Source organism: Mercenaria mercenaria, chromosome 4 (assembly GCF_021730395.1).
Source record: "Mercenaria mercenaria strain notata chromosome 4, MADL_Memer_1, whole genome shotgun sequence".
Taxonomy (NCBI): domain Eukaryota; kingdom Metazoa; phylum Mollusca; class Bivalvia; order Venerida; family Veneridae; genus Mercenaria; species Mercenaria mercenaria.
In genome coordinates, this window is record NC_069364.1 from 80457328 (window position 1) to 80523865 (window position 66538).

The 66538-nt window shown below is 33.9% G+C and overlaps 1 protein-coding gene across 10 annotated transcripts; it reads left to right on the forward strand.

Moving 5' to 3' along the window:
• The first annotated feature begins 644 nt into the window (after positions 1–644).
• LOC123552274 (KH domain-containing RNA-binding protein QKI-like) lies at positions 645–52078 on the forward strand. 10 transcript variants are annotated; one of them, XM_045341797.2, is made up of 8 exons: positions 645–899; positions 19984–20117; positions 21590–21706; positions 22629–22772; positions 33523–33640; positions 37172–37465; positions 40347–40405; positions 44610–52078. In XM_045341797.2, the coding sequence occupies exons 1-8, from the start codon at positions 773–775 to the stop codon at positions 44745–44747; spliced, it is 1131 nt and encodes a 376-aa protein (XP_045197732.1). In that variant the 5' UTR covers positions 645–772; the 3' UTR covers positions 44748–52078. The 10 variants fall into 10 exon arrangements, 8 of the variants coding, with proteins under 8 accessions (XP_045197732.1, XP_045197734.1, XP_045197736.1 ...); XM_045341799.2 differs by having other exon boundaries at positions 37172–37420; XM_045341801.2 differs by having other exon boundaries at positions 647–899; positions 40347–40434; positions 44610–44746.
• Positions 52079–66538: the final 14460 nt, after the last annotated feature.

Below are 66538 nucleotides of genomic sequence, written 5' to 3' on the forward strand. Positions count from 1 at the left end.
TAAAGTACCCAGCTGTTTCAGAATATTTTGTTCTGTAGTCTGATTAAAGCAAAATTGTGGCATGCCACCATTTTTTTTTAATTATTATTTTGATTTATTTAATTTTTTACGTCTTCAACATGCTCTTCCCCCATCCCTTTCCGAGTATTAAATGTAGAATCATCATACTACGCCCGTGCCATATGTTTTAATATAGGCTGCTGTAGAGCGATTTGTTCTATATTTTGTAAAGAATATCCTTTTACATTTTTTTTTGTTAGTATAATTAAATGATGTAGATCTATGTCTTAGCATGTAAAAACACAATATTTGATCTCTTCAGGAATGTGATTTAGTATGTCAGTTTGCAATACCGTTACGGATGAATAAACGAAATTCGGTAGCTGGAGCGATACTATTTTTGAAACGGGTAAATCGGAGCTAAGTTTTACTTAAGATAATTGAATCGTAGAGCTAATAATTTTAAAGAATTGATTCCTTATAATAAACATTGAAATACTAAAACATGTCATGCATAAATGGTTACATTTGCTAAGCTTCCCACGAAGCGTTAAGCTTTTCCATGTGTCTTGTAACTATATACCATACTGCCTCCCCTCGTCTCGCTTCAAATCAAATGATCCAATCTGCACATGCGCAGTACACGCACGTGTTCGTAAACAATATTTCGGAAAGAGGATCACAGTAAAAATTAGTTTAGTTGGTTTGTAGTTTGGAATCTAACCCTTTTAACTCAGGTAGTGTGCCACAGAGCTCAACGCTTCTTAACAAAATGGGGACAGAAACTAACAAAGATGATCGTAACAATCCGGAATATCTTGCACAGTTACTTAAAGACAAGAAACAAATACAAGCGTTTCCTAATGTTTTTGTTCATTTGGAAAAACTTTTAGATGAAGGTAAGTTTTGAGCGGACAATTAAATGAAATTGATTAAGTGTGTCTTCTTTAAAATAAATTTTGATTACTTTTAAATGTTTTTCGAAAACTGTTGTGTAAGATTTATTTCATAATTTTTTCGAGAAGTAACTTTGTAAAGTGAAAATAGTTTGTCCGTCAAAACTTTCGTTTTCGGGTCAGGCGCGCGGAATGAACGGGCACCTGCTAATTAATTTGTTTATTAATTATGTTATTTGCTCGCATTTTATTCTGCACTTAATAAAGTACTGTAGTTTTGTTTCGGATATTCCGTTGGATTTAAGTCGGAAACAGACAGTAGCAGTCTTAATTCGTTCAGGTGAATTAGTGGGAATATGTTCGGCAGCCATTTTGGAAGTTACGTTTTTTGGCAATTTTGCTACTTAGAGCTAATTTCGGCTACCGTTGCTACTGACCGAAAAAAGAGACCTTTTATATAACTGAATTAAATTTGCCTCCAGATTTTGTGATTGGATACATTTTAGCGATAACTAGCAGTGAAATACGTATTTTGTAAACATTTTTGTTTACTCTTTGATAACCTGTCAAACTTGGAGGTCTCACATAGATATAACGTTTGATGTCTGAAGTGAAGTTTCATACTGCTTGACCAGCTTTTCAGTACAGATCTACACTTCTTGCTAACATTTCCCTGAATAAAGTAACCTACCTGTTACAAAATAATAATTTTATCATCTAAAATAACGTTAGTGTATTATCTCTGTATTAAAAATATGTGAATTTGTTACCATAGCATCAGCTTAGTTTTGCAGTATATATATTGTATGTAGTGAAAGTGCACGAAGAGCGGTTGTAGAAAATTGCTTTATTATAAACATAACCAATATCTCAACCCTTTTTATTACTAGCGTACATTTTTTACTTAACCATGTATTTCAGACTTACTGCACCGGATAAGGAGTGAAAATTCACTTTAAAATTTCAGTTGCACAGTTTGCGCATGCAGTATAATAATGTGGGTCTGAACAGGCATCCAGGTTTGCTTCCCAATATTATAATGTTGCACTGTATTAGGTAAATATACAGATGTCTAAATTTCATGACTGAGTTAGGTGTACAACTGGCAGACATTTATAGACATTAAAGTTAATATGATTAGACAATACTCTTTGAAAGTTTTTTCACAAAGCATGTTTACCACTTTTGCAAAGAATATGGAAGCAAGCTTGTACATTGCTTGAAGAACCGCCATGTTTTTTTAAACAACATATTTTAGATTTAAGGGAAAGTAGGACTGAAAGAGTTTGATTGCTCTGACTAGGGTTGTATGCCCTTTTTAGCTTTGAACCATCTTTTCTCAGAATTTTATGTCTTTTTACTTACCATCAATCTTCCATTCCATGTCAAAATATTGGTACAAAATTAAAATGTTATTGGTAAAACTCGCACATTGTTTTTGTTGTTAGTCTGCAGAAAGAACAAAAAAAAATTTTTTTATGCCCAATCAGTTCCTTCATTTTATAGTTTTCTGAATTCAAAACTTTACACTGTGCATTTAATTTCATCACAGATTTAAAACAATTGATTATTTTGGACTGAAGAATAATGGGACTTTCTTTTGGATATTTTGTGCCATTACTTTGACAGTTTTTCCTACAGCGTGCCCTGTATAGCACTGGTGAAAAGGGAGATAATTACAAGAGAAATATTCTCGGTTTTCACTAGATGTGCAGAATTAGATATGTTTGTAAGCACATAAACAGTATTGATTGAAATTAATTGAATACTTTACATATAAATGAAAACTTGTCAGCTTTTGTGTTTATTTTATATATATAATTGTAGTACAAGATGTTAAAATTTCAAGAACAAGACTGTCTGTTCACTGCAAATAGATTCTGTTTGAACTCTGATACATTTCTTTTAATTACAAGATGGAAAACATAGTAAAAATGAAGTCTATCGTTACACACATGAAGTTGACAGTTTTCAAATATTTATACTAATATTGAGGGGTATTCACACTAAATGCCTATGTATTCTGCCTGTATTTTGCGTGAATTTTTATACTAAATTTCACGGCAAACAGTGATCCTACCAAAAATGAGAAAAAAGTAATAGAAATAAAAATTCAACAAGACAGCCAAAAAATGAACATAAAATTGGCAACAGTGTCAAGGGGATTACCTGAACGTCAGCACACGTGGAGAAGCAGGTAAATCAGTTACTGTTTTGTGCTTGTTTCAATGTTTATAAAAATATTGTGTTGAGAAAATGTTCCTTGTTGTACTTTCTTCATGTTTAAACCCATGATATTTTTATAATATTTACTGACAGGGAAGTCTAGAAAATATCAACTTCACAAAATTGTTTGCTTTTCAATATTTTTGCAGCATCAAATTTCTTTTTGAGTTTTACCTTCTTAGGTAAGCTGGATGCAAACAAAATGTTTTTGACTTAACAAGGCAGTCAAGTTAAAAGTTTCCGCAACTTTAATAGCAAGTATCATTTCTATTCTAAAAAATTTGTGAGACAATTTTAAAGTCTTGTCTCTGAAAATTGACATTGTTCAGTGGTTTGCAGTAGCTTTCATGTTTCATTTTGACATATCCTATTGTCCTGTGATAAAATGTTGAGAAAATTATATTTCCTTGTCCATGCCGCATAGTCTATTTATTTTACCCATAAGCTATATAGTTAGGATAATTTGTGTAATGACAAATAAGTGGTCTATAGCAAACGGTTATTGAAATATTTTATTTGCTTATAGTATGAAATCATGGCAAGGTGAGATTTTTGTATTCCTGTCTGAAGAAATCAGATTGAATTGATACAATTTCATGTTTTGAAAAGTTTGTTTACTTCTACAAATATTGAAATTTTGAAATTATTGATTTTAATTAGCTGTAGTCAAACCCTTGTGAACACAAGTCTTTGTATGAGGGTCGTTTCAATGAAAGCTGCAAAGTAGTACATTTGTATATTTATTTTAAAACTTGCGTTTTGATACACAAGTTTAACAAAATTACTTATGTTTTACAAAATGAACAGACAAAACTAAGGAGAAACTGTGCTTGCCTAGTCTTTTTTTTGTTGTGAAACAAATGTCATAATATTATGTATGCAACTTTTTCTTATGGCAGTCTGCCTAATTCACCTGTATATTAAATGAAAAGGCAGTACCATAAGGAAAATCTAACATAAACATCCATAGGTCTTAATATGAGCATAACTATAAATGTCTCTAGGAGCCTCCACGGCCAAGCGGTTCAGGTTGTTTTCTTTAATCACGTCACTACCTTGCTTTGGGTAGAATCTTCATGTGAAGAAGCCATCAAGCTGGGAGGTTGGTGGTTCTACTGTAGAACTTGTACAGGTGCCTGCTTCATGCTTGAAACTCTGTCCAGAGACGCACACTGTATCTTCCTTCACCAATAGAAGCTGGAAAAGTCACCATATAACCCACATTATTGGTGTAAATATAATTCAACAAAATAAATAAGTAAATATTATGTCTCTTATTCTCCCACTGTGTTTGAACAGCTTGTAGAAATCATGATGTCCATGTGATAAGTGTAGATGAAGGATAGATCATTCCTTAGGTGTATTTTCCTTTCCTGTGTTTAATTAAATAGTGTTAGTTATTGATATTGTTGATAACTGATTAATGATGAAGATTAGTGACTTTATCTTAGGATGATCAGCTTCAGCATCAGTATGGTCTTCAGTGTTAGAATTGCCACTTTCTGCCGGCAAACTTCACAAAAGGAATTGTGTGCATATGTGTAAAATGGTTGCCATTAATGTGGAGTTCATCTTGAATTCTCAAAATCATGATTGATGCAGGGATTTTCAACTAGAATGTTCTTCCATCTTTTACATGATTCAGACTTTTTATTGAAATTCCCTTCATCATTATTATATGTATGCGAGATATGAATATGTGTATATACCCTGCAGTTGTATAAATTTTGTAATTCACACAATGACCCAAGTTAAGGATTTTCTTATGCTGTGTTTCTCTCCAGAATAAAGAATAATGTCAAGTTAATCTTTTTGCAGTTTTAAAATTAAGTCACCCATTGATACAGTGAAGTTTAATCTAAATAGGTTTTATATAGTACAATTTGGGATTAAAAGTTTGATATAGTAGAGTGCTTTGTATGGGATCTAATCCCCTATCTGAAGGTTTTTTGCCCCTGTAAAGTTCTTTATAGTCATTGAAAAGATACATTCAATATTTTGATCTGATTAAAAAAGGCTGTAAGTCAAACAAAATGACAGGTTTTGACATGCAAGTATGTGCAAGTTCTCCAAAACAAATGAGAAATTTCTATTTATTCACACATTGCAGCAAACTGTCAGAAAAAGATTTTTTATCTGTCTATATCAAAAATTTACACAAACCATTATTTATATTAATAGGATTTTTTTGTATATGAATATGGCTTGTTCATATATATATATATATTTTCTTTTTTTTTGTATATTGTATGAATTCAAAAGTTCTGCAATTGTAAGAGGAGTTTTTTTGTTAATTAGTGAACAATTATACAGCTATAATGACAATGATTAATTTACTATCATATATTTCATTTAGGTATGCTGAAGGTAAAATTCCTTCTCAATTCTGTTAGAAATAAAACTTTAACTGAATATGCATTGCAATCTAGCAAAAGAAATTTGCAAAGGTAGACAGATGCAAGCGTATTGAATGTGTTTTGTACAATTGTTTTTCAGTTGTAACAAAAGAGATATTTCATTTATTTGTAATACAACTATTTTGCTACCTGTTTATGGTGACAAAAGCTTTATATATGAAAAGAATTTTGTACCTGTATTTATATTGTATGATGTTATGATAAAGTTTTCATGTCGAACGGATGGTTGGCCACAATTTGCTATTGTATCTGTTCAAGGTATCAAGATTTGCATCTTCACCATGACACAATACTTCCGTGGTGTTCTGTTACCTATATTTCAAACAATACATGGATATAAGGTTACGCTGGAGACAATTTTTAATTACATTTTTGCATACAAAATGTTTCAAAGTCTTTGTTGTATTAACAGTGAAGTTCATTGTACTTCTTATCAAAGGTGTTTATCTGGAATGTTTTGCAGAGTTTGGTAGCTAATTATCATAAAAGATTTTAATTTTCTTGTTGTTTTTTTTTTAGCTCACCTGTCACATAGTGACAGTGTAAGTTTTTGCGATCACATGTCATCCGTCTGTCGTCTGTCCGTCGTCCATTTACAATTTCTTGTGAACAATAGAGACTACATTTTGCAGTCAATTTTAATCGAACTTGCTCACAACTTATATTGGCATAATATCTAGGTTCCTTTCGAAAATTGGCCAGATCCCGTCATTTGTTCTAGAGTTGTTGGCCCTTAAAAGGGCAGACTTTGCTATGTTTGGATTGTGAACACTATAGAGACCACATTTTTGCAATCAACTTGAATCAAACTTGCACACAACTTGTACTGGCATAATATCTTGTTTCCTTTCGAAAACTGGCCAGATCCAATCATGGGTTCCAGAGTTATGAATCATGGGTTCCAGAGTTATGGCCCCTTAAATGGCCAAAATTTGCTATTTTTGGCTTGTGAACATAATAGGGACACATTTTGCAGTCGACTTCAGACTTGCACACAACTTTTATTGGCATAATATCTCAGTTCCTTTCGAACACTTGGCAGATCCAATCATGGGTTCCAGAGTTATGCCCCTTAATGGGCCAAAATTTGCTATTTTGGCTTTTATAGCCATACAGAGACTTCATTTATGGTTTGATTTGAAACAAACTTGCAAAATATCTTTAACAACAATAAATCAGATCCAATCGTAAGTTCTGGAGTTACGGCCCCTGATTGACCCCTGAAAGAGCCTAAATTTTGTAATTTTTACCTTGTGAACACGATAGAAGTGACATTTTATATTTGATTTTAACCACACTTACAAACAGCTTAAATCACAATAAGATCTCAGTTCCTTTCATAAAAAACGACTAGATTCCATCATGGGTTCGTGAGTTACTGCCCCTGAAAGGGGCAAAATTTTCTAGTTTGGCCCTTTCAGCCATATAGAGGTTTCATTTATGCTTTGATTTGATACAAACTTGCACAGAATGATTATCTTGATGATTTCTAGGCCTGGATCGAAACTGGGTCATGTCGGTTCAAAAATTAGGTCATCAGGTGAAATCAAAGAAAAAGCTTGTTAACAACCTATAGGCCTCATTTATGACCCTATCTTCATGAAACTTGGTAAAAATGTTTATCTTGATGATTTCTAGGCCAGATTCGAAACTGGGTCATATAGGGTCAAAAACTAGGTTGACCGGTCAAATCAAAGGAAAAGCTTGTTGACACTCTTGAGGCCGCATTAATGACCCTAATTTCATGAAACTTGGTCAGAGTGTTTATCTTGATGATTCCTAGGCTAATTTTAAAACTGAGTCATATGGGGTCAAAAACTAGGTCACCCTGTCAAATCCAGGGCACTAGACAACTTTTGGGCACAGGTACCCATACCCTCAGGAAGCGGAATGTTTTGTCGTTTTAAGAGAAAAAGGGGAAGTTTTTAGCCATATATATGTACTATTTTTCACACTTATTAATACTGCTTTCAATCATTTCTAACCAATGTAACTATATTGCAGCAGTAACCTTCCTCAGAGGCACTATAATATAACTTGAAAGAGAGTTCATATCTAGTTGTGTCAAACAACCTATTATCAGGGGAATTTTCTTCTGAGAAAGGGGGAAAAAAAACATATTATTTTATGAGGTGAATGGGGCCCATATTTGGCCCAAAAGGCGGCCAAACGAGTGCCCTGAAATCAAAGGAAAAGCTTGTTACTTTAACTCTCATGTTCATTTGATGTGCATGAAACTTGGTCAGAATGTTTGTGTGAAATATCCTATGATTTTTATCTGGGTAATGTAGGGTCAAAAACTAGATCACCAGGTCAAATCAAAGAGTAAGCTTGTTGACTCTCAAAGAGGCCACGTTTTTGTTCCAATCTTAATGAAAATTGGTCAGAATATTTGTCTCCATGAAATCACTAGGTAAAACATGTTTACACTGTTATTGTTTGTTACTCAAGTGAGCGACTTCGGGCCATCTTGGCCCTCTTGTTTCATTGTCTTCCATCCTCGTAAGAATTTAAGAAATAATACAAATCATTGTACAAGAACATTTTTGTTCATGGTCACCAAAGGTTGTTTATATTTGTATGTGTTTTTGTCTTTTATTGAATGTATGTGGAGAAGTTGTCAGTTTCTTGAAGAGTTCTGGTTCCTTGCTGTTTAACAGTAGTGGAAAAAACAGTTTTAAAGGTCAGGTATCTAGTATAAAACTACCATATAATACTCGATGAACAGATTCCTGTATAAATTTGCTTTAAGAGACTTCTATATCATTGCTTTATAATCTTATCCATTGTAAAGGTGTACAATGTTACCATTCAGAATATAAGAAAAATAACTGTTTTTATGCGAAACTTGAGTTTGTTGTTTTAAATTTGGCGACAGTATGACAAAAGATGGAAATATTGGGATCTAAGATCGCACTGTTCACATGATAATTGGTCATATGATCTGTCTTTACATTGCCATTCAAATTGGAACATTGATTTCTGATCAAAACGATAGATAAACTAGATGATATAGTCAGCTAATCCATAATACCCCAAATTGACAAGGTTTTTGAAAATTTGAATAACTTGGTCAGAAACTTTAACACAAAAGTATACCTCAGTTCTTTGTTAACTGTTTCCGAAACAGGTGTTTTTTCATGAAACTTATAGATTCCTCTATGATTATTTGTGGTGCTGGTTTTCAGTGTTTATTTAATAGATGTATTTTCCATCATTAAACAATCGTTTTGATGTTAAAGATTTAAATAGTGACCTTCTACATTGTATTCATTTAGCAATTGAATTTTATTGATGTAACAGGTTTTCTTTTGTTACAAGTGACGAACTTGCTGTATTATAAAGTTACATGTTTCCTTGCTGTATTATAAAGTTACATGTTTCGTGTAAAACCATGTTTTTATGACTCATGTACACTCGCCACACTTTAAATTCTGTTAGTTTGTTTCGCATTGCCGTGGGAATTTTCTGTTTAGGAACCATGGAAACCATCTCGGCGAAAATTAAAAACACTTGACGATTACTTGGAAAAATTGGGACTACATGTATAATGTAATTTAGATATATCTTAGGATGTTTATTAATTATCGCAATGTGGTTTGTAAATCCCATAGATTAATAGGAATGTTATAAAGTTGAAGGCAATCATATTCTGTGTTCCATGATCATTCTTTATATCTTGATATAAGTCATAAATTATGAAGGCATTTTAATAGAATGTGGATATAAATACTTCAATTAAGTTTGTAGTTAATTGATTTCATCTTGGCATTTTAAATGTCTTTGATATATAATTATTTACCTGTTTCATTTTGGTAAGGATGTGGAATAAATAGGAAAAAATTATAAAATTAATTTGTTCGTGTTTATGTGCTTTTAAATGTAAAGATGTTTTTTTAGGTCAGTGTCTTGAGACCTGTATACTATTTCTGAGGTTCCAAGTTCAATCCCGATAGAGACGTTTTAATAGTCGCAACAGTATGTCCTGCTGTAAAAGTTTTGTTCTCCAATCTTTATGTATAGGAAGGTTTCCTAGAAAAAATACACACACTTTAGTTCCTTTTCACAATGAATTCATGAGTGTCAGTTAGGACAATGTCAGAACCTGAACTTGTACTTTTCATTCATATGTATAACATAAAGAATAAAACAGAGTTTGGTAGGGGCAAAAAACTAGTGAAGGCTGTTTGACTTTGTTTGTAACTGTTGAGAAGTTCATAAGACAAGTGTGTTATATATAACATGTGGGTTGTATGTTTGAAAGTTTCCTGGTTATATATTGCTTTAATGATAGATAGATGGCCTCCATCTGGCGCTTGCTTCCTTACCTTATCTTTCATATACAGAAAATAACATGTAGTCTACACTCAAGAAATATTGTAATACATATTCTGCATATTATCATCTATCATGGTGTTGACGAAACACAGACCGGGCATTGATCATTATACTTCCTTCTGTTATATATATTGGTAGCAAAAAATAGTTTAGTATGGCAAGGTTATTGCCTCTGATTTGGTTAAAAATGGTCATTTTTGCTAACCAATATCTGACTGTCAATTGTATAAACTGGATGGTTTGCTGCAAAATGCAGTTTTTGTGCATCGATTCATGTTGACCAGTTCGGTATTCTTTGGTCATAAATGCAGCAGTGTGCTCATGGATTTCCATACTTACTTGAGAAAGCAGATAGCATATGGAGATTATGCAAAGTTTCGATTTCCATTACCTTTATTAATGCAAAACTACATTTTTGTTCTGATTTAGTTAAAAATTGATTTTTAACTTGACTATTCAAAGAATAGGTAGAGCTATTGGACTCACCCATGCATCTGCATCCCGATTTGGTTAAGTTTTTGTATGTAAGCTTGTATCTCAGTAACCACTAATGGGAATGAATTGAAACTTCACACACTTGTTCACTGTCATGATCTGACATGTAGTGCACAGGTTCCATAACTCTACTTTGCATTTTTACAAAATTATGCCCCTTTTTCAACTTAAGTATTCATTCAATTGACAAGGCTGTTGAATAGTCAAGCATTGCTGTCCTCCAACAGCTCTTGTTTCTGATATCAGTATTAAGTTAAGTATATATAGTATAGTAATTTTCCAGAAGATATATCTAACAAATGACATCAGAATAGAACAATATAATTAAATACCAAAGTTGTTGCCCTTAAATAGATTACCAGTGCGTTTAGTCATATTTATAGACATTAAAAACTGATGTGCTTCATCTTTAGAAAATGTTGACTGTTCAGTACTACAGTGATTGAATTGTTGCTGTCAGTGTATTACAGACTGATTGGAGATAAGGTGTCTGTAGTTAATATTGAAAGGCTTAAAGATGCCTTATATAATCCGAAGCCTGTCAGATCTTCTCCAGTTTGGAAGTCTTTAACTGTTAACCAATATTCAAAACAGTGCTTTTGCATAACATTCCCAGCTTACTGCTGAAGAAAATTTCTCATTTCATGTAATTGCCTGATTTAAATCTGGCAGGAACTGCTAGCTAGTTAAAAACACATTTTATCAATTAATTAAGAAATCAAACAAGCTGGGAGTTAAATTTGCTGAATTAATATTGGATTAAATCCTGTATTACTGATCTTTCATTTTGTGCACCAGATAAAATAAAATGTTTTTATATATACAGGTTTCAGTGAGCAGCATTAGACTGACAGGTGTATTAATGTGGTATATTTATGTAGCAAATGATAATTTGAGCCGTGCCATGGGAAAACCAACATAGTGGGTGTGCGACCAGCATGGATCCAGACCAGCCTGCGCATCCGCGCAGTCTGGTCAGGATCCATGCTGTTCGCTAACAGTTTCTCCAATTCCAATAGGCTTTAAAAGCGAACAGCATGGAGCCTGACCAGACTGCGCGGATGCGCAGACTGGTCCGGATCCATGCTGGTCGCACACCCACTATGTTGGTTTTCCCATGGCACGGCTCATTTGTCTTCATCTGATGTTGAAGTTGACACAAACTTTGAATATTTACACATCTATATATATTAAAGAAAGAAACCAGTTGATTATACCTTATATTTTTACAATAACTTTGCAGCTTCTAAAGAGAGTTAATTGATATACTGATGGATGACAATGAGTGGAAGCACACTGGCTTTGTCCACAAGAGCAATAACTTAACTTGAGTAGATTTCAAATTATCTCCCTTCATGTGTACTAAATAAAAATATTTTAGAAATTTAGTCTGGGCAATATTATAAAATTTTGCAACTACTTAAGGGCTGCTAGTGATGTCTGCTGATATTGCTTTGTGAGTGGGGGCAAAAAGTAACAAATTTTGCTTTGATAAGTACTGAATTATCTCCCCTTTCATCATGAAAGTGACAACAGGGCATATAACTCATTCAGCCTCCATTCTTGCTCCTTTGTTATATGGATATTATGATTGGTAATGTAAATTATGATGTTGAGAAGAACTTCTATCATTACTTGCTGAATAAAAAGTAATTAAGTTTTATTGGAAGTAAGTTATCTGTGTTGATTAACTGGTGCATTAGATGTCTGATTAATTAGATGATAACCTGGAAGAGTTATTGCACATTCTATTAGGACATGCATGCCTGTTTCCTGAAACAGGATTTTATTAGCAATATTTTGTATTTTATATCTTCTGCTAGATACAGAACAGAAATGTTATCTAAATTGCGCATTGTTTTGCCAGCTTGTGTTTAAGAAATAGAATTGATTTCAGTATGTTCCAATGTCATATCAAATATCAAAAAGTTTCACAATGCAAAGAAAACTTCATTATAAACTATGAGCTAGAAATAAAATTGTTTTTGCTTTCATTGAAAATTATACATCCTCTCATTTTAGAATAAGAGATTTATATTTTTCTTCATATAATAAGAGAATGAAATACTCACAAGCAACACATACATGTATTTTAATGTTAACAAGTTGGTTTAGAATTGAAGCAAGGAGATAAAATTGGAAGGAGGTTATTAAATGCATTGCTGCAAACATCCAAATATTCCCTTTGTCATGGTAAATAGCAGTTTTCAAAAAATTTAGGATTCAGATAGATATTTTAGAAGCTTAAAGAAGTGTCATATATTCATAAATGAATTTCGTTGCAGAAAGGTATTGAAATTTCTGGACACTCATTTCATCGGGAAATAAAGTTGAAATTGGAGTCTCTTTAAAGGATTGTGACTTGGTTACTCAGACCTTTGTTACGGATACCCCATTTTGTATGTCAAGGTAAATGGAATGGTCCTGCTCAAAGTCTCGAATGAGAGAGCTAGATCTGCAGAAAAGTTAGGGTTGTGAGTTCTGATACAGGATCTAGGAACACTGGTTAAGTTTACTGTCTGTTGTAATGAAGCTAAACCCAAACAGACGGTATCCGCCTAGATGTATGTTCAAAGAAAGGAATTAAGTCCAATGCTTCCTGATAGTTGTCTTGATTGCTTGTAGTGTTCTGCATGGCAAGCAGAAAAAAAGGCAAGATATGTAATAGCTTTTGTAGGCGAGATTTCTTTGGCTTGTCATAATCAGGTGCAGGCAGTGTGTTGATTAGCATTGTGGAGAAAAAATGCAGACTGGTACTATGTTTCTAATATAAACTGTAATCTGCAGACTGGAATGTTTTGTTTGAGATTAGTAGACTGGTGTCCTGTTGTTTTTATTGTTAAAGACTGGTGTCTTTCATAAAATCAAGAATGATTTGATTCACTCATAAATCCCTTTATGAATGACATTTTCTTAAAAGAAGCATATTCCCATTCCCACTTTGTTGCAAGCACGTTTTTTTGTTGCAATAATCCAATGAAAAAAGTTCCTATAGATTTTATAGTGAAGATTATCAGATTATTTGCTGCATATTCTTCAGTAATATGCATACCTACTATCTTAAACTGTTTGTTTAGTATATGGAACATTAAATTAATGCTAACATGGATTAATACTGAGAGATCCAATTTTATGCTGTTACATGCCAAGACTAATGTAAGTCTGGGACTAATAATTTGAATTTCCCCTTTTGCTCATTTTGCCATCATCTCCATCAAAGGTTGTTTGGGAAAAGCTACCTTAGTAAGGTTATTTAGATAATTATTCAGCAAAGGTGTGAGGTTATACCTTTTCCCAATAAAACAGTTAACACTGTCAAGAATCAGCCATATAGTTGTGACATGAAAAACTGCCCTCCAGCAATTTGCAGTCAGTCAACAATATTATTGCACTTTAATTGGATACTGAAGGATTTGCTTTAATACTTCAGTAATAAGCCCTGAATCAAGGTCCTTCCAGTTCCTAATATGCTTTGGTTTGGGTTGTGCAAGTAATGGACAATAGCTCGACAGGTGGAAATACGCTTGAAGTCCTAAATTTTGCAAGGTCTTTGGTCAGATTTCCTTGCCAATGGGATAGTCTGTACCAATTTGAATGAGTGGTGGTGGAGACATTGGTGTCATAGTTGTTTGAGAAGTCCTGAGCCATTGGTGTGGTAAAGCCATTGGTGAAGTCTGGTAACACTCTTTAACATGAACATAGAGGTATGAATTAACAGGAGTAATATATACTATTCCCTTGCTCACATGAAAGAGGTCAGAAAGGAAAAAGTTTTGACAAAGTGAAATTCTTTGGGCGAATATATTATCTATCTTGAAAATACCATTGTTTTAAAAGACTTTAGTACAGTTAGAGGTGCTTGTTTTACCGCAAAAACTTGATTTATGAGCATAATGGTGCATGCACTGCAGTAAATATAGCTGTCAGAATTGCAGTTATATAAACACAAAAACAGGCATGTTTTCCTTCCTAATGCATCTCTTATGTGTATGTGTTTATAATTGTTGAAATGAATTACAGGACATAAGGCGGTAGTGACCTTCCCATGCACCATTTGCAAGGATATTCCCAGACAGATAATTTTCAAATTCTTTGTCAGATATTTTAATGTTTAGAAAATGCATTTGAATTTAATCATTTGGCTCAACTTGTAAAATGATTTTGAATATGCCGAATCATCGCCTGTTTGCAAAATTTACAAAATTATACAAAGCAATTAAGTTATAGAATTTTTTTAAGCTGTACATTTTAACTTGTAAAAAAACTTGATTTCATTGGTCATGCTCATTGGTAGTGTTGTCATCAGTGATGACTTAATGAATTTTGTACATACCGTTATTAAGGTAATTTGTAATTTGACCTTAAGGGCCATGACATCTCTTAATTGATAATTGGTAGATTTTGACAGATATTTATATGAAGGTATGTGTTGAAATATTCTCATTAGGTTGGTCACCAAGCTGAAATTTTGTCTAAGGTGACAAATGCACTTCTTATTTCATCAGCATATTTCACATATATGACATACGATGACAGTTTGATGGGGCAAGTTATTGTGTACTGGCTTTGAGTTTCACCAGGTGTCGCAGTTTTATACATGTCGATCTTGCTTTTTGGAAAAGGCACTAGAACAAAAGAATATATGTTATGGGACATGAAATAAGTGAATATTAAAACCCCTGAAAGGAAGATTTAGTAAATTAGTTTCCATGGTTTCTGAATTCAGTCAATCTGACTAAAGTACTTGATCTTCTAAACGAAGATCTGAGAACGACCCATTCACATTCGTCTTCTGTATATTTTGGATTTCCAATATTGCTATTTTTATTTTCGCAAATCTATTTTTGTTTGAACCAACCAGACAACTTGTTCGAATGTCAAAGAGTAAGAAAATTTTTGCAGTTAATCCAGGGCTCGAACCCGGGACCTCTCATTTACAAAGCAAGTGCTCTACCGACTGAGCTAACCGGCTATCTGACATCTTTCAACATAAAAATTGTTGATATCAAAACCCACGGCTTTTAAAGCTTGCAGGATATTGTAAGGTAGCTTTTGATTGGCTAGCGGAAGGGTTGTCAGAACGAGGCCATGAATAGCTCGTTGTCAGATCCTATGCGTAGCGTAATAGGAGATGTACTTTAGTCAGATTGGAATTCAGTTACCTTTACCTGCTTGAAGAACTAGGAAGAACCAACCTATATAGTTTGAGAAAGTCTGAATTTCTACAACTCTGTAACATAAAGATGATGTATTGCAGGCTACAAAGGAAATATTTATTGTTGTTTTATGCACACTTTATGGCTGTAGTCTACCTGAGTTATAGTACTGGCAAGCATGTACTTGGAAGTCCAAAATCTGACATCAGTGTCAAAACATTTAATATTTAAATAGCTCATCACCTTCCTTCTGCAGTTTAAGAAATTGCCTTAGTTTCATCTCTGGAATAATTGTAAAAGCCCAATTCAGAACAGCCTTCCAAATATCTCTTAGTAGCTCTGTATCCTTCATGTAGTTCTACATGATAAAAGTAACCATCTTTTCCTAAAAGTAAAACTAAATAGATTCTTGTACTTTCGAAAGGGAAAAATTTGTGTAATGCTTACAGGTTTCTCCATAATGACATTAAGATACAGATCTATGAAAACAAGAGAGAAGCTCACATTGCCAGAGAGTGTAATGGTTATAATGCAGTAATTCGGTCCAAAATGTGCTTCCGTGGTGTAGTCGAAAGAAGTCCCTAATAAATAGATCCTAATTTTTCCATTTTTCGCGCATTTGCGCGTAAATCGGGGGCCAAATGGGCATTATTTCACTCGTGGAATGAATTTTACATAAAATAGGACACGTTTCATGCTAATACTCGCATGTTTTCGAGTTGTTTACTTGAAAACGAAAGTAGGGTGTTTATTCTGCGGACCGCTTTCTGAAATGCGGCAATATGAGGGTACTTGACTTCAGTTGACTTGCATTTCACTGCATACTATTCAACACCCCTTTTTCTTTTCGTTTTCTTGAAGCAAATGTATGGATATCTTGTGGAAAATAGGTCTACGACGTAGTGAAAATCTAGAAACTGTAACAAAATTGGTCTGAAGTAGCTGAATTTTATATGAAACAAAGAACAATTTCTTTTATTGGTATATAGCCTATAAGAGCTGAAATAAGACTTTTCTCGAAACACATCACAATTAGTCTTCATAGTCATAAATCGATTGTATATGTTATAAAATGATGTTTCCAATGCAAAATAATCATTAAATTTGAAAATTTTTGAATTTTGACCATATTTTGAGTAGATGCGCCTATTTCGGCAGCAATTTCTGCAATAGAAAGGCCAATATTTTGTCTCCAGAATGTGTGAAAATGCACAAAATGCGTCCATTTGAGTCATACTCGTGACGGAATGAATGATATTTCAGAATCAAAGTGAAAAATAATGCATACAGGTGAAACTTTTACCAAAATTTACAATGAAGCGACCATAAAGCCTAAATTTAGCCCAGAAAATGGGTAGGGGGTGGCCTCACTTAAATGTCTATATTTCTCTAAAACCTCGAATTTTCACAATGAAACTTGTTAACATGTTCGGTATTACATCTTTCTTGAAAATAGAGATGAAAATGTTATGAAATTTGATAAAAAGATATCTCTTATAGGTTATAATGCAGTAATTCGGTCCAAAATGTGCTTCCGTGGTGTAGTCGAAAGAAGTCCCTAATAAATAGATCCTAATTTTTTCCATTTTTCGCGCATTTGCGCGTAAATCGGGGGCCAAATGGGCATTATTTCACTCGTGGAATGAATTTTACATAAAATAGGACACGTTTCATGCTAATACTCGCATGTTTTCGAGTTGTTTACTTGAAAACGAAAGTAGGGTGTTTATTCTGCGGACCGCTTTCTGAAATGCGGCAATATGAGGGTACTTGACTTCAGTTGACTTGCATTTCACTGCATACTATTCAACACCCCTTTTTCTTTTCGTTTTCTTGAAGCAAATGTATGGATATCTTGTGGAAAATAGGTCTACGACGTAGTGAAAATCTAGAAACTGTAACAAAATTGGTCTGAAGTAGCTGAATTTTATATGAAACAAAGAACAATTTCTTTTATTGGTATATAGCCTAATAGGGTTGATCTTTATGTTGCCAAGTGATCTTTATGAAAGAAGTATATATTTTGCCATTGATGTGTAGGAAAATGGTTCCCCCAAAGTTTCCATTCACTAAAATATGACCTGGCAGTACAGTGAGTCACCAGTGGAAGCCATTGCAATCCAGCATGGTTCATACCTTTATCTGAGATATACCCTAACAAGATTTTCAGTTAGAATCCCCTTACAGAACAAACAAATGAGCCATGCCATGAGAAAACCAACATAGTGGCTTTGCGACCAGCATGGATCCAGACCAGCCTGCGCATCCGCGCAGTCTGGTCAGGATCCATGCTGTTCGCTAACAGTTTCTCCAATTCCAATAGGCTTTAAAAGCGAACAGCATGGAGCCTGACCAGACTGCGCGGATGCACAGGCTGGTCTGGATCCATGCTGGTCGCACACCCACTATGTTGGTTTTCTCATGGCACAGCTCAAATAACATCAGTTCTTGATATCAGCAGACTCCTGTTAGTCAAAGAAAGTTACATAGATTAATTACCATTGAGCCATATTACCATTGAGCCATATTCCCAAAACGTCAGATCAAAGTTAAATGAACTCTAATCTAATGAAGTCATAACATCAACAGGTAAGTTGAAAGTGAAATCTTTCAGTTAAAGATATTTACTCCTATGTGGCTTATTACGATGTAAACATTATAACAGTTGTTAATCCCCTTTTGGCAGCTCACATTTCCAATTAGTGCTCCAATTAACATAGCTTCCAAATTACTCTTCCTTCTTTTCAACAGACCATTCTTAAGTATATAATGAATAGTTTTGATGTTCCTCATTGAAAAATGTGGGCGAAAGTGGATATTTTTTGTTTTATTTACAAGAATATTGGCTAGATGTTGCTGACAGATTGTTCATTTTTTTTAAGTTTGGAAGTCTGTTAATAATATTAAGTGAAGATAATGCTGGAATGTACATGTTCCCATTATTAACTGTATGTTCTCTATTTCGCAGCAGTCAATCAAGAAACTGCCGAAAGATTCATTCATTTTTACCCATGTAAAACACTGGTAAATAAATTATGCTACCTGACTTTGTTTTGTTCCTAATCCAATTGTTTTCTTGTGAAGTTTGTGACTTCGTGGAGATAGACATTTTGCAAAATTATGCTTTACTTATTCCAGAGGAATTTTGTATTTTGAATTACCATCACAGCATACCTAAAATGAAAGCTGGCTATTTCTGTACAAAGACTTATGGGCACATCCATTGGCCTTCTTCAGCTGTTGTTTAATGCAGGTCATAATAGAAGTGATATGGCTTATATACCTGCTAGGGAATGCCTAAATCACTTACATATAATATTTTCTAGAAAAGGTACTGCTTATAAGTCATGAAGGGTCCATTACCTTAAAATACAAACCTGAAATCTTTTCACAAAGATTCTGTGTAAAAAAGGCTGTATTGAAAGTAGCAGTTGGACAGACTTGACTTTGGTAACAGAAGCCTTGTCTGAAATTGGTTTATCTCTGGCTTAATGGTCATAACATTCCAAGTGTAATGAGAAACACATATTTTCAATGCTGATCAACTGGTCAGGAATGTAAGCTTGGACACTCTGATTTTCAAAAGCAGGGGTCAGGAAAGCAAAGAAATACAGCTGTTTGTTATTAAAACTTACATTTTGTCTATTGATGTTTCTTTCTTTGTTTATAGTTTGTTAATAGTGTTTCACAGTGTTTCAATGAAGATCCAAATGTAGATAGTACCTATACTTTCTGCAGACTATAGGTTTTGTTTAATGAGATGTTAATCTTGTTGCTCTTTCAGCTTCCAGAGGGGATTTTATCTTTATCAGAAAGATCTTTCGTCATTTTTTTTTCAAAAGTCACAAAGAGGAAGAATATTTCATTAGTATTTAAAATGTTGAGCAGCTTGCCTCATGATTTATGTCAAAATCATATTATGTAGCAGACACTTTCATTTAAAAAAAACTTAAATGTCTGTTTAATGTCTAAGGAAAGCTTTTTACCCCATGTTGTGAAATCTTTAATGTTTTTTGAGGGACAAATTTTCTTGGATTATGTGGTTGTCTCAATTCACGAACAAACAAACAAGTAAAATGCTCAAAAATTTTTACATCGCCAAAAAATTACCATTTTGTACAAAACTATGAAGTTTCATGCCAGTGACATTAAATGATTTTACAGTATGATAATGTTCAGACATAGCTCAGTGCTTCAAGCTTTACCAAATATATTAAATGGTGTTCATTTATGGTTTTTAATAAATTATTCCTCAGTTGAGGTAAATCAGGAGTTCAGGGCTGCTTTGAAATGTTAAGTAAAACTACTGACTTTGTAACCCATATTGTATATTAACATAATTAGGGATTTAGACTGTCAAGTCTCAGATTTTCTTATCTCATTTTTTTGCAACAGCACTAGTTAGTGATCTATTTCTTTTAATTTTAATGTTTAGTTTTGCTGTCATCATTTCAGAAATAAACCGAGTGAGATTATGTCTTTTTCACAACAAATCAACGGCGCGGGAGCCACTAAACCTTCCAGAACCCCAGGGTCCTATAGTCACATTATCAGAAAAATTGTTTGTACCAGTCAAAGAACACCCAGAAGTAAGATTATATACTTTAGAATTTGTTTATTAGTTTTTGTCAGATACAAAGTTAGTCATTTTTCAACAATTATTTCAGTTATTTAATGGTTAGTTAGTTGATCTATCTACTGTACATGCTCTCCAAAAATAACTTACAATTTCCTCACATTAAAATTTAATTTAAATCAACAAAGAATAATAGTGACAATGTGGTTTTGTCAAAACATGACGGCATATTGCTGCACTTGAGGTTGACAGACTCAGTAGTACAGTGCGGTTTCTGTGAAGCTATGTGTGCAGGCTGTTTAGAAGGAATAATTTTGATGTAATATGTTTGTTGTTATATGTGGTTTTGTCCTCACAGATGATGTTAATATATACAGAGAAATATAAAACCTGTTCTGAATAGCAATGACTTCCTTGTCGCTTAGATTACCTGCTAGATAGGTTCAAAGATTCAGTAAACAAGAAAAGATTAGAAGGTTTATGAATGTTGATTCTTTTTGTCCAATTATATAGAGAGATGCTTTGTAAAAACAATTGAATTCTGGGTAGGTTATTTGTACAACAGGTAAGTACAAGTTAGTTGTACAGTTCAAAATCTCCAGAGTCACTCACCATAAATTATAACCACCTGAGAGTGGCTAACAGAATGTCAGACTTGTCCCTAGATGGACTTGCCTCTTGGGTTAGATGAGATTTACCCCTCACCCTCACAGCTGCCAGTAAGATGAGCCTGTAATGATACTGAGCGTGCACCTGCTGTTTTCTAGCCTTTAGAAATGCAAGAACACTGCTTACTGAAAGCAGATACATGATAACCTAGTGAATGCAATGTTGAAGAAAAACATTACCATGAGGATAGAAAACCATTTTCTTAACATAGTATATGCTTGGAAACATTTTAAATTGAATTACTTGTACAAGAATTGTGTGGATCAAAGAACAGAACAGAATAACTAGAGATATGAGGAAAGAAAACTTTGGCAGTTTCAGTAATAAAAGTGTACACTGTATAACAAGCAACAACATAATAAAAATGCTGGAGCAGAGTTTGAGATGTCAGCACAAATGAGCTGACAAAGTGAAGACCTGGCATATCAATCAGCAAAAAGGAGAAGAAAAAAACAGGCTTTGTACATATATACAGCATGGTAGGAAATAACTTGTACCTGTCTTACAACTTGTAAGACATAGCCTAAAATTCAGAAAATCTGTCTGAAAGAGAAGGCATCTATACCAGTGTTAGAAATTAGGATTTTCATACAGATTTTGTAGCCTGAATTGGTGTAAACCAGTATTTATTTGAACAACAAATTTTTTTTCCAACCCAAAATCTTTAGTGCTGATTTCGATCACTGCTGAAGTACAAAATGTGCACATGAATTTGTTATAATTGTAATGAAAAATAATGAAAGCTAGTTGTGGTGTGTTAGTCATGCAGAGACTATTTCCGAAATGATTACATTACATGCCTTCATTCTATTTCAGTTCAATTTTGTTGGTCGAATATTGGGGCCACGCGGTATGACCGCTAAAGAATTGGAACAATACACAGGGTGCAAAATTATGGTACGAGGAAAAGGCTCAATGAGAGATAAAGCAAAAGTAAGTTGGTCCCTGCTTTGTTGTTGATTCTGTAACACACAATGTTGAAGAAGCAAAAAGAATGATCAGGTATGCTTCAGTTTGCCCAGGCAACAAAGTGCAGCAAAAACAAGAGTTCAAAATAACTTAAAATGGACGGAACATAACCAGGGACTTTTTTCCAGTTATTGATACTGGATTTCGTAATGTTTTATTATCTGTATTAATATTTCAAGTTTCTTCAGTTGTTGTTTATTCTTATATAAAGAACAATGATTCTGTTTACGTTTCCAACAGCATGTATACCCTAGCTTTACTGCACGCTTCATGATTTATGACATAAACATTAATTTGAGGAAAGAAAACAATAATGCATTAAGCTATTTTAAAACATCTGTAAAAGAATAATTACTTTCACATTATGACAATGTTAATAACCTGAGTGTGTTACCATAATATCATAATTGTGAACTTCAAATTTATATGAGCGCTCATGAATATTTGACAAGTTTTTTATACTGTTTAAACAATGACATTAATTAATTGAAATTAGTAAATTTTGTTTAAACTTGTACCTGTGCAACTGTTTTGTAATGCATTAGTATAAATTTACAATAGCCGTTTAAACTTTGCTTGCATAATTTATGATGTAAGCATGTTATTTCATACATAAGTAAATCCAGCACACTTACTAGATATTGTTCACCATAGCATTAAAGCATATTAGGAGAATAATACTCCTTGCAGAAATATGGCCATGTCAGAAAAAGGACCTGTGTTGGAGAAAGTGCTGACCCCTTAAACCTTTGTTGTATAGAAGTAAGACTGAAAGAAAGAAAATTGAGTATTGAGACTTTTATTTTGTAATATTGTTTATACATCATTACTTTGGTGTTGTTAATTGAATTGTTTATTTTTATTTTCATTTTTTTTGTGGTTTTAGGAAGAACAAAACAAAGGAAAACCAAATTGGGAGCATTTAAATGAAGAATTACATGTGTTGATCACAGTCGAAGATACTAGAAACAGATCGGAACTTAAATTGATAAAAGCCGTGGAGGAAGTAAAAAAATTATTGGTGCCTTCAGTAAGTAAAAACATTATTTAGCTAAAAATGTAATGCAGTAACATGCAGGGCCTGTTGAATAAATGCATATTCTTATTTTAGATAAATAAGCTTTGATTGAGCTTGTTAATGTAGAGTTTATATCAGATAGTTGAAATGTATGGCTTAAAATAGGAACTCTGAGTTGGATCGGAATTAGAATGATAAGGTGTTTTACAGAGGAGGCAAAGCTGAGAGGTCATATATAACTGGAGTCGTGTCAATAGTGCACGCCAAGTTGTCTCTGCTCCTCTAATATACTTGTCAGATGAAGTTAAATAGTGTAGGAATTTTGAATAAAATCTTTCTCAAAGGACTTTAATTTTGTACTAATTTCTTTGAATAAAGTCAAGGTAAACAGAAGGTCTGTTTTCCTATAAAATGTCACTAAATTGATTCATTGTAAAGAATGCACATATAAAGAAAACAAGAAAACAAAATTAATCTGGAACATAAATTTTAAGGTTGAAGAGAAGTTTTCTACAATTTAATAGTAGCCTTTAAAATACTGGAAGGATTTGTGCCAATATTGTCAGACAGTTTATTGCCAACACTAAAACAGTTAAGTTCCTGTATTCCACGGTTTTAATTTTAACATCAGATTTTCTGTAAATAATTTATTGTTTGGCACAAAGCGCAGTTTTTATTGCGGAGGAACCTATATTTGACAGGAATTGGAGTCAGATTCAAGTTCAAATCAATTTATCAGTATTTACCATCACTAATATCAGCTGTTTGGAATAAAATAAAAAACTTTCATGTAGATATCTGTTGGGATGATTTGCCTGTAGATTTTCAAATTATTGCCAGATTAAAATCTAATCTCCCAGTACTCTATTTAATTTTATGGCAAGTTTGTAAAATGTGCTGTTTTTGAAATTTTCAATAAATTTTATTTTAAATTTGGAAGTTTATTAGGACTTAATAAGACATTAAGCAGATAAGTTTGTTACAAACTACTTCCTCAGTAATGATGGTTGGATTTCAAGCAGGCTATTTTGGAAGAATCATAAGGGATTAATGCATATCTTAAGACTTTCCCAGTGGTATGATTTAAACCAGAGTTAAGGGTCTTGCAAGATTACTTGTCAGTTAGATTTGTCTACATTTTGTAGGCAGGGATTTTAACTTTTAGCCTGCTGGTGGCAAGTGATTCTGCCTTTGCAACCAGTGCAGACCAAGATCAGCCTGCACATCCGTTAAATTTTAAATTTTACTTGAAAATAGATTGGTTGGAAGCTTTAGCATGTTGATCAGATGCATGCAAAAACATATTAAGTTCAGTTTTGTTAGCATTGTAAATGAGAAATTCCAGTTTTATTGTGTTATAAACCTTTCAAATGAAGCAAAATCTGTAAACCTCATTAGTTTAAGGTTAGAAGCAATTCCAGAATTCAATATTCCAGTTTCTAACAATAATTTTTGCTTTACCTCCGACAAGATGTTAGCATTTTTATTGGTAGTAAAGTTTTGAACAGCCAGTTGCAAGTTCACAACATTGGCAGGAAATATATGAACAAAAATCTGAAATTCAAAAATGCTAAAATGACTACTATTTGACTACTTGACAACTGCACACCTGCCGGTATTGTAGAGTGATGTGTTTAAAATGTGAATATAAAACTAAATTTGTATTTTTATGAATATCATTTAAAATCCAGTCACATGTAGCCCATCATTCTGTAAGCAATTTATTATAGTTCTTCATTCTGTGGACAAGTGACACTACTTAATCACTGGTTAGGTGATATACTTGAATTTGGACATGCTATGACATCATTTATTACACTATAAACAATATAGACTGTCACAGTACAAGATTCATTGCATGGCTTGCTACATATTTTCAAGCTTTCTATGTTTTTCCCTTACAAATTTGTCACTGATTTCAGGTATTTGTCACACAAAGTTTTCTCCTGTAGCAGTTTCCTATATAAAAATACATTTTTAGTCAGAGATTGTTTTTGAAAGTTAATTTGTTGACCAGAATATTTTGGGCAGTACAAATTGTGGATTTATAAAAGTAGTAAATATGAGACTCTCTTCTTTAGTGAGCTGAAATACTTAATGAGATTCAATCTTTCCTAAGTTCATAAAAGTTCATGTAAAAACATTTTATGTTTAACAGGGACAAAATTATGGTTTAACAGAGACAAAATTGGGGAAGTTGTGCAAATTCAATTATTTAATGAAAGTTTCCTCGATTCGAAGGATGCGATATTTGATTACTGCAGTTTTTCTCTTCATTCAATTCAATGAGAACAAATTTTGGGATGAACTGTGTTTTAAAGTAATAAATTGTCGTTGAATATTGGACAAAGAAAATGTTCCAATTAATGTTGCAAATGAATGCAGTAAACAATTCCCTGAAACAAGTAAAGGTTGGCTTGACATTTCAAAAACTTGTACAAAAAATATCTCGATACCCAGAATATATAATAGTTCTATGTAGCGTGATATTATTTTTAAACCAATTTTCTTTGATTTAATTTTGAGAATTTCATCAGTTTTGTTTAAGAGGATATAAAAGTCTAAAAATTCAGTGATTATACTGTTAAGTGTAGAATAAAATGTGGCCGATCAATTTCTTTAATCAAGACCAGTGTATTTCAGACAGTGTAATTTTCTGTCAGTTGCAAAAGAAAGCTGTCTTAAACGGCAGGGGTTTTCTGGGAGAGAGTTAAGCTAATCAATATATTAATCAAGTTTTGAAATGTAAGATGTTGTAGATATAGAATAAATCATTCAGCATGATTTGACACTTATAGATGAGAGCCAACTTCCCCCAGTTCTCAAGGAGGATTCTTACAATGATTATTGATCTAGATTGACATCAATTATAGTACATTAACTTGTTTAAGGCCAAGGGAAAGCAATCTGGTTGTCCAAACATCAGACATTTATTACTGTACATTAACCTTTACCCTGCTATATTTCTAAAATGGACTAGTCCATCGTTCAATTTGGGCAGTACCATTTATCATTCAAGGGGATGTTTACTGAAAATGTACTGACTGAGTAGCGAACAGTGCAGACCATGATCAGTTTGCATGGATGTGCAGGCTGATCTTGGTCTGCACTGGTCACAAAGGCAAAATCATTTGCTGCCAGCGTGCTAAAGGTTAAGTTGTTAAAGTCAAAAGTCAAGGGGATAATATAATCGGGATGCCCAAGTCTCGGTATTGAAATCATTTAGTTTATCTCAATAGGGAGAGCGCAGATCTACAGATCGGATAGCAGAGTCATGAGTTCGATCCCCAGGGGAGGCGTAAGTTCTCTCTGACAATTTGATAAAGACACTGTGTCTGAACTCATTCATCCTCCACCTCTGATACATGTGGGGAAGTTAGCAGTTACTTGTGTAGGGCAGGTTAGTACTCGTGCAAAATGCGAGGGTTAATATAACTGTCCACTGTTACATAACTGAAATACTTGGGAAAAACAGGACTAAACCCAAACAAAAAAAATAGCTGAAATCAGTTAAGTTAATAAGCTTCTTTAAGGCATGTGCTAAATAAACATCTGGATGCCTAACCCTTGATTGTCAGTCTTAATAGCACATAGACTTATTTCTTCAGGATGCCACCCAATCCTTAAACATCTGGTATTATTACAGTACAGATGACCAGTTACAAAGTAAATACTAGTAGATTATTTAGGCTTGAGGCGATTTCGTTGTTGGAACATGACATGTTTAAAGTAAAAAAAAAATGTGAAATAAGGCTCCTTAATATGATAAGTGCTACTATCTCTTATTTAGTACAAGTAAGTGTCCCTTAATTATTTGCTTTTAATGTGAAGAAGAATTATGATCCTGGAAGTATTCCATTATATTCTTTTTTTTTTTTTTGAAAAATTGAACTATGTACTTGCTTTTCATAAAATTGGCTTTGAATTCCAACATATTGTTTAAAGTTTTTAACAGTTGGGAGATTTTTCAGTGGGTTACAAGTATGAAGAGATATTCAGTATTGAAAAGTTAAATAAGTTAGAATTTATTAAATTTATTTAGTATCAGAATGTAGGCATTGAATTACTTTTAAATGCTGCACAATTATTGACATTATATATGATCATTATGCATTTTATATCACCTTGAATGTTAAAATTTGAAAAGAGTTTCTCAAACATCAAACATTAAGAAGAACTTCAATCTAAAAAGGATAGTGACTAAATTGATGTACTAGATCATGATAGAATGCGGAATTCTTTCAGCTGTGTGTTAAGAGACATAAAGGTTGCATGTTTAGAGACTATTTAGGATAATTTGGGCTATTATAATCTGTCACTGATATTTTGCTGGTAGTTTCGACTTGCCATGTATTTTTTTCAGGTAATTTACCTGTTATGTTGAACACTACATTGTATAGGCCGAGGACATACATGTAACTCAAGATGACATAGGGTAGCCAGAAATATTAAGGAAATGTATATTGAAACTCAGTCATCTGAAAATTTAGGTGGCAGTTTTATTGTGTGGATGAGATTTCATATAAAAGCAATGAAAAAACCAAGGTAGATGTGCAATCATCCATAATTACGAAAATAATATCTAATTGTATAATTTTATTGCTTTAACCTACGATCATATTTTCCTATCATGTGCATGTAAGAAATTATTCCAAATTCTATTGTATTTCGTTATTTTTATCTGACATTTGATATAAAGTTTTTATGATTAGGTCGGTAAGAATTTTAATTTACCAAATATATACAATAAAACTAATGTAAATGTGGAAAAATTACCCTGCCGATAAATAGTCATTTCTGATTTTTTTCAAGAAGGGATTAAGTGTTTAAATTTCTTTGAAGAAAATTGCCATATAGAAAAACATTGGAGACTTATAAAGTTTGAACTTGTATTTTCTGTACTGAATTATTTACTTAAAAATTTCTTTTTATACATACATTGTAGAAAAACTTCATAGAAGTTTAGATGTGCACTTAGTTTCATTGATATTAATGGTCTGAAACATGAATAAATGACTAACATTCCCTTATACTGAACATTTTCAAATCATTACACCTATTTTGGGACTACTTGGATAGTTACAATTTATAAATGTAAACTTATTCCATCTGCTGTGAAGTGATAAGATTTTTTGCATATTAATAGGCAATGTCAGGCCTTAAGTGGTTATTAGCATGACCGAATATATATCTGCATGAAGACAGAGGTATTGGTGTGCTAATTACCAGGTAAGGCATGGCATTGTCAGCATATAAACCATAACACAATAATGAGTACTGGATCATTGAAACCATTTAATTATCAAATACTGATGGGAACAGACTTTTGATGATAAGACACAGGGTAAAATGACATTAAAAGTGAAGACACACATCCATGGCAGTCCATTAACTGGTTATTTTGTCTTGTTCTGGTTATTGTGTTTCAGGATAATGCAGTTTTGTTTCTATTTATAGTTATATATGTAATAAGTATTTTTAAACAGCAGAGGTCTATATAGAAAGCACTTTGTTGAAATGCTTTAAGGGCTTATGTGCTTGAAATATTAATTTCTTATCACGATGCTTATAACTTGAAGCTGTTGTTTAATGCAGTTATCAAAATTTCATTTCGTATATAAGCGACTGGTTGTTCACAGTTACTGCAGATCTGGTTCTGTTACTACAAGAAACTTATCACTCCCAAAAAACAATAAAGATATTTACGTAGAATAAAAACCAAAATCTCTGCACATAACTGATAAGCATTTAGGCTTTTGTATCCTACTCTCAGCACATTGAGTTTGTTTTACCGGACTAAAAAATTGTTTCTACTGCAGGTGTTTGCACCCTGTGTGTTTGTCAGTCAGTTTCATTTCTATCAGAGATCCCCAGATAGGTCCAGGGAAATTTGCCACAAACATATAAATAATATTGTCATGCTGTTTCTAAAGTTGGTTAGGGGCATTTCCGCATTGTTTGTATTATGCTGCAGCTTGTTGAACCACCGACAATGCAGAGAACTACAAGAATCTATTGTACTGCACAGGTGAAGAAAAAGAAAAAAAATAATCACTGACAGAAACAAGTCCTGGGTTTCAGGAAGTGAATATTAATTAAAATTGTTGGTCTTTGTAGCACCTGTGTTCTTTGTGATATGTCTTATTTATTTATTAGACTGTAACTTCTGGTTAACAAACCAGTCTGCTATCAAAGCACCTATACACATAACCTTTGATAGAACTAAACAGCAAACAAAGTCTGATTATAGGATAGATCTTCTGCCAACTTCTGTTCATGATTCTTTTTTTTTGTTTTCTCTGATTCTTAACTTTCTGATAATTTTTTGTTCTGCTGATTAGCTATTGATGTACCGCCACAATGGGAGCATTGTTTTCAGCTCTTCATATCTACCTGTGTTTTCTGTTTCATTTATATTTTGTTTCAAAATATTTTAATTGGCACAGCATGTCTTAATTAGTTCTTCTAGTACAATCAAATTTCGGAACAAATGCAGTGTCGTAAGACCAAAGTTATTGAAACCAAAAATTCTGTCATTAAAACAATAGCATTATGATATATGCAGTGCTCAGTTAAAAATGCCAGTGTTAAAATCCATTAAAAGTATTAAAATAATTAAGCTAAATTTATATATGAAAAATTCTAATTAGATTAATTAGTTTTTATGATACTGTTTGAAAGAAAAAACTTGCAAAATTAATGTTTGAATGTTACATAGTGACAGCAGTTGAATTATTAAAAGTGAAAATGCATTATAAATTATAACATGATACCGATGCTGTAAGCTATACAATCATCTAGATTTTCTGTCAGTCATTAATGAGTAGTGAGTAGTTCCAATATAAAATCGCTGCATTTCAGTTAGCTCCCCTTGCCACTGTACAAACCTTGTGATTGTAGTGACATAACTTTGGCACTGTCCTGCCTGGGACTGATTACATTTGCTTCATAAGAGAGATGTGTATCAATGACTGAAGTCTGCTAGAACATGACATTGGTTTGATAGCTGGCTGCATTCTAAAGAATACAATAGTAGCAGCCTACATCATGTAACCTGTCTGTCCATCTCAATTACTATCATATGAAATTGATATAGCTGTAGGGATAGAGTTTTGGTGATTGGATTTTGCTTGAAGGAGAGGGAGGGGAAGATGTTGCAGGAATGTTACAGAAGAAGTATGTCATTATCCTTTACCCTGCTAAATTTCTAAAATGGACCGGGCCATCATTCATTTTGGGTCGTACCACTTATTATTCAAAGGGATGTTAACTGAAAGTTTACTGACTGCATGAATAGTAAGTGCAGACCATGATCAGCCTGCACGGACATGCAGGCTGATCTTGGTCTACACTGGTCACAAAGGCAAAATTATATGCTGCCAGCAGGCTAAAGGTTAAAGTATTGTACACTTTACCTGGTTTCACCTAGACCTGTCTTCTTTTGGCCTTGAAACTGTGACAGACCCCAGTAATGTAGATATTAAATTAAAATGTGAAACTTTTAATAGTCGCGATAATACATGCAATAGCAAGGACATCGAGATTCATTTTAAAGTCAGAATTTCAATTTTGGCCAACTATTCATGTGTTATTAAAATTGTTCGTACTGCTGATGGTGCTAATACCCACAACATTAAGGGATCTAAAGATGCAGCGCCTAAGGTTATTAAATTTGAATTTGTGAAGACCAGGTATGGAATGCAGCCATGCCATTGGTCAGTTTGAAATTTATATTCAGAATCAACCAGCCAGATGAAGGTCACCATTCTTGGGGAATTGATTGAGGAATTTAAAGGTTCATGCTCAAAACCTTTATAGTACAGGAACAGTGTCATCTTTTATCATGGAAGAAGAAATCTGCTATAATAAATCTTGTGCCATTCATGGATGAAAGAAGGTTCTGCACAATGTACTGAAAAACATACAATAACATATCAGTCAAAGTGAATTTCTTCCAAGTATCTTTTGAGTATTCATATATAGCATCATTGCAGCAGTTTAGCCGATGTCTTACAGATTACAAGAGGGAATAACATTATTACATCGACTTTTGCCTAAAGAACAAACTCGCCTTTTATTATTCTTGGAGTGTAATGTTTTGCCGATCTGACTGGATTCATTGTGGAGATAATTGGTGTTTTTCTTCCCTTTCATAAATCTATTTGACAAGGATAGTTCCTGGAGGATCCTATTCAAATTCTGTCGGTGTTGGCCACAAATTTTCCATTAATCCATTAGAAACATGCACTATCTTGGCTAGAATTCACACCACCATCTTGATATGACATTTAATTAAGTAATTTGTTTTCTTGGCAACTTTTTTGAAATTATATCACTGTTTGCCATGAGAGACAAAGACTTGCCTTTGAGATACTGCTGTTCTGTGAGATGAATTTGCTATAGTTAAGTGTTTTAGAATAGAGTAGGAAGATAAAAACTTGTTAAGTGTAACAGTGTAAAGTCAAGTTCATGTAAGATGTTATTACCATGGGTGTTTTTGATACACACCATGTATTTGATATTGAAAAGTTTAAGTGGGTTGGCCACCCTGTATTATATATAGAGATTTTCTTAAGTTAAAATGTTTTCCCAGTAATTGAAATAAATGGTAAATGAAAGCTGGTGGATACAATTTCAAGCGCTCACCCTGCAGGTCACAGGTTTAGGTCTTGTTGGGGCTAAAGACATGCCTCCTGTCATGCCAGTAGTGCCACTAGGAGTTCTTCTAGGGAAGCTATCTACAGTTGTTTAATTAAAACCTTTACTTTAGATCTTGGTGTACACTGGCTTTAGAAATGGATGCACTGTCAGTTTTGAGACACCCCTTTCTTAACTTTGGAAGGCTGCAGAGGCAAAATACTTGTTTTTATAGATGCTCTTCAAATGTGCATTTTTGTTCTTTATTTTTTTTAGTTGATTAAATTTAGATGTAGTGGAGCAGTAGGGAAGTATGGTCATTAATCTTATTTAGTTCATCTTGAACTTGTTTGATTAGTTTTTCTCTGGAAAGTTAATGAAGTTATGTAGGCAAGCTGGTAGCAACAAGATAAATGATGCTAGGAGCCCTGTGGCAGCCACAATCAAATTACAGATAGTGGGGTGATAACCTGTAGATTATACACCATGGGTGTTGATACTCTTCCTTCATACACTTTACACTTTGTCAAAAGTATATGTTGATGTTCTTGGTACAAACATCAGAATGACTGTTAGGTGTTGTGCAGCTTGTTGGTACAATACTCTGTTCAGACAATAGCTGACCTGCATAGAGCAAATCTGAAAATATTTTGGTTATGGTGTTCCTCAACATTCGTTTCAAAAAATTCCATTTCGAAATCAAATACTGGAAATGCTATCTGGCTTCCCAACATTTTGATATTTAATGTAGTCCCCTAAGTTATCTTTTCGCACTACATGCAAATTAAATAAAGGTAGTAACAGTATTTTTTTAGCAATAAAACCTGCAATAATTATTAATGATCCATTGCATACTGCTGATGTAAATGATCTGTGATGGAGATACTTGCATTGTGGTAACATTTAGTGTTTGGGAGAGTCAAAAAGTGTTTTTTCTTTTGCAGATACTTTGTTTAAATTGGAAATGAAATCTGTTGTTTTTAGAGGGAGGTGGTCTCTGTTCACAGGTCATCTTTAGCACAGGTTCAACTGTCGTTTAATAGAGTCAGTATAGTGACAGAGCAAACCTTGCTGAGTGCTAATAGATCATTTGAAATCATAAGGAGATCTTGAGTAATCCAGGGTTTTGAGTGATCCAGACAAAACAATGAAAACAGTGGGGTATTTCCTGAATTGCTTGCGAGTCGTTGAGGGTTGGGGGAGGGGGGGGTTCTAGAATGTTGGAGGTCAATTTATTGCGATACCGGAAGAAAAAAATGTGTTTACTCTTTCGTTAAAGATGCTTTGGTAAATAGATTATACCAACCATTGTGGTGGCAATGTTTAAAATAGATTATTTAAAGGAAATTGGAGTGTGAACTTCTCACTAATTGAATAGAGTGTGCTTTTCAGGTTGCCATAAATGTAAATGAGAGATGAAGCCAGTCAACAGTGAAGACATGTTGTCCATCATGTCTATGCATGACTGGGTGAAAAATAAATGCTCTAACTAAAGAGTGTGCATTGTTGCATGAGTGTTGTGAAAGGTTTCTTTAAGTGCGATAACATGACAGATTAAATTATTTTCTGTTTTAAGAAAAATTATATGAAGTATATTAATGGAACAAAGAAAATACATAGTGTTTTAATTTTAAATGTCATCTTTTATAAAATTACAAAATTCTGCCATATAGATATGATTAAAACACTTAGGTTTTACAGTGCTTTGAAAAAAATGGAAACGAGTGCATCTTACAGGGAATTGATCTCCGGTCTAATGCTTTAAGGAATTGACATCTGTGATTTGCTCCTGAAATGACAAATAAAAAGGTTAAAATGCCAACAGCAATGGGGTTTATATATTCAGTTCCCTTATTGTTTTGGTCTGTAGTTGACCATCAAAGGTCAATGTTATTTGTTTGGGTTGACCAATGTATGTGTACATTTCAGCCGGAAGGCGAAGATGAATTGAAGAAGATGCAACTTATGGAACTTGCCATACTTAACGGAACTTACCGTGATAATAAATTCTTAGTCCCGATGACCATGGCTGCTGCTCGTAAGTGTTACCCGATAACTTGGGTACTTTGATACTTGTTTTAATTAACGTTTGTGTGTTTAAATTGTATAACCTTACGTTTTTCAGCCGGATGGGGAAGATGATTTAAAGAAACGTCAGCTCATGGAATTAGCTATTATAAATGGCACATATCGTGATACATCGAAACCCACCTCCACACAAACAACGACTGCATCTGCGACTCGTAAGTCGGGTGTCGGTAATCGTCAGTTTCTCAATGCTGACGTGTCGGCACGCAACTGTTTTGGAGTGTTGAGCTTTTCACCCTTTTCTATTTATAGCCTGTCATTATTCTATTGGCTGATAGCTGGATGGCGCCCTGCATGGATTTTCTATATTCCTGTTTTTATTGCTGGTTTCCAGTTTGTTTGCATCTGCATTTAGATATCAAATCCTACTTAATATTCCTGTATCAAGATGCAAGAAGTTATTGATGGAAGTAAGAAAAATAATTGAGATAACAGTAGATTGTGTAACAAGAGTTGAATAATTTTTGATAAGCATCAGCTTTTTTGAGTGGAAGGAAGCTTAATTTTAGAAGGAGGTAGATCATTTAGCACTGAAACTTGATAATCACTAAAGATTGAAGAATATTGGACCGCAAAATGTGAAAACAGCTGGCAGTGAGATCGGAATACAGGGGATTCGAATTTAAATGCAGATGTAAAATGTAATAGATTGTTCTACAATAGTCTAGATAATAGTTGTATCTCTATATTTGCTGGTGAACTGTTTATTTTTTTTATTAGAGCTGTACTATTTTTGTAGAGACCTACGATTTTTAATATGTATTTAATCTTCCGCATAATCCTGAAGTTAAATACCATTCTGTTATAATACTTGTATTACCTATAGGATTTATAGCGTAACATTATTTATTTCACCTTTTATTCCAGTTAATACGATTTTTCTTAGTAGTTATTTATTCTTTCTTCCCCTCTTTGTTTCCTTAATGCTTTATAGCCCAAATGTCTACACATAAAATACACAAATGATTTAAAATTATAACTACGGTATTCAAATTTGAGAACATGACAATTTCAAGCTCTAGCACTCAATTTGATAAATATACTTGTTATAATGATAGTCTTGTTAAGATATTTTCTCTCTTTGTTATGCCTTCACATAGGATCATAAATTGGTAATTTACGCAGTTGAATTCAAGTCGAAATGATATTCAAGTTGCACCATTTCTTGAAAAGTGATCATGATCTTTTTTTTTTTTGGTTTCAATTACGGATATGTAGAATACTCGATGTAGCATTTCAAATAACAGAAACTTGTCAGTTTCAAAAGAATTATTGTAGTGTTTTTGTGCAGTCATTAATTATTTAGCGTGTATTGCATTAAGATTCTATTTCATGCTTTGGCTCCCAGCTTTAGATGTAGGTTTTTGACAAAAACAAAAATAATTAATGAAGTAATTGGTGCAATTTTCATATTAGCTTAGATTCAACTGTGAATATACGAAGATTTATTCTAGATCCACTAGCGGGGTTTGAAATATAGTTTTCCCACTTCACTTCTGTCGCACACATTTCTGCACTAAATTCTTTTCACTGAAAATACTCTTTTTCTAAAGTACATAGTTTTTCTCTGAAAATCATTCTCTCTATATAAAATATACATATATTGAAAATTTATATATTATTAGCCATCTGCCCATCAGAATTGAAAGTGTAGGAGCCCATAAATTTCTTTCATTTCTTTTTCAAAAATATTTTTGTAACAGTTTAAAAGAAATTATTCAATATATTTCCTGTCCGCTGAACAATGCCGGAAGAATAGAAAACTGAGTTTTTGAGACCAGTCCTAGAATGCAACCTTGCCATTGGCCAGTTTCAAATTGTGCCCATGAACAGCCAATCAGAACCCAGACATTTTAGACTGGTCTTCAACCTTAGTTTATCAAAAGATATTCAAATGTAAACTACTTATACATTCGGATCAGGAATGATCAGACACGAGCAATAAGTCTTTGTCATGATACAGCTTTCTTAAAAGCAGTAATGTTTTGTAGAACATAATATATTGGATGTTTAGACTAGATCTATTGAGAAATACATTAAGTGAATAGGGAAAATAAATGAAGTCAGATCTGTATTTATCTGGCAGTAACTTACAAGGGGAAAAGGTTGCTTTTAGCAAGATTATAGGCTAGGTAAAATATATATCAAAAATGCATTATATATAATAAGCTGGGATGAGGTTATTGCAAAAAAGCTGAAGAAATTGATTTGCATGATAATTCCGGCATGCTAAGATTGAATTGTTGGTTTTTATACCCAGTTATATTGTGTAATATGTAAAGATATGTAGGGAGCTATATCATTTAATTATGAAAGCAGTTAGGCAGGTAAATTTCATGGAAAATTGGCTATAATTCTATTTAACTTCAATGGCTGTTAAAATGTCCGCAATTTTTGGCATTTAATAAAGACGCAAGTTTTTGATTTTGAATAGTAAATGAACATGAGTCATAAAGAAATTTGCCTGCTCTTAGTTATGCACTAAACTTTAAAGATGAAAGTACTTCTGAAGTAATTTTAAGATTTATGTCTTTGATTACATATTAACAAAGTTTTCAGAAGGACAGAAAAATAACTTTAAGAAATAAAACTAAGCAAAATCATTAAGGTAGTGGGCCCGCTGTCACTATTGGCAGTTTCCATTGGATTATGTATTCTGAGCTGTTTTGGCATGCTTTGGTCATGACTATAGTATGTTCAAACACATGATTTTATGTACTAACAAATGCAGAAATCGTGTAATTACGAAGAAAATGGAACGAAATGGAAGTTGTCAGTTGTAATTATGGGACCACTACATTTAAGTTTGCTTAGAATGTATTAGTGACCTTAAATTGAAGATGTTAACTTGAGTAGCTGTGGCTGCAAGGTTTTTAATAGCTTTTGAGTACATTGTCTTTTAGGACTGTGAATGTATCTTTAACGTTTGGTGCATATTTGAAAATATTTTCTGTCTACTGTTGTGCTAATAATTAGACTATTTCAGCTTTCTTTAAACTCTTGATTAAGTTGCCAGGGGAACACATAACCTTGATTAGGGTTAATGAAATGACATGGCAGTTGATATCATCTCATTAGAACCTGGTAGTACGTGTTCCTTTGGTAGCTTCTGATTGAGAGGTCTCATAGAAGTTGTTTACCGTACTTGTGATACTCTTTTAGTTGATAGTTGCAGTTCTACGCATGAGAAAATACTGATTCAATATGAGACAATGAATAAGTAAAAGCGATTTTAATATGTAAATTTTATTCCTTAAAAGTGACTCATTCACAATTTTTGTTCAAAATTACATCCTTCTCAGAATTTGTTGTCCATGCAGGCTTGTCTTGGTCTGTTGCTATTCAGTCAGTAAATCCATTTGAATAATAAATGGGTACTGCCCAAATTGAATGATGGACCAATCCATTTTAGGAATTTAGCAGGGTAAAGGTTAATTCTACCAGTCATTTATTACTTATTATCAAGGAAGGTATTTTAATCTGAATGAGCTGCTTTAAAGGTTTTGAAATATATTTTAGAGTTTGAATTGACTCAGGCAGGGCAAGTTGAAAAGCCTATAACCATCATGTTACAGCATCAACGGATATACTGATGATTAAAGATTGTAAGAGATATTTAAACTTTCCTCATTTCATTAAGTGAAAGGTTTATATATAAACTAATGTAATGCTGATGTGTTTTACAGAAGCAGCTAGATTCATCACCTCACCACTAGCCGGCATGACTGCAATCCCACAGCTGAGATCTCCTACACCAGCAGGTGCCCCAATCATCCTTGCACCAAGAATGCCAGTCGGTATACAGACTTCACAAGCAGCGCAGGCTTCAACTGCATACCTGAATGGTGGACCACCTCCGCTTGTGTCGCCCACTGAAGCAGGAAGTCAGGGATTGGTATATAATCCATACGAGTATCCATTCTCCTTAGCGCCAGGTACAGCAATACTGGAATACCCATCCTTTGACCAGAGTACCGCCGGTATGTCCCTGTCATTTGTTAGGTGACCGACAGATTAAGAGCCGTGGCCTCAAATAATTATGACAAAAAAATTATATATGAAACCTAGGCAGTTCAAAAATTGTTGACAATCCTGCTATGCCATAAAAAAGTGTTGAAAAAAGAAATCTAGGATATAATTATTTTAAGCTCTTTGCATTTAGGAAATGACTTGGTCAATTCTTGCTTGCATTATTTAACTAGGAAAGACTAGTAGTATTGAGAAGGTTACATATACATAAATAAATTACAATGTATGATGAGATGAAACAACAAAAATACCTAAAACAGATATATTAGACTGCTTTGTTTGTTAACCTAAAATAGAGCAGATATTGATTTAGGATTAAGTTAAATTATTGTGCCAAGATTTTAATCAAAGAATCTATTTATATGATTATAATAAAAAAAAATCTGTTAATCTGATGATAATATAGAATTTAATATAATTACTTGAAATGTAGATTTGTTATAATCTTTTAAAATGTAATTAAAGACACCAGATCATTGCTCAAGCTTTTTGTTAAGCATAATATAATTGTAAAAATCTAACATAGTTAGCCAAAACTTGATAACCGACTTTACACTATTATGATATTTTCATCTCTTTTTTTCCTGTTCTTTTTTTTTTTTTTTTTTAAATTCTTTTTTAATGTTCATTATGCATTTTTCTTTGATATTCCATAAACTAAAATTTCCATTTTGTTGCCCTATCATTCCTATATTTTTGACAATCAGCATTTTGATATACTTGTATAATAATGTAAATAGTTTTGTTTTATATTTTACTACGACATTCCATAATATGACATGCAAACATTTTATTTGATGTATTTTATCAACAGTATTCATGTTCTTTGTATCATCAATTTCTTACAATACGGTAAATAACTACACAAACTGCTTTTATCTTCCTTGTCAATATTTCGAAAAATCTGTATATTTTTTTTTTGTACGGTCTAAGGTCGTACTTAACAATTTGCAACTGCATTTCTGTCGAGTATTGAACTTGTTTTATAACTCGGATTACGATACAAAAGCAATGCAAAGAGGAAGCTTAAACATATTTTGTTTATTTATCCAGGTAAAAAATGAGAGGACTGTTGCCCTTAATTTCAAGACGAGAAAAGCCCCATCAAAAATCTGCGTTAAGGTAGCGATAACCCCCTAGAACCTTTTTTGCCAGGGGGGCTCATTGGCTGACTAAAACTTTGGAAATGCAGTATCTTTAAATTAATAATATTTACATGTAACCCCCAAAACTTTTTAACACATTCACATTTTTTTTTCCCGATTAATATCGTAACTAGGATTAAAGACGTTTCATTGGGTGGTGGCGTTATATTACTTAGAATTATATTGTTTAACATGTTATTGACAATTCTTCTTGCTTTCAGGCCAATTGAATTAATATCTTTTGGTTTTTGCTTCTAAATGAAAAAACATTTTACACTTCACAAGAAAAATTTACAAACTTAACTGATGGTTAAACAAATCATTTGAATGATAAAAAACCCCAGAAAGCCTCTGACATATTTACAAAATTTGATTGGTAAGTCAAGGTAAAGAAACAACTTCAGTCTGCCTGCTCTGTGTGTGATAAAACATTTTCTATAGCCAGGAAAAGGATGTGAAGTTCTTAAAACAAAATTTTAAAAAGTTGTTAATTCAGTATGGCCTTTATGATGTTGTGTATGTAGTGAATAATTTGTTGCTTATTTTTGCAGTTATACTTCACAGCGCAGCATCCTTGGATATAATCCAAATCTCTCTGTACAGTCACATTTTAAACTCAACAGTCACGTTACAAACATACTGACTGCTTGTTGTGTATTTAATCTCGAGTTTTTCTTTTCCCCGTGTAAGGAGCCTGTCTTAACTAATACAAACTTGCTTGTTCAATTGTTTTTTATAGACATTGCTACCCGAGAATGCATTGGTCTTGATTTTGATCTGCGTTTTGACCTGTCAAACTTAAATTCAAATTTGAGTAAAATGAAAGCTGTGGAACTTTAAATAATTTATTGGAAGATGTGTTCACACCAATTAAAAGAAAACCACTTTTTTGACTAAATTAAAATGGAATAGTTGCTTGCATTTGCATCGTTGCAGCCTTTTTATTCAATGACCGATGTTTCTTAGTATTGCTGAGACTCTAATTCGGGTGTCTTCTGTTTAGTTTCTCGTAAACTGTATAAAAGTTTTACAAATTAAAAAAAAAGTTATAATAACTCTATTTAACACTGTTTAGTCTGATATAACCCAAATTAACATCATTGAGCCTATACCCTATAAGGGTAGGTTAACTTATTTATTTTAAAACAATACAGTCTTTCAGGCGAGGACTATAAAAATGTTGTTGATGATTAAAACTTGTTAAGTACTTGTTAATTATATATGTTAGGATACGAAAACGCTAAAAAAAATTAAGAGAAGGAATTGAAAAGCAAGTGAAGTTAAATTTTTAGACATAAGGCTCGACCGGCCATCCAGGAGCTGTGTTCTTTACGTGAAGACAAACTTTTGTTTAAAAAAGTTGAGAGCCGTATAAAGATTTTTGTATGAGAAAGTAAAATCTTCTGAGTTGGTTGAACTAAGTATCTCAGTATTTCATGATTTAAATAAAGTGTTTGAGTAATATGATGATGAGTAACTGCTTGTGGTTACTAAAAATTTGTTTAGTTCTATTTCTGATAGATGGAAATAGCGTGTAATGTGTGGACGGCTCTTTAACTATCTTAGACAGTTTGCCTTCGCTTTTATATTTATGTACAAATTAACTGTTCTTGCACTGATTTTACAACTATTTGTTTTTATTACCATAGTAACAGGCCTTATTAATATCTTGGCTGACGATTTTTAGGTGCAGTCCCAAAAATCAGAAGAACACTAGCGGGAGTGCGGGAACACCCTTACGCAGGGGTAAGGGTTTCACTTCCATAATTTGGAAGGTTAGTTTTATATGGATGCCTCAAGTTGGGCTGGCTTTAAGTCCAACTTGAAGTACCGTGACTGCCACAGGTTGTCTAAAGCAGATTGGGGTATATACAGTGAAACAGTGTAGCCCAGTCTGCTTTATGAGTTAATGGCCAGGATCTTATTCTGAAAGATAAGATGGTTGTTTTTATAAAGACTCACAAGTGGGGAGGGGAATAGACTTACTTGCATTAAAGCATTCTGTGGCAAGATCTTACGAAATTCCTGATATTGTGTTTTTAATGATAAAAAATATGTGTTCAAAGTTTCAGACTTTTGGCAGATTTTCATTTTCATTTAAATTGATAGTTAATCTTTAAACAATTTTTTTTTCTGTCAAATATATACTGTGGCAGTCACATGTGGTGAAATTGCAAATCTATGATAAGAGATGACTGTATAATATACAATCATGTCTCTGCCAGTGATAGATGACCTAACATAGCACTATAACAATTAATAATTACACATGTATAGGGCAAAATAACATAATGACCCATGAAATAATAGGTTAGAGATTATATTGCACAGACAGCTGTATAATAAATAGTAACGTTTTAGGTTAATAAGCATTGAAATTACCCCATATCCATACAATAACAACACGAGGATTTCCTTTAGAGGAACTTGTTATTATAAAAAAATGCACAAGGAAATATAGTTTTGAGTATTTATTTGGCCGTTTTGATGGGTAATGACCTGACCTGTCTGAACAAACTGTAATGTTTTGTGTAGAAATAATTCTACAGGTGTAATCCGTTTTTTTTTGTCCAAAATCTTCAATATAAATACATTAGTCGAGAACAATATGTCCATGAAAATTTGTGTATTTATAGACAGCCTATGTTTATAAAATATTTGAAACTAAAATTCTTAAGTGCTTTTGTGAATGACTTGTACCTAAACTGTTTTTAGAAACTATTATGTGCTTTTTATATAGTAAATGGCTTGAAATGAATAGATAGGTGCGTTTTCATAAAATTTGAAGCATTTCTTTGGGGATATGTTAGACAAGTCATTGAAAATGTGCCTTTAACTGGAAAAAAATAATCCAGGGTTTTCTTTGGAACATTAACACAAATCAGAGTTGTTTTTATATTTATGTTTGATCTTACAAAGCATTAAGAGCAAAAAATCTGTAACATGTCTGATATACATATTTTTATCCAATATCCTACTTAACTTCTTTGCTAATTCATTATTCAGTATAGTTGCACCTTTTAACTTGCTTTAAATTGTAATGGAAGTTAGTTGTACAAAGTAGAAAAATATGATGAGGGTTGGTCACAAAATAATCTCTAGATTAGAGACTATTTTGTACACAATTCTTGAAATACGCTAGTCATTAACTTGACAATAATTATTAAATATCCTTACAAGTGCCAAAAACTGAATGTACATAGTTGCATTGACAACTGATCTGTTACCATGGAGACAGAGCTGTTTCCATGGAAACAGTTCTTTATTGCCCATTGAAATGGTCATTTTCTCTGTCATAGATTTGCTTTTCACATTCCTGTTGTTCAGTGAACTACATAAATTATACATTCGTTTTTAAAACATTTTATTTCAGTTTGTTTTGCCTTTTTTCAGCAATTTTATATATTTTTTATACTGAACAATTTTTTACAGTTTATTTCAAATATTATTTTATTTTTATACAAAGATTTTGTATTTCAGCTCCCTAATTCTAGGGAGCTTGTATGTGATATTTGTCAACTGATGATTTTGTTATTTAAGAGTCTTGTTATACCACTGTAATATACATATGAAAATTCTTAGATTTCTGTTCCAATGCGATCCATGTAAAATGTGGTGTACAGAATGGAAGTCCGTAAATTTATTGTATTTATATATAGTAAGCAAGGCTGAGCGAGTCAGATATAGTGTAAATGCATTGAGGTTGCGATCATTGAAATCTTGTGTATATATACAGTCGTCTTTTTAATGACGAGTCCAAATGAGTCTTCCAAAACTATTTGACGCCAAGGTTGTAATTCATTTATACATTTAGAGTGTTCAGTAAAAATAGACATTTTAATCAAGTATTGCACGGCAATCAACGGTAAACCGGAAAAAAGAAAACCATATTGATCATACATGCATTTTTCATGTTATTTAAACTATTTGTTACTGTGCAATTATTGTTTTATGTAATGGTAGTAGATAAATAAAACCTTAAAATGAAACAAGACTTGATTATTTTACCCTATGTTTGAATAAATTTGAGGATATCATAGAGAAAGAAAAAAGTCTTAATGTAAAGTACTAAAAAATAACCTAAAAGAAAAATTGAAAATATGTTGAAATTTTCAGTAATGTTATATATTATGGCTTAGTAATACTGAGGACTGAGTTGGAAGTTTTTCTAAGTTAAAGTTGTTAAGTCTTAAATATAAAAATTAACGGCTTAAATAGGTAGAAAAAAAACAAAAACAATTATTATATGTGTCATGGATGGCTTATGTAGCACAGATAGATTATTAATTTGTTTAATAATGAGAGAATGGGTGGAGGGTGATTTTGTTCTTACATATAGAATATGCCTTTCCATGTAGCTCGTCGTGAAAGCTATAGTGCTAATAATAGAAACAAACAAACTGATAGATTTCTACTTAAAACAATTTTGAGGACTTGCTTAAAAAAGGGGCTCCGTCGTTGCGTGAAAAAAAAATGCTTGGAGCCACTTTTAGCTGTATGTCCTTGATATTATGCTTTTATCTGAGTTTGAGCACAAAAAACTTACTGCGTCCAGCCTATTGTTAGTGAATGTTGCATTGTAATAACCTAATATCACGGTTTTCAAAGGTGTTGAGAGCGATCTATACAACGCTACCTTGTCATGCACTAGTTAATAATTAGTCGTTACTTAAAACTTCTTAATCTTTTAAAATGCAGAATTAAGCTCACTGTATTGAGTATGTAATTTCACTAGGATTATATATTTATATGTATATTACTAATAAGGCAATACTAACTGTGTTTGGATTAAAGTTGTGCTGAGGTCTATCTTCCATACTCTTGTAGTTGAGTCAAGGTTTGATTTCCAAACTGCTAATTATCTAAATAATTGCTCCTTTGTGCAGTGGACCACAACCATCCGTCTTTCCCTTATTTTTTTTTTAGAAAACATTTGTTGTAATAGCTAATATGTATTGCTAACAATTATTAATGTATATAGTAACATGTGAATATATATAGAACAATTCTTTTTTGCATAAAGCAGCTTTATACCTTTCTTAGAGACCTTGTTATCTAAACTGGTAGCATCTAGCTATACAAGGTTTTGCTTATGCTTAGAATTGTTTAGGGTGATGAACTTTAGAGCAGTGGAAGACCATTTTGTATACTGGTATGCATTTTTTGACAAGTTTCTTCTAATACAGATTCAAATTCAAGATTTCACACCCAACTATAGGGTTTTGAGAAATTTAAAAAAAATTGTTACATTTATATTGTTTTGAAATTCAGTTAGGGATGCAGGGAAAGTTGTGATGGTTCGGTCCCTTGTTTTTTTTTTCACCTTGACCCTTCCATTCTGCTTTATTATCCTCTAATATTTAAATATTTGACAGTACCTAATTTTTGCTGTTTGAAAGTTGTTACAAGTACAGGTAGTCGTAGACCTTGCTATGCTCTATGTCTAATATTGGATGTCTGCTTCATAGATTATTAAAAAAACACATTTTTATATTTCATAGAAAAAATAAAAGTTCAGAGAGTAAAAATGTTTGGAAAATTTGTAACTTGCCAGTGTTGGCCAAGTGCCATGAGGAATTTTGCCTCTCTTACAGGTTGAACTTTTTTACAGAACAAAAGAGATTCTTTGTGTTCCAATATTTACGTCCTCTAGATTGAAATTCTGAGCTCATCTGCAATACTAAAACAAAAAATTGTAATATGAAAACGTATTCATCCATTAACTACTACATTTAGCATGTTTTCTCTGCTGCAGCATGATTTACACGTTTAAACTCTGCACACTTTAATCAGGTACACTTAGTGCTGTCTTTTGGGTATAACAGACCAGAACATAACAAGACCTAGCTACTTTTTTGACCAATCCAGAATGCATTTATGAATAATGAATTTAATATTTACTGTAGCCAATATTTGGACTAACGTTTCTCTTTATTTCACTAATCTTCAGCTGCCTTCTAACATCTCGTGGGCGCAGACCTCAACTCAACCCAACGTCCCAGTGTATAGTAAAGCTATGCAAATGATGTGTCCGCAACTAGTAGATATGAACAGTCCGTTATCCTTTCTTAAAAAAGAAGGACCGTGAAATTGTAGCTGAGAGACGAGGCATCGGAATCTCATCAACGGGTCATCAGTTCTACATTAACATGTTACACAGTAGCTGACTGGCCTTTGCTCACTAACCGTCTTCCTAAAGAGTATTAAAATTTGTGTCCCCGGGCTCGTGTTCTCGTGCTCGGCTTATATTAACTCTGCTGTTATTTGTTAGAACATTTTGTACTTATATGAGATTTTCATAACACTTTATATTATTCAATTTTAAACAAGTGCCAATAGATATATTTACATTGTTATTGTGCCTTGAACACTAATACTGTATATACTAACCGATGTTTGTTAGCCAGATTTATTTGGGCACTGCATTTATGTAAAATCATACTCCATTAGGCAGAATGACACGACTCGCTTATTCTTTATACCTGAACCGATATATCGTCAGTTTTTTTTTTCAGCAGGTTGTGAGACTACCAAATACAGAGGGATGCAGATTTGCATTTAACCAGATGTGTACATCCCTCTGTAGGTAATATTTTTAAATGTGGTTTAATTTCTGTCTTATTTCTCTGCGGCAGATATAATTGCATAAAATTTTTGTGTTTTACATATTACATTACGTATTAGACATTTTTCCCGTGTAAATTGAACATAATTTTGTTCATTAGATACTTAAAATTTTGCCTAATGGTATGATTTTTCTGTAATAATACATAATGTCATATCATAGAAAAGAAAAGACCTCCTAAATTATCATAGAAAATTTCGAGTCTGAAGCACAGAGACTCGTTCGGAAGATTTTTTTGCACATATTATCAAAATTTTATGTTATTTTAGGAAGCATCTTATGTTCCTAATTCTTGCAAGGGATTTCATTTGTAATTTTTCATTTTAATACTCAAATGTACCTTCTATATATCTACGTTAAAGAGTTATTGCATTTGTTAAAATTTATACTACTGTTTTTGAACAAATTTTTTTTGTATTAACATGTATTTGTACTGTCGCCGTGTTAATTTTCAATGTGTACCTTGTCCTTCCTAATACTGTAGCAGGAAAAGTTAACTCTTGGCTCCATTTCACATCTGTTGGCACGATGGTATATTAGTGAATTTAAAAAAAAAAGAAGAACAGACTCAAATTTGGTATTATTTCATCTCCCATAACTAAGTTTTACATTTGAAATTCAACTCGGTGTTTCAATTTTACTTTCATATTAAATCGCAACATTACCTGCTAAAATTGTTACAAAAGCTTAAAGATATTTACGTTGACTGTTCGTGAGGGGTAAACAGTTCCTGCTACAGTACAGTTCAAAAGGTGGTTAATGTTTAAATGTTTAAGCATATGTATAAAACTTAACATGCTCCTTTCACTGTAAAACTCAGACTGACCAGGACTAGCATTAATGTTCCTTATAAGTAAGGTTCATACATTTTTTCATGAATCTAGTTTGTCAGTTAATGGATAAGCAAAGTATTTGTAAAAAGAAAATGAAAATCTGGAACAGGAAAATGGATTGTTTTGTCCCGAAGTTTTATTACATCTTAGTTTGTTGTTTTCGAGGTTTAACTAGTAATTTTAGAGAACAATTGGATCATTTGACTCATATTGAATTTAAAAAATTCATTGTTGGAAAGACAAAATTGAAATAAGCAATTTTGGAGAGAGAAAAATTGTTACTTTTGTATAAGAGGGGGAAAGAAATCGTCAAAATTATTGTTCAGTCTTTACACAAGGAGCAAAAGCATTTTACATTGTTGATGTACATGTGTATTGGAAAGGGTATAGATATATAACTGAATCTCATGATTAGCTAGTTTGTATGGGTCACTTTAACTCATAGTGCTGGCTTACCTGTTCAAATGTAGCTATTCTTCGTTGTTGTAGGAAACTTTAACTCACTGAACTTCTGTACTCTTAGCATAATACTCATTCATATGTCACAAAAATATGTTGCATTTGTAAGAGGTTAGTCATTTGGTTACCAGTCTGTTGTCACTGCTGGACTGGGAGCGGTTTGATACATTTTTTGAAAGAAAATTGGATAACCAGTCTACTTGATTGTAAGTAGACTGTGGTCAGTTTTTGTTGAATTTTAACAGTCAAAACACTTGTAGGATTAACAGCATAATTGTTACAGATATTACAGCGGTTATACATACTTACTCATTTTTGTTGCAATATAGTTGATCAAAAGCATTTGTAAGTGAGATTTCCTTTGTGTATAGTGCACTTGTTAGTAATGATTTCATTCATTTTTGTTGTAGAAATCATTGGAACATCATAGAATACAAGTTTATTCATTAATACCATAGTATCACACTTTATGTGAATAATCAGTAGACACTGGTTACAAAGCTGCTTTATAAGATTTATTTCAAGAAGTTTTTTTGTTTTTTTTTTTATGCTAAAATTTTCTGAAAACAGTGAATAGTTGTACCGTCCAGTTGTTTTGAAAACATATCACCATTTTTTCTTTGATGTTTATGCAAATGCTTGGCTGAGCCTTGCATGTGTTTGCAGTGATTTTTTTATCAGTTTTTATATGCCTACAGGAATTGTGATAGGAGAATGTTTACATTTTTTTTTTTTTTGCCATTTACATGTGGTACTTTGTATTGGTCAGAGTTGTATCAGTTTTTATTCTCACATTTCATGTCCTAGAACTTAACCATCTATGCAATAATAGATTTTACATATTTTATCATGGTGTTACATAGTACAGGAGATATATTGTCTTCCATATTGCTAACAATTCTTCCACCAACTTTGTTTACACAATTTTTACCACTGTGCTTTGGGGTAATTTAGGCCATGGTTTAGTATTGGCATAATTCACCACTGCAACGGAATGGCCAAAATTATATGTACCAAAATAATCTGCATCGTAAAAGTTTATTTATTATGTTTAAAAGCATTGGTACATAAACCAAGATAAAAACTCCTAGTTTTTGGTGTACATGTCCAATATTTGACCATGCAGAAATTTCCCAAAGTGCGGTGTAAGTACCTGTGAATATACTCATTATGAAATAGTGTGCTTTCTGTATTAAAGCTTTTCCTATTGAATCAAGGTTCCCTATGAGAATGTGTTGTGATATGAAAATGTTACTTGTTTTGTAATGTTATATAATTTGTTACCTGGCCGGCCAATTTTACATCATTTTTGATTATTTATCATAAATGTGTCTTTTATTTGCAACATAAGTGACTGAAAATGATGACTTTTAACATTTGAGAATATATGTGGCAGAAAAGGTTTTTTTCTATTAAAAGTAGATAAATATTATTTTCTCCCCACCATTGAAAATGGTTATAGCAATGGAAAAGATACAATGAACACATTTCGTATTGTTTAATGTTATATGATGTTTGGAAATATTTCAGTCACTGAGGTTTGGTCATTTAGAAAAGTTGAGATAGAATTATAATACAGGGAACCTTGATAATATCCCACCTACGTTTGTAAATATTAACATGAATAACAACTGTACCGTAATGATACTGACAAGTTCTATAAGGACCTGGGCTTTCATGCACTCGATGATTCTTGCTGATGTATTAGTAAATCTATATATTGTGTGGGGGAAAATATGTTCGTATTTTATTTGAAGGGGCGTCATGCATGTGGAATACTGAACAATTTGAACGGGTATTGCATTCAAAAAGTGTCAGTTGTTGAAATTATTGCTAGGGTAGTGAACTACATTTTGTTTCAGTGATGTTTTTTGTATAAACCCATTTTTGGTGTGACTGACTGTCGTTAACACAACTCAGAAGTGATTTGTTTGGTATAATTGTATATATATTTTATAGAACGGAGAGCAGAACAAGTGCCTTAACCCGCTTTACTTGCATGAAGAGTTGTACTCGTGGCTTTTACGTGTGATTTCAACAGGTCGTACTAACATCTTATAGGAACTGTTTTAACCATGCTTTATTATAATGATATTTTTGTGGCTCGGTATAGAATCTCTTGTATTGGATCAATGGGAGTGTTAAAATTATCACACATATTGGATTGAAATCTGAATTTTGAACCAAGGCAAATTAGTGGGCTAATCACAGAATTTGTCAAATTAGGAATTAAACCATTTATATTGAAAAGATTGGGTGTTGCATTCATTTGAAATTCAACAGTTTAAAATAAAGTTTATGAGGGATGGGAAACTTATGTTCTGTATTTGTTTTGCAGACCCTTACAATTTACTTTAATACCGGAGATATAGGCATTCATGTTTAGTTTCTTGGAGGATTTTTAAAGGTGAAATTTCCACTAATGGCTGGGAGTTCATATATAAGCCAAGAGTTCTTGCTGATGCCACAGTAGGTAGATATTTAAAACTAATGCTTGATAAGGAGTATGAAATATTACATTTAGAATCTCGATTTTACAATCGGTCCACTTTGATTTGATCTGTAACCCCATTTACAAAGGGTTTGTGAAGAAAGGGCATTTTTTTTTATTGCAGCAGCATCACAGCGCTTTTTACAATACTCGTTTGTTTTCATTTAACTGGGTCTTACAGTAAAAAAAAACATTTGGAATTAAAAATGATTGTGTTTTAATTACTTAAGGTAGTAGTATACCCCAGTGTTTGAAAATGCAGAAAGTTAGACCGTTCATAGTTGTTAAGGATAACAAGATACTGTAGAATTTATAAGAGAACAATTGCTTTTATTTGTTTTGAAAAATTCGGATTATCTGTCATTGTTTTAATGAGGTATAATTTTATTTGAATTAAAGACAGATTTAAGGAAGCAGCCTGTTCAGTATGCCCAAGCACATGCATTCTGACACCTATTGTTTGTACAGTACTGATTTTTTTTTCTTCAAAAATTGAAATTCATTAAAATTTTGTTGAATATTGTGTGATTAGTTATAGCTGTGGCATTTCAGCTCCTTGGTAACTTCTAGAAATTTTGTACGGATTTCAAAAAATCAGCTTGTCAGCAGTTACAACTTCCAAGACTGTTAAATAATGTGGACTTAAAAGTTTTCAATATAATCTATCATCTCTGTCAGTAATTGTTTATCAAGATGATAAAACATAGATGAATAAAATCAAAATACTGGTAACTAATTCAGCATGGGTATACTACTGCCTTAATAGGGAAATCATAATTGGCTTGGAGAGTTGGTTGTTTTAATATCATTTTGTGTTTTTTTGAATGGTACTTTATGCACTTTCTAAACTGGAGATCAGAGAATATGGATAAAACTTGTTGTTAAAGTTGTTTTATTACATTTGATACAAGTATTACAGAATTGTTATTCAGAATTTTGGGGATTATTATTGTACAGATATAAATATCTTTCTTTCATATATAAATATTAAGCAATAAAGTTTGAATTGCTAACACGTAGTTTCCTTGTTACACTAACACTATGGATTTGATTAACCCATCTTGTGTATTAATTAACCCGAGTAGAAAAACCTGTCAAAATAACTGGGTGTACATTTGAACTAACAGTATTGCATCTTATATTTTGCTCTGAAATCCTACTCTACGAGGGTTATATGTGACTTGCTTTAAGATTTATGCAGTTTTAAGGGAAGAATGTGAATTTTGCGTTTTGCATTCAGTCTTTAAAATATGCATGTATTATATATTAATGAGATTATGCGTAGCACCCTTTAACTGTGTACAGGTACCTGTATTGACAGGTTCGTGTGGTGTTTTCTTTTAATGCATTAACCGTTAAATCTTCACCGTTGGGTGTAGATATATAACAATGCCAAGTAACAAATCACCTTGCACGAAATTTCTAACTGTAGTAATATTGCAGCTTGCCGACAGTCATCTAACAGGACTCTATCATTGATGAGCAATCATCCATACACTTGTCATCCATTTTCATTATTGCACCATTAAAATTCACATTAGCTATATTAACCAATCAGGTAACTAGTTTAAAATAGCATCCAATCATGTACAGTTTATATATTTTCTCTGCCTTGATTACAAAATTCTAGGTAATTTGACAGTATATGATATGAAAGACGACAGTAAATTGTGGACAGACTTTACACTTACAATATATCCCGAGCGGCCAATGAAAGACTAACTGATGTTAATCACAGGTTACCTGTGAGCAGTGTTGCCAAAAATAGAATAGCATCTAGATACTAGTGCAGCTAACTGAATATGCTGCATGCATGCGTTACTTTCACCCGCTCCATTAATTTTGCACTATCGCCAACATCCTATTCACTGAATTTATGGACAATCTAACATTTTAACACTTGCAAATTAATACTAATTATGCCTTGATGAAAATGTAGAAAAACAAATATATTTTTGTTTTCGTCTATATAATGAAATTTGTGTTTTTGTTACGATTTTTTTATCTTTTTTTTTTTTTTTGTTTATACATGATTTTTTTTTTTACTTTGTACAAATGGCACTAATTTCAAATCGCATGATAATTATTTTTGTGAAAAATCTTAGGTAACATTATATTAAAAGTTTATAAAAATTTAGAGTAACTAAAGCATGTCTTCTATCATATGCTTAAAAAAATAAGACAGTTGTATTCAAACTTAATCACACCTTCTAACTTTATGCTTTGCTCAATCTTGCTCAAAACCTCTTCTTTCATTTGTCTATTTTTGTAAACCTCGGTTATATTCTGAACTTTCTACTCTCTGTTTGCCAAATTAAGCCCCATGACACAATTTATTTTTACGATTATTATTTTTGTGTTTATTGTTTAAAGTTTTTGCATAAAATCATACATATGTTTAAGTGCTCATTTATTATGTCAACGTGTTGAGGTTTTAAGTCGTGTAATGATAATGTGTTGACATAGTAGTCATTTTAATGTTAAAATTGTTGCGTTGAAACTGTGATTGAAGAATTCGCATCTTGTATATATAAATTTGCATTTAACTGCAGACATAGTTTTTCAGTTGACCACAGAAATTCAATATACTGGCAAAAGTTGCAAAAAAAAGTTTTTTTATAAAAAGAAAATACAAGTGAAAAATATTCTGAAATTAAATTATGCAGAAAAGTAACAAATTTATCATGTTCAGAGCTGACACATACTGTCATATAATTAAACTTTTTTGTTGCCCAGTTTTAAAGAGTTCCTGCTGATTGTGAACAAAATTACAGTTTTCATCTGACTTGAATATTAATTAGCTGAAAAAAGTCACTTATTACAAAAGTTTAAAAATGAATTCATTATGTATCGTGGTCACGGATATTGTCTGCTAAGTATATTTGTATGCATTTATATTGTTGAGCTGAGATTATTTCAGAATCTCATCTGTAATTCATTTACACTTAAGACTTTTTTTTGTATAATATACAGTGTTCATTTAAATGTGAAAAATTGTGAACTATTCAGCATACAGTATTTTTCCTTTTAACCCCTTGACCCCATTTCTGTAAAAAAGACTCCTTAAGTAATGGTAGTTGTGAATGGAATTGTGAGACATGTTTCCTGACACTGTCTAGTATAAAACTGCAGTTATTGTCATTTTCAAAAGGTGTTTTTACATGACAGTAAAGGTCAGTTATCAAGGAGAGTATGCAGTGCTGTTGATATGCATTTTTATGCAAGTGTGTTCAGTGGCAAAACATAATGGTATAATGGCCCATTAATGCATAATTAACCCTTACCCTGCTACTTTTCTAAAATAGACTGGTCCATCATTCAATTTGGGCAATACCATTTATTATTCAAAGGGGTGTTCACTGAAAATTTACTGACTGAATAGCAAACAGTGCAGACCATGATCAGACTGCACGGATATGGAGGCTGATCTTGGTCTGCACTTGCCGCCAGCAGGCTGAAGGTTAAAACAATTTAAGAGGAATTAAATGTGTATCAACCTAATTCAATTAAGCTTTTTACAGTTAACCCTTACCCTGCTATATTTCTATAATGGACTGGTCCATCTTTCAATTTGGACAGTACCACTTATTAAAGGGGTTTTCACTGAAAATTTACTGACTGAATAGCGAACAGTGCAGACCATGATCAGACTGCACGGATGTGCAGGCTGATCTTGGTCTGCACTGGTCGCAAAGGCAGAATCACTTGCCGCCAGCAGGCTAAGGTTTAATGCTAAAAAAGCAGTCATGCAGGTTTGTTTCCTGTTGTACAGCATTTGCAGAATCTCTGGGATACTAACTAATTCCCTGTCTGCAGATGTTTTAGCATTATCCCTACAATATAAAAGTTCCAATTTTGACCCAAAACAAACATTTTAGTATGGTTATGACCATGTTTAAACTGGAAGCTGATGTCTCTGACATTGCCTTTGCCGTATCGTTGTGTCGGATGATTTCCAGCATCGAAAATATTGTATCAGACACATCCATGTTAAGGTTAGGACATCATAACGGGATGTTGGGTTGTTGTGCTGTTTGTTGTTTATATATTCCAACAGTGATACAGACACTCATTGCAATTTTCAATGATCGTTGTGGACTGCCTTGATAGTTACAGCTGTGTATTTATGAGTTTGCCTGAGTCTTGCAGCTTCTTTCGTTACCATGTACTCTGAAAACAGTTTCAGCTTAAAATCCAGGGACTAAATGTGTCCAAGGTTATATTTGTAGACATTTTGTTGAAGAACTGACCGTTTACAAAAAAAGACTTACAACAATGTGTATGATGGTGTACAGATCATTGCTGCCAAAATTAAAGAAAGCAACTGTATATGATCTATAATTACTTGATAAGGCTAATTTAGGAATGGTTTTCTTTTAAGATATAGATGAAAACCTCAAACTTCGTAACAGTTGTCAAGATGTTAGGGGAGCAGTGGTCTAGTGGTTAAGGTGTCAGCCACTCAGCCTGAGGGTTGTGGGTTCAAGCCCCACTGGGGTCAGGACCATGACCCCTCAAATGACAGCAGTTCTGGTTCTGACGCCACTCCAGAGTGGTTCAAATAAGCCTCAAGTTCACAGTTGAGCTAAAATAATTAGTATAAACTAAATTAAGATGTTAACATGAATATTCTGTTTATTAAGAGTGAAAATGTAAACAAATATTTTAGTATTACTGTCCCCATTCTAATGAAGTTAACATTATTTGATAACTATAAAGAAAACAGATAAATTTACTAATATATGATTAAGGCCGATTTCAATTGCAAAACAGACACATTAGTGGTTAAAGTTCAGGTTAAATAACACTTTAGAAGGATTTATGATCACTGAACACTTAATTAAAGTAAATGATCATTGTGTGTCATACTAAAAATGTGACCTGCAAGATTTTCTACCACAAATATTCCCACCAATCTAGAATAAACTAAACAAGTCTTATTTTGAAGTACATTAATTCCATTAAAGTATCATTTAAAATATTTTCGAAAAGACAAATTCTTTATAATAACAGTAATTGTTTGTAAACTGTTCAGTAAAGAAAAATGTATTCAAAATCCTTACAGATAATCTTAATACACTTTAGAAATGAACAAATTCAAATAGGAATAGATACCCTCTTGGGGGTCGATGTTGCGAATCCGAATTATCCACATTGAACCATACGCATTGACAAAGTTGAATGAAAGGATACAATGTTCTTTTGGCCTTGTTTATTCATAGTCGCAAATGCAGATTAAGTTTTGATATGATACCTAGCATTTTTATAATGAAGTGTATTTTATACATTTTACACACGCAAAGTTAAAGATAGCTGTAATTTGGTACATAAGAATGACGGGGCATTTAGACAAAATTTTAATCAAGCTGTAATTTATAGCCTTGCCACTTTAAAACTTAATAAAAACAGAAGGCCATCTCTATTTCAACATTTTGAAAAAATAATTACGTCCTTGCATATTTTTTTAAGATATTAAATTGTTATACTTTTGAAAAATAATCTTAAAAAATTCAAACTAAGGTCCAGATACATTTGTATCTTAAATCTTTTAAGAACACAATGAAAATATTTCACCAGCAATATTAGATAACATAAAATATGTGGACTTGCTATGTTTTTGGTGGAAGATAAGATAAAACATGCAAAAATAGGATGCCGTCAAACTTAAAACAATGTATACTTACCTATCATTTTACAAATCTGCATATTTGAGGAATATGACACTATTCATTGTCACGAAGCATCGGTTACTTCTGGCTGCTGAATGAGAAGACTTCAAACAATTGTATTTATTAGGACTAGTCATGCAACACTGCTATAAATATGACTGCTTTAAATTTGTTCAAGCAGTGGAAAGGATTTGTTCAGTAACTTGAAAACTGTACACAATGCAGTACAAATTATTAAGCTAACATAAATACAGCTTCAAACATCTTAAAAAACACGCACTAGTTTACGGACCATTTTCAGAATGTCACCTTGCCATAGGTTAATTCTTGAAATTTGGCTTTAAAGATTTGCCCTTGTCTGTCGATCTGAGTTTGTGTTGTGTATATCTCCAGAAGTATTTGACCCACAGGATTGTCATTCAGCAAGTGAAGATGTGCACCTGGTGTTTTATTAAGGTTTTTACACAGCCAGACCAGAGTTATGGCCCTTAGTCAAAAACTCCCTCCATCCAAATTTGAATCTTGCATATCTCAAACAGTATATGACCCAAAATCATCAATCCTCACAGGATTGTCATTTAGCAAGTGAAGATGTGCACCTGGTGTTTTAATTAGTTCACCTGTCACATAGTGACAGGGTGAGCTTTTGTGATCACCCATCGTCCATCCGTCCACAATTCCCTTGTGAATATGATAAAGTCCACATTTTGTATTTGATTTTTATCAGACTTGCACACAACTTGAATGGGCATAATATCTCGGTTCCTTTCGAAAATTGGCCAGATCCCATCATGAGTTCCAGAGTCATGGCCCCTTAAAGGGCCAAAATTTACCGTTTTTGGCTTGTGAACACAATAGAGACCACATTCGGCGATCAGCTTTAATAAAACTTGCACACAACTTGTATTGGCATAATATCTCGGTTCCTTTCGAAAACTAGCCAGATCCCATCATGGGTTGCAGAGTTATAACCCCTTAAAGGGCCAAAATTTGCTATTTTTGGCTTGTGAATACATTTTGTAATCGACTTTAATCAAACTTGCACACAATTTATATTGGCATTATATCTCGGTTCCTTTTGAAAACTGGCCAGATCCCATCAGGTTCCAGAGTTATGGCCCTTTAAGGGGCTAAAACTTGCTATTTTGGCTTTTGCAGCCATATAGAGATTTCATTTACTGTTTGATTTGATACAAACTTGCAAAATATCTTCAACAACAATAAATCTTGAATTCCATGATGAATCTGTCAGATCCAATCATAGGTTCCCGAGTTACTCTCCCTGATTGACCCCTGAAAGAGCCAAAATTTGGTAATTTTTACCTTGTGAAGACGATAGAAGTGACATTTTATATTTGATTTTAACCACACGTACACACAACTTAAGTCACAATAAGATCTCCCCTTTGTACGAAAACTGGGTTACTGCCCCTGAAAGCAGCAAATTTTTCTATTTTGGCCCTTTCAGCCATATAAAGGTTTCATTTATACTTTGATTTGATACAAACTTGCACAGAATGATTATCATGATGATATCTAGGCCTGGATCGAAACTGGGTCATGTTGGGTAAAAAACTAGCATCGGTCAGATCAAAGGAAAATTGTTACAGCCTAGGGTCAATTTATGACCTTTCTTCATGGAACTTGGTCAGAATGTTTATCCTTGATGATATCTAGGCCAGGTTCGAAACTGTCATGTTGGGTAAAAAACTAGGCCATCAGGTCAGATCAAAGGAAAAGCTTGTTAACAGCCTAGGGACCACATTTATGACCCTATCTTCATGGAACTTGGTCAGAATGTTTACCTTGATGATATGTAGGCCAGGTTTGAAACTGGGTCAACATGACCCAAACTGTTGGGTCAAAAACTAGGTCACCCGGTCAAATCAAAAGAAAAGCATGTTAACATTCTTTAGGCCACATTTATGATCCTAACTTCATGAAACTTGGTCAGAATATTTATCTTGATGATTCCTAGGTCAAGTTTGAAACTGGGTCATATGGGTTCAAAAAGTAGGTCACTAGGGCAAATCAAAGGAAAAGCTGGTTAACACTAGAGTCCACAATTTAAGTTTGAAACTGATGAGAATTGGTCAGAATGTTTGTCTTGATGACCTCTAGGTCAAGCTTGAATCTGGGTCATGTTGGGTCACCCAGTCAAATCAAAGGAAAAGCTTGTTAACACTCTAGAGGCCACATTTGTGACCCAAACTTTATGAAACTTGGTCAGAATGTTTGTCTTGATGATTTCTAAGATTTCCAGTTCGAAACTGGGTCATGTAGGGTCAAAAATTAATCACTAGGCCAGATCAAAGGTAAATCTTATTAACATTCTAGAGTCCACAGTTTCAGTTTGAAACTGATGAGAATTTGTCAGAAGGTTTGTCTTGATGATCTCCAGGTCAAGTTCGAATCTGGGTCATGTTGGGTCAAAAACTAGGTCACGCGGTCAGATCAAAGGTAAAGCTTGTTAACACTCAAGAGGCAACATTTATGATCCAATCTTTATGAAACTTGGTCAGAATGTTTGTCTTCATGATCACTAGGTCAAGTTTGAATCTTGGCCATGTGGGTCAAAAACTAGGTCACCCAGTCAAATCAAAGGAAAAGCTTGTTAACACTGTAAAGGTCACATTTGTGACCCAATCTTGATGAAACTTTGTCAGAATGTTTGTCTTGATGACCTCTAGGTCAAGTTCGAATCTGGGTCATGTGTGTCAAAAATTAGATCACCCAGTCAAATCAAAGTAAAAGCTTGTTAACACTCTAGAGGCCACATTTTTGACCCAATCTTGATGGAACTTTGTCAGAATGTTTGTCTTGATGATCTCTAGGTCAAGTTCGAATCTTGGTCATGTGGGGTCAAAAACTAGGTCACCCGCTCAAATCAAAGGAAAAACTTGTTAACACTAGAGGTCACATTTGCGACCCAATCTTTATGAAACTTGGTCAGAATGTTTATCTTGATGATCTCTAGGTCAAGTTTGTTTGTTATCATGAATTCTTGGACGATTTCAAATCTGGGTCATGTGGGTCAAAAACTAGGTCACTAGGTCAAATCATAGGAAACCAGAGGCCACCTTTTTTCTCCGATCTTCCCGAAACTTTGTCAGAATGTTTGTTTTCATGAAATTTGGGACAAGTTTGAAACTGGGTCATGGGGGGTAAAAAAACTAGGTAACTTGGTCAAATCAAAGAACATGCTTCTTTTCCCTCAAGAGGCCACGTTTTTTTGGTCCAATCTTAATGAAATTTGGTCAGAATATTTGTCTCCATGAAATCACTAGGTAAAACATGTTTACACTGTTATGGTGTGTTACACAGGTGAGCGACCTAGGGCCATCTTGTTGGTATTTCACTGAGCCAGACCAGAGTTATGACCAATGACTTAGTTAAAAATATGCATTAAGATTATAAAAGTTTGTGTCCCGTTTTTTTGGTCCAATCTTAATGAAATTTGGTCAGAATATTTGTCTCCACGAAATCACTAGGTAAAACATGTTTACACTGTTATGGTGTGTTACACAGGTGAGCGACCTAGGGCCATCTTGGCCCTCTTGTTGGTATTTCACTGAGCCAGACCAGAGTTATGACCAATGACTTAGTTAAAAATATGCATTAAGATTATAAAAGTTTGTGTCCCATGTATACCAAACAGTATTTGACCTAGAGTCATAAAACATTAGAGAATTGTTATTTAGCATGTGGAGTTGTGCACCTGGTGTTCTGTTTGGAATTTCACTCAGAGTTGTGGTTCTTGATTTAGTAAAAAATACACATAAAGTGCTTAAAAGTTTTATGTTGCATATATCCTAAAAATATTTCACACGAAATCACATAGGTGACAGGAAGAGGAGACACCAGTGTCCTATCATGCTTTGGACACATCTAGTTTCATGTATGATGTTCAACTTCCTTGGCACATACATTCATTATCATATGATAATGTATCACATGTAACACATGAACCTCAAGCCCAGTGCTTATGGTCACACATTATGCCCCGGTCTCTTCAAAGACGAGGGGTATATTGTTTTGCTTATTGTCGGTCAGTACACCATTCCGTTTCTGATCAATAAAGAACCAGTGATCTGCAAATAGTCAAATTTCATAAGATGATTGGGTGTTGTCAGCAGATGACCTCTATTGTTCTGGGGTCAAAGGTCATGGTAGAAGTGAACCGAGACTGAAAACGGCTTATTTCCCTTCAATAAGAAAAGAATGTCTAGAGTCGTCAGACTTCATGGATAGATTGCATGGTGACAGTCAATGACATCTTATGTTTCAGAGGTCAGTAGATCAAAGGTCAACGTCACAGTGACCTCGGCACTGAAAACTATTTGAGCCGTACCATGAGAAAACCAACATAGTGCATTTGCGACCAGCATGGATCCAGACCAGCCTGCAAATCCGTGTAGTCTGGCCAGGATCCGTGCTGTTCGCTGTCAAAGCCTATTGCAATTAGAGAAACCGTTAGCGAACAGCATGGATCCTGAGCAGACTGGTAGGATGCGCAGGCTGGTCTGGATCCATGCTGGTCGCAAATGCACTATGTTGGTTTTCTCATGGTGCGGCTCATTTCTGCTCATAAACGTTTAGTATATTGCCTTCAAAGTTCATAGGATGATTGCCTGTCTCTATTGTTTTGGGAAACAATAGGCTAAGAACAGTTTCAGTATGTCTCGGTATTCAGGACAGAAACATGTGATGGATGCCTGTCATCAGTAGATGACGCCTATTATTTTGGGGGATCAGTAGGCCAAAGCTTAAGCTCACAGTGACCATTTAAAAAGTTAAGAACGTTTTAGCCAACAGATTTCAAACCTTGGAGGATATTTGGTCAGTAAGTGATCCCTATTGCTTCGTGGGGACAAAGGTCGGGGTCACAGTGGCCTTATAGACAGCTCAATAAGTAAATAATGCTTTGGCGTGCGGCCCGCAGACTTCATAGGATGACTGATTGTGGTCAGAAGATGACACATACTATTTTAAGAACAAGGTCACACTGACTTCGAGACTGAAAACAGTTGACACTTAGTAGCTAGAGAATTTATGGGCCTACAGTCGCCAGGATGAGTGCCTGAGGATAGTAAATGACTCCTGATGTAGTAGGGGTTTACAAGGTCAAAGTCACAGTCAATCTGACTAAAGTGCTTGATCTTCTAAACGAAGATCTGAGAACGACCCATTCACATTCGTCTTCTGTATATTTTGGATTTCCATTATTGCTATTTTTATGTTATCCAATCAGACGACTTGTTCGATTGTCAAAGAGTAAGAAAAATATGCAGTTGTTCCAGGACTCGAACCAGGGACCCCTCGCTTACGAAGCAAGTGGCCTACCGACTGAGCTAACCGGCTATCTGATACCTTACGACATAAGAATTGTAAATATCAAAAGTCAATGCTACAGGTAGATTTGCAAGATGTTGTAAGCTAGGCTCTGATTGGCTAGTGAAAGGGCCGTCAGAACGAGGCAATGAATAGGTCGTTTTCAGATCCTATGCGTAGCGTAATAGGAGATGTACTTTAGTCAGATTGAAGTCACAGTGACAATAACCTCGAGACTGAAAACGGTTTCATCGTAATTAGTTAAGAACGTTTTAGCCTACAGTCCTCAAACTTAATAGGGTGGTAACCTGTGGTCAGTAGATACAGTTCAGTAGATAATCTCTTTTGGGGGGCCAGTACTTCAAATGACAAGGTCAAAGTGACATAGAGACTGAAAATGGTTCTCGCGCAATAAGTTTGGAATGTTTTGATCCGCAGTTGTCAAACTTTATTGAGCAATGCCTTCGGTCAGTAGATTACCCCTATTGTTTCAGAGTTTTGTATGCCAGGGTCACGGTGACCTCGGAACTGAAAGCGGTTTCCGCTTAATTAGATAAGGACGTTTTGACCTACATTGGTCAAACTTTATAGAATAGTTGCATGTGGTAAGTAGATGAATCCTAATGTTTTTTATTTTTGGGTGGGGTCAATGACACAGTGACCTCGAAACTGAAAACGGTTTCCGCTCAATAAGTTAAGAACGTTTTGACCTGCAATGAATAGAGTGACTGCTTGTGGTACGTAGATGACTCCTATAGTTTTGGGGGTCAGTAAGGTAAAGGTCAAGGTCAAAGTGACCTCAAGTCTGGAAACGATTTCTGCTCAATAAGTAAAATGTCTTCACTCACAAAAAAATTGCCTGTAAGCAGTAGATGGCACATTTCGCTTTTGAGGGTCAGTAGATCAAAGGTCAAGGTCATAGCGTGCAGTTTCTACTCAATAGGTAAAGAATACTTTGGCATGCAGTCGTCAGACTCCATAGGATGATTAATTTGGTCAATAAATGACCATTGTTTCGGGGGTCAGTAGGCCAAATGCCGAATTTACAGTGACCTCGCGTTTAAAAAGGTTCCTGCTCAGTAACATATGAACCTTTTGGTCTTCTGCTTTCAAGCTTCGTAGGAGAGTTCATTTCGCTATCGTTTTGGAGGACAGTAGGACAAACGTCAAGGTCCAGGTGATCTTGAGACTAAAATAACTAAAGTTTTGATCTACAGTCCCACATACTTTATAGGATAATTGCCTGTGGTCAGTAAATGACACTGTTATTCCGGCGGTCTGTATGTTAAAGGTCAGAGTCGTAGTGAATCTCGAGACTGTAAATGGACAGGCTATCAAGCTCTTGTTTTCTTGTCTTTATGGACTAAGAAGGTGACGTTTCCCTTCCAAGTTTTAGACCCCCGACTCAAAGGCCAAAGTTGCACTTGCATGTCTAAAAGATTTTATGTCGTTTCTCTTGACAGATCTTAGTACACAGTGTTCAAGGGCATGCTCTGTGATCAGCTGAACATTGCTCGGGGTGAGTTATAGGTTGATGGTCCGTCAACACTATTGCTTAAAATCATCTCTGAAACAACTATTTATAATTACACCAGGTTTGGTGTGTAGCATCCAGGTACAAAATGCATTGTTCAAATGGTTCCGCTTGATCTCTTTTAGGGGCCACAAAAGCTGAAAACAAAGGTCTTTAAACAATTTCTTATCAACCACCTGAAGGATCTTCAACAAACCCTTGTCGAAAACCCGGGAGGCCTATAGTGTTTGAACAGTCCGTCCATCCGTCCGTTACACCTTCTTGTGTATTTAACTCTTCGTATTGTTTATATCCAATTCAAATGAATCCATACACGATAGTATGGAGGAAGACATTAGGTGCCCTTCCGCGCATTATTTCATCACGGTCAGGAACCTAGGTAAAACCACCGATCTTCCGTAAGCCAGCTGGATGGCCTTCTCACACGAAGAATTCAACGCCCCGAGTGAGGCTCGAACCCACATCGATAATGGGCATGGATCGTTCTAAAGTTTGTTCAGATGGTTCATCTTGATCTCAATCAGGGACCACCAGAGCTAGCAAATAGGGAAACAAGCTTTAAACAACTTCCTGATGGATTTTCATCAAACTTGATGTATAGCATCTTTGCATGAACCCCTCCCAAATATATTCAAATGAAGCTACTTGGTCCCTTTCAGGGGCCACTGGAAACCGAAAAAAAGGCCTTTACACAACTTCTTCATGTGGACTGTTTGATGGACCTTAACCAAACATGGTCTACAGCAATTTCACCTGGACCTGTATAAAGTGTGTCCAAATGGGTTTGCCTGACCACTTTTAGGAGTCATCAGGGTTAAATTGCTTGAATCTCAATTTCTCAGACTTGGTCTACAGAATGCTTGCATGATACTCTCTCGATCTTGTTTAAATTGTTCCACTTAACCCGTTTCAGAGGCTGCTAGAGCTAAAAAAAGTTTCTTCACATTAACCACTTGATGTATTTTCATCAAACGTAACCTGTAAAACCCTCGATTGGAACCTTTCTCATATCGCTACAACTGCAATTTAGAGGCCGTCCCAGAAAAAAGAAAAAAAAAAGACCATAAAATGACTTTTAATGAACTGTTCAGTGGATGTCCATCAAACTTAGTCAGAAGAAAGGTAAAAATGTCATGTTTCTCCTAAGGCGAATGATTCATAATTGTCCGTCCATCCATCAACAATTTATTGTGGTTATCTTTATCGGATACTAAATAGGTCAACTTACACAAAAGTCATGTTAACGCTGATCACCATACCTCGAAAGTCGAAATTACGAAACTACGGTGATGAAAGTTGAAACCACGATGACGAAAGTCGAAAGCCCGATGATGAAAACACGAAGCTACGAAACTGAAAACGCGAAATGATATCGCGTTTTCATCACCGTGGTTTCGTGATTTCGACTTTCACCATCGTGATTTCGACTTTAATTATCGTAGTTTCGTGATTTCGACTTCCGAGATATAAGGTTCAGAAATAAAAAAGATCGATGGTTCAAACGAACTCAAGAAATTAGGTCAGGCGGATATGGACGGTACGGCAACTGCTCGACCTGCTTGTCGCATACATACAGCTGTACAATATTGTGTGCAGATGTATTGTCACGTCCCGTGAACCAGTTTGTTGGCAACGTTTACTGTAATGTTTTCTAACTGATTTTAGAACCTTGCCTCTGTAAAACTGTCCAGTAATAGGCATGACGGGTGCACTTGGTGTTTGCACAACAGGGTCTTTGGGACTGAAAAAAAAATGTGTAAAGAATCCGTTTGCAACTTGGAGTTCTTTTTTCGATAACTTGTTGTCCTTACCCTTGCTGTTTGCTGCTATAATCTGCCTTTGAGGTTCGGAATAATATACCCATGTCTCATACTTTGTGAGAAATTTATTAAACCTTTTCATTTGCATTTTTACAGATTTTTAAACGTTTTTTGCAACATTCGGGCTTTTTGCTCTGTGGTCAAAAGATGGAGTACCCATCTTGTACGCACATTTGATAATTTCAAGTGTTTTGAGTCAGAATTTCATGAACACTTTCTTCCTACCTAACGATAAAATAACACCAGAGTGTACGAGAATAGTGTGTTAAAACGCTTGTAACTCAGCTATAACAAAACCAATTATGTTGAATTTTTTGTTCAATGTACATGGCTATTGCAATCCCCTTGAATTGTTCTTGTGCCTGTTAATAGTTTCTACGGAAGCGCGTTGGTCTCAAAGTATTTGAATTCCCCGCGTATTCGCTTTCTAGAAATAAAACTTTTTCCTGTCTGTCTAGAAGTTTTTATGCATCAAAATATTCATCATAAGAAGGCAGTGTTTGCACGCAAGACTCGGATCCCTCCCTCAAAGTTTAAGAATTATTTGCTTGTAATAAGGCTGGATTTCATTTGATTAGGCATCATCATTCACCATAGCACGATGATGAATAACGAACATCGCTGAAAAAGCCTTTTTGTTTTGTTTTGGTTTTGTATAGTTTTAAGTCACGGCGACACAATCTTAGGTTAAATGGTGGAAGACTTAAGGTGCCCATCTTTCACCCAGATACCTATGACACATGGGAAGAATCACTGATCATCCTTAAATCAGCTGGATAACTTCCTCATATGAAAAACTTCTTCACTTGAAGCAAGGTTTTTAACCCACATCTGCGAGAGAGAAGTGATTCGAATTCGGCGAACATAACCACTTTGCCTCGGAAGTCTCTAAAACTGACAATTGGTTAATTATAATTTCCATTGTCCCATAACCAGTAGGGGACTTTGTATTACCATGTACATGTTGTACCATTATACGTGTTTATTGATATCATAATTATAATAAAAAGTATTTGAATAATACATAAAATACTTATTCAATGTATCATTAAAACTAATTTTCTGATATCATCAAGTTATTTAAAATTATAATGGATGCAAATTACTATAAAAACTGAATACTATCAATCTTAAGCGTCGATATAGACAGGTAATTTACTAACGTAATATTAAGAATTTTGGCTATAAAAGAGAAAATATCTGCCTGTAAAGGTGTCATTTCGGAATGATATACCGGAATTTCGGTTGGGTGAGCTATTAGTATAGGCGGACGGTCTGTCGTCCGTCGTCGACATTTTAACTTAAACCTCCTCTAGCACCGCTGACCAGAATTACACAAAATTTTGTCTTTAGCATCCCGGAAAGGTCCATTCTCAAGTTTGCTCATATGATATTCCACTGGCCGACAGAGCTGAAAATAAAGTAAAAATTCTTCCAATCACTTGATGGATTTTCACCAAACTTAGTCAGTAACATACTTTTATGGTCATGTCTCAAGTTTGTTCAAATGATCGCACTTTATCCATTTAATGGAATACCAGAACTAAAAGTTGAAAATAAACCTTTAAACCACTTACAATAAATCACTCCGTTGATTTTCACCAAAGCTGGACTGTAACATCATAGTGTAATTTTTCTTATTTTAGCTCACCTGAGCCAAAGGCTCAAGGTGAGTTTTGTGACCATTTGATGTCCGTCGTCCGTCTGTCAACAATTTCTTGTCTGCACGATAGTGGTTTCATTTATGATTTGAGTTTAATCAAAACTTGCACACAACCTGTATTAATAATATCATGGTTCCTTTCTTGAACCAGCCATGTCCCACCAAGGGTTCCAGAGTAACAACTGAAAGGGCAAAAATTGGCTATTTTACTTGTCTGCTAGATAGTGGTTTCATTTATGATTTGATTTTGACCAAACATGCACACAACTTGTATCACCATAAGATCTCGGTTCCATTTTGAGCAAGCCATAATAATCCATTATGGGTTCTTAAGTTACAGGCCTTGCCTGTAAGGGCCATAAAGTGGCTATTTTGGTCTTGTATGCACAATAGCAGTTTCATTTATGATTGGATTTTAACCAAACTTGCACACAACTTGTATGTCTATAAGATCTTGGTCCGTTTCTTGAACTAGTCATATCCCCCCATGGGTTCCACGGCCCATGAAAGGGTAAAAATTGGCTCTTTTGGTCTTGTCTGCACGATAGTGGTTTCATTTGTGATTTGATTTTAACCAAACTTGCACAAAAGTTGTATCACTATAAGATATCGGTTTTTTAAACCAGCCATTTTCCACAATGGGTTCTAGATGTAGGACCCCTGAAAGGGCAAGAAATTGGCTATTATGGATGGTCTTGTTTGCACAATAGCGGTTTCATTTATGATTGGACTTTAACCAAACCTGCACACAACTTGTACTGTCATAATATCTTGGTTTCTTTCGAAAACTGGCCAAATCACATCATGAATTCTAGAGTTATGGCCCCTTAAAGGGCCAAAATTTGATATTTTGGCTTTTGCAGTCATATAGAGACTTTATTTGTGGTTTGATTTGATACAAACTTACAAAATATCTTTAACAGCAATAGATCTTGGATTCCATGATAAATCAATTAGATCCAAAAATAGGTTCCAGAGTTACGGCCCCTGATTGATCCCTGAAAAATATGTTAATTTTTAACATTGTGAACACGATAGAAGTGACATTTTACATTTTATTTTAACCACGCTCACATACCAATTAAGTCACTAAGATCTTGGTTCCTTTCGAAAAGCGGCTAGATTCCATCATGGATTCTTGAGTTACTAAAATTTTCTAATTTGGCCATTTAGCCATATAGAGGTATTTATGCTTTGATTTGATACAAACTTGCACAGAATGTTTTATTTTATGATCTCTGGGCCAAGTTCGAAACTAGGTCATGTTGGTCAAAAACTAGGTCACCAGGTCAAAGCAAAGGAAGACCCTATCTTCATGAAACTTGGTCAGAATGTTTATCTTAACGATTCCTATGCCAAGTTCGAAACTGGGTCATATTGGGTCAAAAATTAGGTCACCCGGTATAATCAAAGGAACAGCTTGTTACACTCTTGATGCCACATTTATGATCATA

Coding starts and splice junctions, on each gene's coding strand:
- LOC123552274 (XM_045341797.2), top strand. CDS start 773: ATGGGGACAGAAACTAACAAAGATGATCGTAACAATCCGGAATATCTT. Junction 900..19,983: donor GGAAAAACTTTTAGATGAAG/GTAAGTTTTGAG, acceptor TCATCATTTCAG/AAATAAACCGAGTGAGATTA. Junction 21,707..22,628: donor CAATGAGAGATAAAGCAAAA/GTAAGTTGGTCC, acceptor TTGTGGTTTTAG/GAAGAACAAAACAAAGGAAA.